This window comes from Anguilla anguilla, chromosome 7, assembly GCF_013347855.1.
Source record: "Anguilla anguilla isolate fAngAng1 chromosome 7, fAngAng1.pri, whole genome shotgun sequence".
Lineage (NCBI taxonomy): Eukaryota > Metazoa > Chordata > Actinopteri > Anguilliformes > Anguillidae > Anguilla > Anguilla anguilla.
Window position 1 is genome coordinate 39,454,764 of NC_049207.1, and position 72,089 is coordinate 39,526,852.

The 72,089-nt window shown below is 40.4% G+C and overlaps 3 protein-coding genes and 1 long non-coding RNA gene across 4 annotated transcripts in view; all 4 read left to right on the forward strand.

The window, feature by feature from the left end:
- Window positions 1–20,703: 20,703 nt before the first annotated feature.
- Window positions 20,704–34,993, forward strand: LOC118231001. Its single transcript, XR_004765985.1, has 2 exons — window positions 20,704–20,868; window positions 34,895–34,993. It is a non-coding gene; the product is annotated as an uncharacterized LOC118231001 (long non-coding RNA).
- A 4,728-nt stretch (window positions 34,994–39,721) lies between these two features.
- On the forward strand, window positions 39,722–43,855 carry LOC118232557 (interferon-induced very large GTPase 1-like). Its single transcript, XM_035427622.1, has 2 exons — window positions 39,722–43,284; window positions 43,788–43,855. The coding sequence occupies exons 1-2, from the start codon at window positions 39,825–39,827 to the stop codon at window positions 43,853–43,855; spliced, it is 3,528 nt and encodes a 1,175-aa protein (XP_035283513.1). The 5' UTR covers window positions 39,722–39,824.
- Window positions 43,856–66,389: 22,534 nt separating this feature from the next.
- Window positions 66,390–70,379, forward strand: LOC118232558 (interferon-induced very large GTPase 1-like). The gene is made up of 3 exons (XM_035427623.1): window positions 66,390–67,742; window positions 67,914–70,025; window positions 70,333–70,379. Exons 1-3 carry the CDS (start codon window positions 66,527–66,529, stop codon window positions 70,377–70,379), a joined length of 3,375 nt encoding a protein of 1,124 aa, XP_035283514.1. The 5' UTR covers window positions 66,390–66,526.
- The window catches only part of LOC118231197 (interferon-induced very large GTPase 1-like), a 25,603-nt gene continuing 23,666 nt past the window's right edge, over window positions 70,153–72,089 (forward strand). The window contains exon 1 of the mRNA XM_035424806.1: window positions 70,153–71,461. Coding sequence (XP_035280697.1) covers window positions 70,542–71,456 — 915 coding nt within the window. The 5' untranslated portion in view covers window positions 70,153–70,541 and the 3' untranslated portion in view covers window positions 71,457–71,461. The remainder of the gene's footprint in view (window positions 71,462–72,089) is intronic.

The window sequence follows — 72,089 nt, forward strand, 5'->3', positions numbered from 1 at the left end:
ATCATGGTGTTATTTTTTTTGCCTGTTATAAATATTAAATTTAATCAAATTTATGTGTATAGCGGTTTGTACAGAGACATGGTCACGAAGACACTTTGGGGAAAAACAGAAAAAGGAAACAAAAACTAGGCTTGGATGCCCCAAAATGAGGAAATGGCATTAAAAAAAAATAATAAAGAAATGTGTATGCCATATTTTGAAATGGAAGTGTTTTTAATGGGCTATTGTATGTCAGTGGAGTAATTATATGGCTAGCTTACATTCATTTAGAAATGTGGCAGTACAGGGTAGCTACAGTAGCTTAGTTTAAAAGTAGTTACCAGTACAGGCACAGCGATTAATGTGAGCCGTTTCAACTCAATAAAAAAATAAAAAAATAAAAAAAAAAAATAAAAAAAAATCAATATACCTGCCTTGATGTCATTAGCTTGTGCCAGTTTCTATACGACCGGTAATGTTTCCTAGTGACAAACTCTCTGTGCTGTATAGGTATTGGGCATGTCGCCCCACCAAGGCGTATCTTGGTGGGATGGCATACCTGCCATCCATCCCAATGTACTGTAGATACTCACTTTCACTGTATTTTATCTACAGATCTGTAAAACTAAGAAAAGGAGGAGGTTAGCTGATATCTTGATTTGTGGAATATACATGTGTTTATCACACTCTCCACCACCGGCTCTTCTTTTCTGCAGTCATCCTCCTCTTCTTCTTAGTATTTTAGGTGCTTCCTCTTCGACATTCATCATGCAAGGTCCTGTGCGTGCCTCATCACAATAATGCTTGACGGGACTGTGGCACCCAATGGGAAGTAATATATAGAGAAGCAATTACAGAAAGCAAATTTTGCTCCAAAAATGCCAGTGCGATAATGTATTTTTATTATGAACAAATTAAGGATTGGCACTTCAACATTTAAATAATTGCAACAGAAATGGAAATGATTTTTGTGTTGCATAACAGTGTAAATTGGGATGTCAAAAGACAAGCAATCTAATCCTAATCACAAAACCCTATCCCCAATCATAACTGTCACCCCAATACTATAGATGGTAAATGGACTGTATTTATATAGCGCTTTTTCCCTGAACTATAGAAACACAAAGTGCTTTACAATTAATGGCTCACATTCACCCATTCACACATACACTCACACACCAATGGTGAAAGGTAGCCATGTACGGTGCCAGACAGCTTGTCAGGAGCGATTAGGGGTTGTGTCTTTCTCAAGGACATTCCAACACTTTTCGCCCAAACTGTCTGATTGTCAAAAGCCACTCTACCTCCAGAGCTTCTGCCACCCCCTAACCCTATCCCACAATGCTAATCCTAGGCCTAAATCATGATCCTCACCATGAACTATAATCTCCTGGTCCTAAATTCTAATCCTAAATCTCAATTTTAACCATAGTCTCAATGCCCAGCCCGAAACAAATTGTCTCATAAAGGGTCCATATAGCATATCATCAAATCATACAAAAGCAAATGTCATGGTTCCTAAAGAGTGATATGAAAACTTCTTCATGCAACATATGCCAAATTTTCCATCACCAACAATGTCACCTGGCGAAAGGCCAAATGTTATAAAGGGTGATATAAAAACATGCTTATGGAGAATGCTAAGCTAATTGTGATGAAGCTCATGTGACTTGAAACATCATGTGACATGATGTCATGAAACAATTCAAATTAACCATATTAAAAGTGTGCTGCACAGCTGTGCACAATAGCTAATGGTACTTAGTGATAACCTTTAACACTAGAAAAGGCCAACGTTGATGGCATCAGATGTTTGGACTTTAAAATGCAAATTACTTCAACACCGCAAATGGAATACACTCCTCCTTCCATGACTTTTCCTAAATAGCCGGGCTTAAAATAACTGCATTGATAGAATTTTTTAAAATTGACTCATTAAATAAATACAGGCATTTCATGCCATTTTCTTTACAAAACCCTCTTGCCAGACATTAGGTAACATGCTGACGTGTGAATGGGTTGCTCTCTCCTCCGGCACGGTATTAGGCAACTGAATGACTGACGCTTTGATAGAAATTATTGGGTCAAGCGCTATTGAAACTAATTTAGCAAATATAATCACAAAATGAATTAACTGAAATTGTTTGATGAAGATGATTTATGTTGATTATTGACTTCAGCGTGGGGATAAATAATCACAGGCATTGTAGTCATAGAAGTGACGGGTTTAACTCCGTGGAGAATACGCCTCCAACATACTTTCAGTTTTTCACTGAAACGGTGACTTTGAATAGAATACTCTGAATAGACTACAGGATGACAAAAACGCAAGCAAACGGGACCAGAGGAAGCACTGAAATTACTGATGAATGACTTCATCATGGACCTGGCATGCAATCTGCATGAAAATTACATGAAGTCGAAGACAGATGCGGTAGCCACCAAAGCAGCCATGGTTGCAGCATCTGTCCACACACCTGTCACTCCTGGGGAAAAAAGCACTGCTAGGTCGGCAAATGCAGACAGAATAAGGCTAAAGTCAGCTGTGTGACATGCAATCGATTTGTGTGCTGTCCCTGCTCACACAAACAATGAAAGCTGTGTGTTCCATTTGGAACTGATGAGTAAGAGGAGAGCGAGAGTAGCCTAGATAGGTAAAAGCTCAAACGAGATAGCGGGAGCAAGGCAAGTGAGAAGCGAGCAGAATTTGTAATGACTGAAGAAATGACTATTCTTAAATATTGCACTTGAACTACTTTCTCCGTTTTGTGTTTTGCTTGTTTTGCACATTTTTGTTCTTTTCTCAATGTGCCTGTAGTATGCCTTGGCACATTTTCCCTTACCTATATAACAAAACAAATTAGCACGAAAAATGTTGAAATTGATGCAGCCATCGCCTTTATTTCAAGAAAATAATTTTTCAACATAATGTTTCATAATCTTTATGAAATTAGGTGCTGAAGTCGATAAACTTTGTAATGTCCCAGACTGCACTACTTATGCTTTCGTTTAAAATCTTATGACTTTCCACCCTAATACCAGTGATATAACATATGTTGAACTTTCCTTCATGAAACATTAGCTATTACTTTCCATAGTATATTACTGTACTGTGCAGTGTCATGCATCCTGTAAAGTGACAGCATTTTCAGTTTCATTGTCCTTAAGCTGAGATATTGCTTTATAAATCATCCATAGATGCGTTATGTAATATTCCAATGGTAAGGTAATGCTAAGGTAATGCCTTATGATACATAAATCGATGCTTAATGTAGTGCTCTACTGGTTCACCCTTTAGTGTGAAATAATTCAATAATTCAGACTTTTGTGGTATTGCTTTCAAAATCATTCATAGATGCTTTATTATTATACTGGTTAAAAACATTTAACATTCATAATTTTGAGGTATTTCTTTCAAAATCATTAATGGCACACATTTAATGCAAGAGATATTTAGTGCCATTGTAATCAGCCATTAGCCAGTTGACCTTGTTGGTTATGTCACTTTTGGCATAGCTTGTTGCTATGCGTGGAGTTTGCATGTTCTCCCCATGTTCGCGTGAGTTTACTCCGGGTACTCCGGTTTCCTCCGACACTCAAAGGCATGCATGTTAGGTGCGCTCCTGCAGTTTCCCTTGACCAAGGAACTGACCTCCGAACTGGAGTTAGTCCCCGGGCACTGCACTGTGGCTGCCCACTGCTCCTAAGTAACTAGGATGGGTCAAATGCAGAGGACAAATTACCCCACAGGGTTCAATAAAAAGTATAACTTACATCTTTATGAGATACATTTTGTTTAAAGAGTTGAGTGATGACTTGTCTGGCCCATATGCTCATTGTCCATATGTGCGTATTGGCAAGAGCACCAAACTTGTACAGTGTTTTGAAAGGTGGTCTGGGTTTGTTAAAATGCAAATGCTTTTCTGAATACCAAACTTGCACAGTTCTGAAATGGCAAAGACTGTGCTTTGCTGTGGTTATCTATTTGAAATGAAAGTACTTTCAAAGCGGCTTTACCGGAAAGCATGGCTTTTCCGAGAAATAAGTCTCCTAATGCAAGTAAGCATGACCATATTTGGTATGTATTTTCAAAATGAAACTTGAAAACTGAAAATGACAGTTAAGTGCTGAGTATTTAATCTCTAGACAGTCAGCATTACAGCCAGGTCTGCTGAGATATGGAAAACAGAACAGAGGAACCTTTGGCTCTGATTGTGGATTTCAGGCTCTGAGTTTCTGCAGGTTTGTGAAAATTAAACTTTTTTTCTAAGCGCTGTGACTAAACTTAAATGGCAAGCTCGCTTTATCTAGCTTTCTTGCACTATGTGATCATGATCTAAATTGCATGCTGACTTACAGTACCTACTTCTTGCTTATCGCTGATCTTACAATTGTGTACACAGACGAACATGCACGCATGCTCATTCAAACATACATTACAAACACTTGATGTATACACACACATGCTTACACATACATATGTATGGATTCCTATGGCCTTTTATATGAATATGAATTTTGCTCACTTTGTTTCAGAAACATAGCAACATACCACCCAGCTGCCTGAAGGTGGTTAATTCAAATCTGATGATACACTAAAGATATCAAATTTCCTGTCAGCAGCTTCCACGCCATTAAATATTGTTGCAAACTAAGTAACATAGCTTACATAATTTGGTGGTTGGCTATCATGGCCCTCATCATGGTGTTATTTTTTTTGCCTGTTATAAATATTAAATTTAATCAAATTTATGTGTATAGCGGTTTGTACAGAGACATGGTCACGAAGACACTTTGGGGAAAAACAGAAAAAGGAAACAAAAACTAGGCTTGGATGCCCCAAAATGAGGAAATGGCATTAAAAAAAAATAATAAAGAAATGTGTATGCCATATTTTGAAATGGAAGTGTTTTTAATGGGCTATTGTATGTCAGTGGAGTAATTATATGGCTAGCTTACATTCATTTAGAAATGTGGCAGTACAGGGTAGCTACAGTAGCTTAGTTTAAAAGTAGTTACCAGTACAGGCACAGCGATTAATGTGAGCCGTTTCAACTCAATAAAAAAATAAAAAAAAAAAAAATAAAAAATAAAAAAAAATCAATATACCTGCCTTGATGTCATTAGCTTGTGCCAGTTTCTATACGACCGGTAATGTTTCCTAGTGACAAACTCTCTGTGCTGTATAGGTATTGGGCATGTCGCCCCACCAAGGCGTATCTTGGTGGGATGGCATACCTGCCATCCATCCCAATGTACTGTAGATACTCACTTTCACTGTATTTTATCTACAGATCTGTAAAACTAAGAAAAGGAGGAGGTTAGCTGATATCTTGATTTGTGGAATATACATGTGTTTATCACACTCTCCACCACCGGCTCTTCTTTTCTGCAGTCATCCTCCTCTTCTTCTTAGTATTTTAGGTGCTTCCTCTTCGACATTCATCATGCAAGGTCCTGTGCGTGCCTCATCACAATAATGCTTGACGGGACTGTGGCACCCAATGGGAAGTAATATATAGAGAAGCAATTACAGAAAGCAAATTTTGCTCCAAAAATGCCAGTGCGATAATGTATTTTTATTATGAACAAATTAAGGATTGGCACTTCAACATTTAAATAATTGCAACAGAAATGGAAATGATTTTTGTGTTGCATAACAGTGTAAATTGGGATGTCAAAAGACAAGCAATCTAATCCTAATCACAAAACCCTATCCCCAATCATAACTGTCACCCCAATACTATAGATGGTAAATGGACTGTATTTATATAGCGCTTTTTCCCTGAACTATAGAAACACAAAGTGCTTTACAATTAATGGCTCACATTCACCCATTCACACATACACTCACACACCAATGGTGAAAGGTAGCCATGTACGGTGCCAGACAGCTTGTCAGGAGCGATTAGGGGTTGTGTCTTTCTCAAGGACATTCCAACACTTTTCGCCCAAACTGTCTGATTGTCAAAAGCCACTCTACCTCCAGAGCTTCTGCCACCCCCTAACCCTATCCCACAATGCTAATCCTAGGCCTAAATCATGATCCTCACCATGAACTATAATCTCCTGGTCCTAAATTCTAATCCTAAATCTCAATTTTAACCATAGTCTCAATGCCCAGCCCGAAACAAATTGTCTCATAAAGGGTCCATATAGCATATCATCAAATCATACAAAAGCAAATGTCATGGTTCCTAAAGAGTGATATGAAAACTTCTTCATGCAACATATGCCAAATTTTCCATCACCAACAATGTCACCTGGCGAAAGGCCAAATGTTATAAAGGGTGATATAAAAACATGCTTATGGAGAATGCTAAGCTAATTGTGATGAAGCTCATGTGACTTGAAACATCATGTGACATGATGTCATGAAACAATTCAAATTAACCATATTAAAAGTGTGCTGCACAGCTGTGCACAATAGCTAATGGTACTTAGTGATAACCTTTAACACTAGAAAAGGCCAACGTTGATGGCATCAGATGTTTGGACTTTAAAATGCAAATTACTTCAACACCGCAAATGGAATACACTCCTCCTTCCATGACTTTTCCTAAATAGCCGGGCTTAAAATAACTGCATTGATAGAATTTTTTAAAATTGACTCATTAAATAAATACAGGCATTTCATGCCATTTTCTTTACAAAACCCTCTTGCCAGACATTAGGTAACATGCTGACGTGTGAATGGGTTGCTCTCTCCTCCGGCACGGTATTAGGCAACTGAATGACTGACGCTTTGATAGAAATTATTGGGTCAAGCGCTATTGAAACTAATTTAGCAAATATAATCACAAAATGAATTAACTGAAATTGTTTGATGAAGATGATTTATGTTGATTATTGACTTCAGCGTGGGGATAAATAATCACAGGCATTGTAGTCATAGAAGTGACGGGTTTAACTCCGTGGAGAATACGCCTCCAACATACTTTCAGTTTTTCACTGAAACGGTGACTTTGAATAGAATACTCTGAATAGACTACAGGATGACAAAAACGCAAGCAAACGGGACCAGAGGAAGCACTGAAATTACTGATGAATGACTTCATCATGGACCTGGCATGCAATCTGCATGAAAATTACATGAAGTCGAAGACAGATGCGGTAGCCACCAAAGCAGCCATGGTTGCAGCATCTGTCCACACACCTGTCACTCCTGGGGAAAAAAGCACTGCTAGGTCGGCAAATGCAGACAGAATAAGGCTAAAGTCAGCTGTGTGACATGCAATCGATTTGTGTGCTGTCCCTGCTCACACAAACAATGAAAGCTGTGTGTTCCATTTGGAACTGATGAGTAAGAGGAGAGCGAGAGTAGCCTAGATAGGTAAAAGCTCAAACGAGATAGCGGGAGCAAGGCAAGTGAGAAGCGAGCAGAATTTGTAATGACTGAAGAAATGACTATTCTTAAATATTGCACTTGAACTACTTTCTCCGTTTTGTGTTTTGCTTGTTTTGCACATTTTTGTTCTTTTCTCAATGTGCCTGTAGTATGCCTTGGCACATTTTCCCTTACCTATATAACAAAACAAATTAGCACGAAAAATGTTGAAATTGATGCAGCCATCGCCTTTATTTCAAGAAAATAATTTTTCAACATAATGTTTCATAATCTTTATGAAATTAGGTGCTGAAGTCGATAAACTTTGTAATGTCCCAGACTGCACTACTTATGCTTTCGTTTAAAATCTTATGACTTTCCACCCTAATACCAGTGATATAACATATGTTGAACTTTCCTTCATGAAACATTAGCTATTACTTTCCATAGTATATTACTGTACTGTGCAGTGTCATGCATCCTGTAAAGTGACAGCATTTTCAGTTTCATTGTCCTTAAGCTGAGATATTGCTTTATAAATCATCCATAGATGCGTTATGTAATATTCCAATGGTAAGGTAATGCTAAGGTAATGCCTTATGATACATAAATCGATGCTTAATGTAGTGCTCTACTGGTTCACCCTTTAGTGTGAAATAATTCAATAATTCAGACTTTTGTGGTATTGCTTTCAAAATCATTCATAGATGCTTTATTATTATACTGGTTAAAAACATTTAACATTCATAATTTTGAGGTATTTCTTTCAAAATCATTAATGGCACACATTTAATGCAAGAGATATTTAGTGCCATTGTAATCAGCCATTAGCCAGTTGACCTTGTTGGTTATGTCACTTTTGGCATAGCTTGTTGCTATGCGTGGAGTTTGCATGTTCTCCCCATGTTCGCGTGAGTTTACTCCGGGTACTCCGGTTTCCTCCGACACTCAAAGACATGCATGTTAGGTGCGCTCCTGCAGTTTCCCTTGACCAAGGAACTGACCTCCGAACTGGAGTTAGTCCCCGGGCACTGCACTGTGGCTGCCCACTGCTCCTAAGTAACTAGGATGGGTCAAATGCAGAGGACAAATTACCCCACAGGGTTCAATAAAAAGTATAACTTACATCTTTATGAGATACATTTTGTTTAAAGAGTTGAGTGATGACTTGTCTGGCCCATATGCTCATTGTCCATATGTGCGTATTGGCAAGAGCACCAAACTTGTACAGTGTTTTGAAAGGTGGTCTGGGTTTGTTAAAATGCAAATGCTTTTCTGAATACCAAACTTGCACAGTTCTGAAATGGCAAAGACTGTGCTTTGCTGTGGTTATCTATTTGAAATGAAAGTACTTTCAAAGCGGCTTTACCGGAAAGCATGGCTTTTCCGAGAAATAAGTCTCCTAATGCAAGTAAGCATGACCATATTTGGTATGTATTTTCAAAATGAAACTTGAAAACTGAAAATGACAGTTAAGTGCTGAGTATTTAATCTCTAGACAGTCAGCATTACAGCCAGGTCTGCTGAGATATGGAAAACAGAACAGAGGAACCTTTGGCTCTGATTGTGGATTTCAGGCTCTGAGTTTCTGCAGGTTTGTGAAAATTAAACTTTTTTTCTAAGCGCTGTGACTAAACTTAAATGGCAAGCTCGCTTTATCTAGCTTTCTTGCACTATGTGATCATGATCTAAATTGCATGCTGACTTACAGTACCTACTTCTTGCTTATCGCTGATCTTACAATTGTGTACACAGACGAACATGCACGCATGCTCATTCAAACATACATTACAAACACTTGATGTATACACACACATGCTTACACATACATATGTATGGATTCCTATGGCCTTTTATATGAATATGAATTTTGCTCACTTTGTTTCAGAAACATAGCAACATACCACCCAGCTGCCTGAAGGTGGTTAATTCAAATCTGATGATACACTAAAGATATCAAATTTCCTGTCAGCAGCTTCCACGCCATTAAATATTGTTGCAAACTAAGTAACATAGCTTACATAATTTGGTGGTTGGCTATCATGGCCCTCATCATGGTGTTATTTTTTTTGCCTGTTATAAATATTAAATTTAATCAAATTTATGTGTATAGCGGTTTGTACAGAGACATGGTCACGAAGACACTTTGGGGAAAAACAGAAAAAGGAAACAAAAACTAGGCTTGGATGCCCCAAAATGAGGAAATGGCATTAAAAAAAAATAATAAAGAAATGTGTATGCCATATTTTGAAATGGAAGTGTTTTTAATGGGCTATTGTATGTCAGTGGAGTAATTATATGGCTAGCTTACATTCATTTAGAAATGTGGCAGTACAGGGTAGCTACAGTAGCTTAGTTTAAAAGTAGTTACCAGTACAGGCACAGCGATTAATGTGAGCCGTTTCAACTCAATAAAAAAATAAAAAAATAAAAAAAAAAAAATAAAAAAAAATCAATATACCTGCCTTGATGTCATTAGCTTGTGCCAGTTTCTATACGACCGGTAATGTTTCCTAGTGACAAACTCTCTGTGCTGTATAGGTATTGGGCATGTCGCCCCACCAAGGCGTATCTTGGTGGGATGGCATACCTGCCATCCATCCCAATGTACTGTAGATACTCACTTTCACTGTATTTTATCTAGCAGAATTTGTAATGACTGAAGAAATGACTATTCTTAAATATTGCACTTGAACTACTTTCTCCGTTTTGTGTTTTGCTTGTTTTGCACATTTTTGTTCTTTTCTCAATGTGCCTGTAGTATGCCTTGGCACATTTTCCCTTACCTATATAACAAAACAAATTAGCACGAAAAATGTTGAAATTGATGCAGCCATCGCCTTTATTTCAAGAAAATAATTTTTCAACATAATGTTTCATAATCTTTATGAAATTAGGTGCTGAAGTCGATAAACTTTGTAATGTCCCAGACTGCACTACTTATGCTTTCGTTTAAAATCTTATGACTTTCCACCCTAATACCAGTGATATAACATATGTTGAACTTTCCTTCATGAAACATTAGCTATTACTTTCCATAGTATATTACTGTACTGTGCAGTGTCATGCATCCTGTAAAGTGACAGCATTTTCAGTTTCATTGTCCTTAAGCTGAGATATTGCTTTATAAATCATCCATAGATGCGTTATGTAATATTCCAATGGTAAGGTAATGCTAAGGTAATGCCTTATGATACATAAATCGATGCTTAATGTAGTGCTCTACTGGTTCACCCTTTAGCGTGAAATAATTCAATAATTCAGACTTTTGTGGTATTGCTTTCAAAATCATTCATAGATGCTTTATTATTATACTGGTTAAAAACATTTAACATTCATAATTTTGAGGTATTTCTTTCAAAATCATTAATGGCACACATTTAATGCAAGAGATATTTAGTGCCATTGTAATCAGCCATTAGCCAGTTGACCTTGTTGGTTATGTCACTTTTGGCATAGCTTGTTGCTATGCGTGGAGTTTGCATGTTCTCCCCATGTTCGCGTGAGTTTACTCCGGGTACTCCGGTTTCCTCCGACACTCAAAGACATGCATGTTAGGTGCGCTCCTGCAGTTTCCCTTGACCAAGGAACTGACCTCCGAACTGGAGTTAGTCCCCGGGCACTGCACTGTGGCTGCCCACTGCTCCTAAGTAACTAGGATGGGTCAAATGCAGAGGACAAATTACCCCACAGGGTTCAATAAAAAGTATAACTTACATCTTTATGAGATACATTTTGTTTAAAGAGTTGAGTGATGACTTGTCTGGCCCATATGCTCATTGTCCATATGTGCGTATTGGCAAGAGCACCAAACTTGTACAGTGTTTTGAAAGGTGGTCTGGGTTTGTTAAAATGCAAATGCTTTTCTGAATACCAAACTTGCACAGTTCTGAAATGGCAAAGACTGTGCTTTGCTGTGGTTATCTATTTGAAATGAAAGTACTTTCAAAGCGGCTTTACCGGAAAGCATGGCTTTTCCGAGAAATAAGTCTCCTAATGCAAGTAAGCATGACCATATTTGGTATGTATTTTCAAAATGAAACTTGAAAACTGAAAATGACAGTTAAGTGCTGAGTATTTAATCTCTAGACAGCCAGCATTACAGCCAGGTCTGCTGAGATATGGAAAACAGAACAGAGGAACCTTTGGCTCTGATTGTGGATTTCAGGCTCTGAGTTTCTGCAGGTTTGTGAAAATTAAACTTTTTTTCTAAGCGCTGTGACTAAACTTAAATGGCAAGCTCGCTTTATCTAGCTTTCTTGCACTATGTGATCATGATCTAAATTGCATGCTGACTTACAGTACCTACTTCTTGCTTATCGCTGATCTTACAATTGTGTACACAGACGAACATGCACGCATGCTCATTCAAACATACATTACAAACACTTGATGTATACACACACATGCTTACACATACATATGTATGGATTCCTATGGCCTTTTATATGAATATGAATTTTGCTCACTTTGTTTCAGAAACATAGCAACATACCACCCAGCTGCCTGAAGGTGGTTAATTCAAATCTGATGATACACTAAAGATATCAAATTTCCTGTCAGCAGCTTCCACGCCATTAAATATAGTTGCAAACTAAGTAACATAGCTTACATAATTTGGTGGTTGGCTATCATGGCCCTCATCATGGTGTTATTTTTTTTGCCTGTTATAAATATTAAATTTAATCAAATTTATGTGTATAGCGGTTTGTACAGAGACATGGTCACGGAGACACTTTGGGGAAAAACAGAAAAAGGAAACAAAAACTAGGCTTGGATGCCCCAAAATGAGGAAATGGCATTACAAAAAAAAAAATAAAGAAATGTGTATGCCATATTTTGAAATGGAAGTGTTTTTAATGGGCTATTGTATGTCAGTGGAGTAATTATATGGCTAGCTTACATTCATTTAGAAATGTGGCAGTACAGGGTAGCTACAGTAGCTTAGTTTAAAAGTAGTTACCAGTACAGGCACAGCGATTAATGTGAGCCGTTTCAACTCAATAAAAAAATAAAAAAATAAAAAAAATAAAAAAAAATAAAATCAATATACCTGCCTTGATGTCATTAGCTTGTGCCAGTTTCTATACGACCGGTAATGTTTCCTAGTGACAAACTCTCTGTGCTGTATAGGTATTGGGCATGTCGCCCCACCAAGGCGTATCTTGGTGGGATGGCATACCTGCCATCCATCCCAATGTACTGTAGATACTCACTTTCACTGTATTTTATCTACAGATCTGTAAAACTAAGAAAAGGAGGAGGTTAGCTGATATCTTGATTTGTGGAATATACATGTGTTTATCACACTCTCCACCACCGGCTCTTCTTTTCTGCAGTCATCCTCCTCTTCTTCTTAGTATTTTAGGTGCTTCCTCTTCGACATTCATCATGCAAGGTCCTGTGCGTGCCTCATCACAATAATGCTTGACGGGACTGTGGCACCCAATGGGAAGTAATATATAGAGAAGCAATTACAGAAAGCAAATTTTGCTCCAAAAATGCCAGTGCGATAATGTATTTTTATTATGAACAAATTAAGGATTGGCACTTCAACATTTAAATAATTGCAACAGAAGTGGAAATGATTTTTGTGTTGCATAACAGTGTAAATTCGGATGTCAAAAGACAAGCAATCTAATCCTAATCACAAACCCTATCCCCAATCATAACTGTCACCCTAAAACTATAGATGGTAAATGGACTGTATTTATATAGCGCTTTTTCCCGGAACTATAGAAACACAAAGTGCTTTACAATTAATGGCTCACATTCACCCATTCACACATACACTCACACACCAATGGTGAAAGGTAGCCATGCAAGGTGCCAGACAGCTTGTCAGGAGCGATTAGGGGTTGTGTCTTTCTCAAGGACATTCCAACACTTTTCGCCCAAACTGTCTGATTGTCAAAAGCCACTCTACCTCCTGAGCTTCTGCCACCCCCTAACCCTATCCCACAATGCTAATCCTAGGCCTAAATCATGATCCTCACCATGAACTATAATCTCCTGGTCCTAAATTCTAATCCTAAATCTCAATTTTAACCATAGTCTCAATGCCCAGCCCGAAACAAATTGTCTCATAAAGGGTCCATATAGCATATCATCAAATCATACAAAAGCAAATGTCATGGTTCCTAAAGAGTGATATGAAAACTTCTTCATGCAACATATGCCAAATTTTCCATCACCAACAATGTCACCTGGCGAAAGGCCAAATGTTATAAAGGGTGATATAAAAACATGCTTATGGAGAATGCTAAGCTAATTGTGATGAAGCTCATGTGACTTGAAACATCATGTGACATGATGTCATGAAACAATTCAAATTAACCATATTAAAAGTGTGCTGCACAGCTGTGCACAATAGCTAATGGTACTTAGTGATAACCTTTAACACTAGAAAAGGCCAACGTTGATGGCATCAGATGTTTGGACTTTAAAATGCAAATTACTTCAACACCGCAAATGCAATGCACTCCTCCTTCCATGACTTTTCCTAAATAGCCGGGCTTAAAATAACTGCATTGATAGAATTTTTTTAAATTGACTCATTAAATAAATACAGGCATTTTGTGCCATTTTCTTTACAAAACCCTCTTGCCAGACATTAGGTAACATGCTGACGTGTGAATGGGTTGCTCTCTCCTCCGGCACGGTATTAGGCAACTGAATGACTGACGCTTTGATAGAAATTATTGGGTCAAGCGCTATTGAAACTAATTTAGCAAATATAATCACAAAATGAATTAACTGAAATTGTTTGATGAAGATGATTTATGTTGATTATTGACTTCAGCGTGGGGATAAATAATCACAGGCATTGTAGTCATAGAAGTGACGGGTTTAACTCCGTGGAGAATACGCCTCCAACATACTTTCATTTTTTCACTGAAACGGTGACTTTGAATAGACTACTCTGAATAGACTACAGGATGACAAAAACGCAAGCAAACGGGACCAGAGGAAGCACTGAAATTACTGATGAATGACTTCATCATGGACCTGGCATGCAATCTGCATGAAAATTACATGAAGTCGAAGACAGATGCGGTAGCCACCAAAGCAGCCATGGTTGCAGCATCTGTCCACACACCTGTCACTCCTGGGGAAAAAAAGCACTGCTAGGTCGGCAAATGCAGACAGAATAAGGCTAAAGTCAGCTGTGTGACATGCAATCGATTTGTGTGCTGTCCCTGCTCACACAAACAATGAAAGCTGTGTGTTCCATTTGGAACTGATGAGTAAGAGGAGAGCGAGAGTAGCCTAGATAGGTAAAAGCTCAAACGAGATAGCGGGAGCAAGGCAAGTGAGAAGCGAGCAGAATTTGTAATGACTGAAGAAATGACTATTCTTAAATATTGCACTTGAAGTACTTTCTCCGTTTTGTGTTTTGCTGGTTTAGCACATTTTTGTTCTTTTCTCAATGTGCCTGTAGTATGCCTTGGCACATTTTCCCTTACCTATATAACAAAACAAATTAGCACGAAAAATGTTGAAATTGATGCAGCCATCGCCTTTATTTCAAGAAAATAATTTTTCAACATAATGTTTCGTAATCTTTATGAAATTAGGTGCTGAAGTCAATAAACTTTGTAATGTCCCAGACTGCACTACTTATGCTTTCATTCAAAATCTTATGACTTTCCACCGTAATACCAGTGATATAACATATGTTGAACTTTCCTTCATGAAACATTAGCTATTACTTTCCATAGTATATTACTGTACTGTGCAGTGTCATGCATCCTGTAAAGTGACAGCATTTTCAGTTTCATTGTTCTTAAGCTGAGATATTGCTTTATAAATCATCCATAGATGCGTTATGTAATATTCCAATGGTAAGGTAATGCTAAGGTAATGCCTTATGATACATAAATCGATGCTTAATGTAGTGCTCTACTGGTTCACCCTTTAGCGTGAAATAATTCAATAATTCAGACTTTTGTGGTATTGCTTTCAAAATCATTCATAGATGCTTTATTATTATACTGGTTAAAAACATTTAACATTCATAATTTTGAGGTATTTCTTTCAAAATCATTAATGGCACACATTTAATGCAAGAGATATTTAGTGCCATTGTAATCAGCCATTAGCCAGTTGACCTTGTTGGTTATGTCACTTTTGGCATAGCTTGTTGCTATGCGTGGAGTTTGCATGTTCTCCCCATGTTCGCGTGAGTTTACTCCGGGTACTCCGGTTTCCTCCGACACTCAAAGACATGCATGTTAGGTGCGCTCCTGCAGTTTCCCTTGACCAAGGAACTGACCTCCGAACTGGAGTTAGTCCCCGGGCACTGCACTGTGGCTGCCCACTGCTCCTAAGTAACTAGGATGGGTCAAATGCAGAGGACAAATTACCCCACAGGGTTCAATAAAAAGTATAACTTACATCTTTATGAGATACATTTTGTTTAAAGAGTTGAGTGATGACTTGTCTGGCCCATATGCTCATTGTCCATATGTGCGTATTGGCAAGAGCACCAAACTTGTACAGTGTTTTGAAAGGTGGTCTGGGTTTGTTAAAATGCAAATGCTTTTCTGAATACCAAACTTGCACAGTTCTGAAATGGCAAAGACTGTGCTTTGCTGTGGTTATCTATTTGAAATGAAAGTACTTTCAAAGCGGCTTTACCGGAAAGCATGGCTTTTCCGAGAAATAAGTCTCCTAATGCAAGTAAGCATGACCATATTTGGTATGTATTTTCAAAATGAAACTTGAAAACTGAAAATGACAGTTAAGTGCTGAGTATTTAATCTCTAGACAGCCAGCATTACAGCCAGGTCTGCTGAGATATGGAAAACAGAACAGAGGAACCTTTGGCTCTGATTGTGGATTTCAGGCTCTGAGTTTCTGCAGGTTTGTGAAAATTAAACTTTTTTTCTAAGCGCTGTGACTAAACTTAAATGGCAAGCTCGCTTTATCTAGCTTTCTTGCACTATGTGATCATGATTTAAATTGCATGCTGACTTACAGTACCTACTTCTTGCTTATCGCTGATCTTACAATTGTGTACACAGACGAACATGCACGCATGCTCATTCAAACATACATTACAAACACTTGATGTATACACACACATGCTTACACATACATATGTATGGATTCCTATGGCCTTTTATATGAATATGAATTTTGCTCACTTTGTTTCAGAAACATAGCAACATACCACCCAGCTGCCTGAAGGTGGTTAATTCAAATCTGATGATACACTAAAGATATCAAATTTCCTGTCAGCAGCTTCCACGCCATTAAATATAGTTGCAAACTAAGTAACATAGCTTACATAATTTGGTGGTTGGCTATCATGGCCCTCATCATGGTGTTATTTTTTTTGCCTGTTATAAATATTAAATTTAATCAAATTTATGTGTATAGCGGTTTGTACAGAGACATGGTCACGGAGACACTTTGGGGAAAAACAGAAAAAGGAAACAAAAACTAGGCTTGGATGCCCCAAAATGAGGAAATGGCATTAAAAAAAAAAAATAAAGAAATGTGTATGCCATATTTTGAAATGGAAGTGTTTTTAATGGGCTATTGTATGTCAGTGGAGTAATTATATGGCTAGCTTACATTCATTTAGAAATGTGGCAGTACAGGGTAGCTACAGTAGCTTAGTTTAAAAGTAGTTACCAGTACAGGCACAGCGATTAATGTGAGCCGTTTCAACTCAATAAAAAAAATAAAAAATAAAAAAAATAAAAAAAAATAAAATCAATATACCTGCCTTGATGTCATTAGCTTGTGCCAGTTTCTATACGACCGGTAATGTTTCCTAGTGACAAACTCTCTGTGCTGTATAGGTATTGGGCATGTCGCCCCACCAAGGCGTATCTTGGTGGGATGGCATACCTGCCATCCATCCCAATGTACTGTAGATACTCACTTTCACTGTATTTTATCTACAGATCTGTAAAACTAAGAAAAGGAGGAGGTTAGCTGATATCTTGATTTGTGGAATATACATGTGTTTATCACACTCTCCACCACCGGCTCTTCTTTTCTGCAGTCATCCTCCTCTTCTTCTTAGTATTTTAGGTGCTTCCTCTTCGACATTCATCATGCAAGGTCCTGTGCGTGCCTCATCACAATAATGCTTGACGGGACTGTGGCACCCAATGGGAAGTAATATATAGAGAAGCAATTACAGAAAGCAAATTTTGCTCCAAAAATGCCAGTGCGATAATGTATTTTTATTATGAACAAATTAAGGATTGGCACTTCAACATTTAAATAATTGCAACAGAAGTGGAAATGATTTTTGTGTTGCATAACAGTGTAAATTGGGATGTCAAAAGACAAGCAATCTAATCCTAATCACAAACCCTATCCCCAATCATAACTGTCACCCCAAAACTATAGATGGTAAATGGACTGTATTTATATAGCGCTTTTTCCCGGAACTATAGAAACACAAAGTGCTTTACAATTAATGGCTCACATTCACCCATTCACACATACACTCACACACCAATGGTGAAAGGTAGCCATGCAAGGTGCCAGACAGCTTGTCAGGAGCGATTAGGGGTTGTGTCTTTCTCAAGGACATTCCAACACTTTTCGCCCAAACTGTCTGATTGTCAAAAGCCACTCTACCTCCTGAGCTTCTGCCACCCCCTAACCCTATCCCACAATGCTAATCCTAGGCCTAAATCATGATCCTCACCATGAACTATAATCTCCTGGTCCTAAATTCTAATCCTAAATCTCAATTTTAACCATAGTCTCAATGCCCAGCCCGAAACAAATTGTCTCATAAAGGGTCCATATAGCATATCATCAAATCATACAAAAGCAAATGTCATGGTTCCTAAAGAGTGATATGAAAACTTCTTCATGCAACATATGCCAAATTTTCCATCACCAACAATGTCACCTGGCGAAAGGCCAAATGTTATAAAGGGTGATATAAAAACATGCTTATGGAGAATGCTAAGCTAATTGTGATGAAGCTCATGTGACTTGAAACATCATGTGACATGATGTCATGAAACAATTCAAATTAACCATATTAAAAGTGTGCTGCACAGCTGTGCACAATAGCTAATGGTACTTAGTGATAACCTTTAACACTAGAAAAGGCCAACGTTGATGGCATCAGATGTTTGGACTTTAAAATGCAAATTACTTCAACACCGCAAATGCAATGCACTCCTCCTTCCATGACTTTTCCTAAATAGCCGGGCTTAAAATAACTGCATTGATAGAATTTTTTTAAATTGACTCATTAAATAAATACAGGCATTTTGTGCCATTTTCTTTACAAAACCCTCTTGCCAGACATTAGGTAACATGCTGACGTGTGAATGGGTTGCTCTCTCCTCCGGCACGGTATTAGGCAACTGAATGACTGACGCTTTGATAGAAATTATTGGGTCAAGCGCTATTGAAACTAATTTAGCAAATATAATCACAAAATGAATTAACTGAAATTGTTTGATGAAGATGATTTATGTTGATTATTGACTTCAGCGTGGGGATAAATAATCACAGGCATTGTAGTCATAGAAGTGACGGGTTTAACTCCGTGGAGAATACGCCTCCAACATACTTTCATTTTTTCACTGAAACGGTGACTTTGAATAGACTACTCTGAATAGACTACAGGATGACAAAAACGCAAGCAAACGGGACCAGAGGAAGCACTGAAATTACTGATGAATGACTTCATCATGGACCTGGCATGCAATCTTACATGAAGTCGAAGACAGATGCGGTAGCCACCAAAGCAGCCATGGTTGCAGCATCTGTCCACACACCTGTCACTCCTGGGGAAAAAAGCACTGCTAGGTCGGCAAATGCAGACAGAATAAGGCTAAAGTCAGCTGTGTGACATGCAATCGATTTGTGTGCTGTCCCTGCTCACACAAACAATGAAAGCTGTGTGTTCCATTTGGAACTGATGAGTAAGAGGAGAGAGAGAGTAGCCTAGATAGGTAAAAGCTCAAACGAGATAGCGCGAGCAAGGCAAGTGAGAAGCGAGCAGAATTTGTAATGACTGAAGAAATGACTATTCTTAAATATTGCACTTGAACTACTTTCTCCGTTTTGTGTTTTGCTTGTTTTGCACATTTTTGTTCTTTTCTCAATGTGCCTGTAGTATGCCTTGGCACATTTTCCCTTACCTATATAACAAAACAAATTAGCACGAAAAATGTTGAAATTGATGCAGCCATCTCCTTTATTTCAAGAAAATAATTTTTCAACATAATGTTTCATAATCTTTATGAAATTAGGTGCTGAAGTCGATAAACTTTGTAATGTCCCAGACTGCACTACTTATGCTTTCGTTCAAAATCTTATGACTTTCCACCCTAATACCAGTGATATAACATATGTTGAACTTTCCTTCATGAAACATTAGCTATTACTTTCCATAGTATATTACTGTACTGTGCAGTGTCATGCAACCTGTAAAGTGACAGCATTTTCAGTTTCATTGTCCTTAAGCTGAGATATTGCTTTATAAATCGTTCATAGATGCGTTATGTAATATTCCAATGTATTTCCTTTAAAGTGACACCAGCTTCAGTATTTCTAAAGCTAAGGTAATGCCTTATGTTACATAAATCGATGCTTAATGTAGTGCTCTACTGGTTCACCCTTTAGCGTGAAATAATTCAATAATTCAGACTTTTGTGGTATTGCTTTCAAAATCATTCATAGATGCTTTATTATTATACTGGTTAAAAACATTTAACATTCATAATTTTGAGGTATTTCTTTCAAAATCATTAATGGCACACATTTAATGCAAGAGATATTTAGTGCCATTGTAATCAGCCATTAGCCAGTTGACCTTGTTGGTTATGTCACTTTTGGCATAGCTTGTTGCTATGCGTGGAGTTTGCATGTTCTCCCCATGTTCGCGTGAGTTTACTCCGGGTACTCCGGTTTCCTCCGACACTCAAAGACATGCATGTTAGGTGCGCTCCTGCAGTTTCCCTTGACCAAGGAACTGACCTCCGAACTGGAGTTAGTCCCCGGGCACTGCACTGTGGCTGCCCACTGCTCCTAAGTAACTAGGATGGGTCAAATGCAGAGGACAAATTACCCCACAGGGTTCAATAAAAAGTATAACTTACATCTTTATGAGATACATTTTGTTTAAAGAGTTGAGTGATGACTTGTCTGGCCCATATGCTCATTGTCCATATGTGCGTATTGGCAAGAGCACCAAACTTGTACAGTGTTTTGAAAGGTGGTCTGGGTTTGTTAAAATGCAAATGCTTTTCTGAATACCAAACTTGCACAGTTCTGAAATGGCAAAGACTGTGCTTTGCTGTGGTTATCTATTTGAAATGAAAGTACTTTCAAAGCGGCTTTACCGGAAAGCATGGCTTTTCCGAGAAATAAGTCTCCTAATGCAAGTAAGCATGACCATATTTGGTATGTATTTTCAAAATGAAACTTGAAAACTGAAAATGACAGTTAAGTGCTGAGTATTTAATCTCTAGACAGCCAGCATTACAGCCAGGTCTGCTGAGATATGGAAAACAGAACAGAGGAACCTTTGGCTCTGATTGTGGATTTCAGGCTCTGAGTTTCTGCAGGTTTGTGAAAATTAAACTTTTTTTCTAAGCGCTGTGACTAAACTTAAATGGCAAGCTTGCACTATGTGATCATGATCTAAATTGCATGCTGACTTACAGTACCTACTTCTTGCTTATCGCTGATCTTACAATTGTGTACACAGACGAACACGCACGCATACTCATTCAAACATACATACCAAACACTTGCTGTGTACACACACATGCTTAAACATACATATGTAGGGATTACTACAGCCTTTTATATGAATATGAATTATGCTCACTGTCTCAAAAACATAGCAACATACCACCAAGCTGCCTGCAGGTGGCTAATTCAAATCCAATGATACACTGTACATCTCAAATTTCCTGTCAGCAGTTGCCCACTTCCATTTCATGAAACATTGCTGCAAACTATGTAACATATCTTACATAAATTGATGGTTGGCTATCATGTCTGTAATATTATTTTTTGCCTGTTATACATATTCAATTTAATATAATTTATATGTATAGTGGTTTGTAGAGACACTGTCACAAAGAAACCTAACAAAAAAAAAAACTAGGCCTGGACACCCCAGAATGAGGAAATGAGAGAAAAAAAAAAAACCCAGAGGGAAGTAAATCACTAAAATACTGGCAAGAAAAACTCCCCTATGGGAAAATTGTGAGCTACCTAGTTTTCATGAGGGAGCCTATCCTCCACTGGTGTAATGGGAAAGATAGGCACAAATATAATGGTAACAGAAATGTAATGTGTGATCCATAGGCACAAATAGCCAAATGTGATTATTACAGGTTACAGTCTGAGATATAAAACTAGCTGGTAAGCGCACCAGTTGTTGTTAAACCTGACCCCTGTGTATGCTGGTTTTCTTTATAATCACACTCCCAGACTTTTAACAAGCTTGTAATTTTTCTTAACCTTTCTCCAGTGTTCGTTGTCCGCCCCTCCTTATTTTAGTGTTCGCGGCCAAATTTGGTCGGTCTGTTTTAACTGCTCTTATATTAACACAAAAACCATAAATCATCACTAAATTTTGTTTAAAGTAATAATCTCGAAGATTTTCATTAGAATAAATGTCTGTTAAGTCACTATCTATCGCTTAATTAGGTAACACAATGGTGATTGAGCCTATTATTATATTAATTTATATTAACATTATTATAATAATTTATGATTAAAGACCTGGGTGTCTGTGGCGACATTCCCGGGAAAAAATCACAAGTGGCGCGTAGATAGTGTTACGTCCCTCCGCCTCAGGTGGAGGCGCTGGCCGTTTGGACACGTGTGTCTTGTTACAGTTAATTGAGAGCACCTGTTGCGGTGCCCTTTTAAGAAGCCTGGAGTTGGCTTCTCAGGAAGATGGGGGCTTTTTCTCCTCACCTCTCGACCACGGCCGGGTCTTGATTTTATCTTGTGTTTTGCAGCTATTTTAGTATCTCTTATGTGTAATTAAATAAAGTTATTGGTTGTTTTTAGGAAGCCTTGGTATTGGCTTCGTTATTGTTTGCGGGGGGCTTGAGAGCAACCGTAACAGATAGTGACGCGTTTTCCATCACCCATTAGTGGTTGGTCCGCCAGAGAGGGTAGGCGGAACTAACGCAACAGGCTTGCTCTTCAACTCACTTGTGTGTGAGCGGCGTACTGGTTTTTCCGGTGTCTGCTAGCGTTAAAGGTGGGGGGGTTATGGAACCCTAATTAGTTTTTGTGTAACATGAGAGGTCATATTATTTGTTGATGTAGATTTCGTATTACATTTGATGACAATGTAACGTTACTAAATTGCATAGCTATTTGCACAGCTAACGCTAGCTACCGGACCATGTCAATAAAGGCAACATTAGTTTAGACAAAGTTGCGTACAGTAGCCATCTCTCATATCAGGTAATGCTGCATTAGCTAGCTAGCTAGCTAATGTAATTGAATCTAATGTCAGCTAACAATTAGAAAAAACGCTAGCTAACGCTACCGACCGGTACCAACCTCGCAAGCAGTCTCTCGAATGTAATGCTACCTTGTTGCAGCGTTGCAATGTAGCTAACTAAAGGCCAGTTCAGATCAATGATCCGCAACGAGACTGGATGAAACTTGCAAAATTCCAAGACGTCTGATTATAAACGTTCTAAAACTGCACTTGGCGATTTGACAAGGTGGGTCTTTTGAGACCCTAGGCAACGGCTTCAGAGGCTCTGCAACTAACCAGTTCACACTGCTGCAATTTTCTCTGCAACGTTCTAAAACCGTTTCATCTCGTTGCAAATTATTGATCTTAACTGGCCTTAACGTTACCGTTATTTACATTTCCATCAAGTTCATCAATATATAAGCCGGAGTATAGGTGGAGCAGAGCTGGGTCTGATTTCTGTGTAAAGATGTCAAGCCGGAGAAAACTAAATAAAAGAATACGGCAGTATGGATTATTATTTTATTACGCTTTTCCATATGCTCCTTCAGCCTTGATGCCCTTTTTTGATGAAATCTCCTTTGTTTTTGTTTTATTCTTCTTATTCTGATTGCTAATTTAACACCCAGCTCAGCTTTATTCTCGAACAGTTTAGCTAGCAAAACCAGAAACAAGGCAGTTGTTTCAAAAATATCACACAACAATCATTCACGATGATGATGCACAAGATACATAATTGCACGAGCCACAGCGAATCCCGCGAATTCTTCTCTGTAGTGTAAAGATGTTCATACCGGGCAAAAGGTGGATAAAGAACGTTTGTGGAAATTGATCATCACTAATTCTACCCCAGGTCTGCTACAGCATTTTAACCTGGCTCGGCAGTGTAAAGACAGCTTAAGTTAGCCTAATGTTAGACAATGAATGAGTATGTACATAACGTTACTTGTATAACAACCATTTTTTATTCAGTAAATAATAAGTGTTATAGTTGGCGTGGCCCAGGTGCCGACTAACTGACGTCACACAGGCGACACTGGTTGGATCCGGTTGGATCTATGGGAAGTGAGGTCCAAAAACATACCTGCAATTACCGCTTCTCGCCATTGGTACTGCCAAAGTGAACGAAACGGAAATCAAAAAATTAAGCTTATAATGGTCTTAACAACAAATGGTCAGACAATTAGCAAGCATTAAACAAATGCACTCCTGAGACCTCCTGTGCCACCATTTGCATGTTTACTTTCGCTGCAGTGAACTGTTTGAGGAAAAGCTAGAAACGGAAATCCACTTATACAGTAGACAAATTAACATAATGTCAAATAGAATAGTCGTGTTTTGTATTTGGTTGCATATCATTTGCATGCCATGACTTCCTGATGTCTGTGACCTACCAACATCATCAGAGTCTGGATATCTTATTTTCAGGTTGTCCTACAAGCGATACAAAAACTCTTTCATTTGAATGGATCTCTAAATGGCTAAATGTCTTTAAAGTTACAATCTCAAAGATTTCTGTTTCGTTCTCTTTGGCGGTACTAATGGCGAAAAGCAATAATTGCAGGTGTGTTTTTGGACCTCACTTCCCAGAGATCCAACCGGATCCAACCAGTTTTGCCTGTGTTACGTCAGTCAGTTGGCACCTGGGCCACGCCAACTATTGGGATGGCAGGGATTTTGCGTTTTCTCCTTCTTCTTCTCCTCCTTCTTCTTCTTCTTCTCATTCTTATTTTTCCTGCCGCCTATCCCACTAACAACACGTCTCCCCATTGGACATTTTACCGACACCAGCCAAATCTTCACCTACACGACCCAATCAAAAACTCACATACACAAGAAAAATACCCATACCTTTTTACTCCTTTTTAATCTGCCTGTTGCCTCATGGGCAAGGTTACAGTCTTGGGAACATGGGGTCCTAGGTTCAAGTCCAGTTAGGAACACGTTTCTTTAAACTGCTTTTACCCTCACTAATAATTGTCTACTACTTCTCAATTATTGCTTTTGCACCATATATACCCGCCGTTCACCGAACGTATACACTGCATTATGACGTACCGTCTGCACGTTTCAGTTATTAACCGGCTACAATACTGCAAAGCCATATGGATTCAACGGGAGCTCTTCTGTGCTTACTGGCCTGTGTTCTTCTTTAAAAGCACGGACAGGTTTGCTAATGATATTTCACGCATTGCATAGCTATGTCATGGTGCTGCACTAACAAAGTCACACACTGGTAAACCTCCGGTTGAAGGCCTGAATCCCGCCTCACCCTCAGGTAGATAATTTCCTCTTTTACACTAACGTTTTCTTACGCTTATATTTGCTTTACCAAAACTCACTCACTCACCCATATGCAGTTCATGACGGCAAATGTATTCCTTTTATTAAAAAGTTACACCAGTTCACCACTATGCCATTTCTACAAACTATATTTCTTCACTTGGCTACCGTACACAACCTTCTTATCAGCAAACGCCACGTTTCTACATTCATGTTACCTCGCCCTGTTCTCTATCTAGCCACATACAAACAATTACTACGTATGTACATTCTGCAACTCCCCATTAAAACATTACATTTAAAATCATGACTCACTCATAATTATAACTACTACTACTGAACATGAAAAAACCACATCAGTGCAATAGATTTCACACATTACTTAACCCTCTACTTTAACAATTAATGTTTTATACAGACTGTTATATATACCGTTCGATAAGGAAACTAAGCTCGCTCATGGTCACTTTGTTTACTTCGCACTATAGTCTGTGATCATGTCAACCTTCACCTACATGCCCATTCTGCTAAAAACATATTGTTTCAACTACACAATTTCATCATTTCTCCTAATTTATCTCACACTGTTGTTACTTTCTCATATGCAAAGCCTGCTGGGACATATGCGTCTGCTCCTATTCTCCACTATCAAGTTTTCCGGTTCTAGTTTAGCAAAACAGCGAAGAGGATTCCTACCTGCAGATAAGCCTATCAAAATACCTTATAAACCTTACAAACACTAAAAGTGCATCTCCACAAAATAACAGACAACAGAGCAGAACAGAAGGGTACACAAGTTGCGACCTAGGGAGCTCTAATTCTACGGGCTTGCTGATTGTTTTGTCAATCAAGGCTTGTTGGATGGCTGTCAAATCTGTGAGTAAATACACTGGCCATATTTCACCTGCGTTTCTGATGCGTTTACACTTACGCCACCGCACCCTTTGTCAAAGCCACTGTTTTACATAGCAAACAGAAACTGCTAAACGGTACACGCTCATCAGACTGTACAAATTCGCACAAGGATAGCCATAATCCACAACCATTTCTTACAGGGTCATTTTGCATTCTCACTCTCATAATAAAACGCTTTGCAAAAAGAAATGATATCTCATAAAAAACACGTTTTCAACGTACAAAAATGCCAAGTTACTCACACATACAAGACATACACCGTCTATAACGCATTCATTCGGACTGCCAAAATCCAGGCCTGCCATTAAAAGTATTGATATCAAAGTGACGCCAAGTTACGGTACTACGAACAATATAGGCTACCTTGCCTCACCGAAATTAAATAAGATGTATTCCAACGCAATGCTAAGCAATATTTCCTCAATTCTTTCAAGTCACTTGGCCCTGTGTGTATAAGCATGCAGTACATGGACAGGCCAAACATATGTGTGGATGGCTTTCTCACAGTCAAGATTGATTGAAGAGGCGTCTATATCTAGTGTAAAGTTGTTCATACCGGGCAAAAGGTGGATAAAGAACGTTTGTGGAAATTGATTATCACTAATTCTACCCCAGGTCTGCTACAGCAATTTAACCTGGCTCAGCAGTGTAAAGACAGCTCAAGTTAGCCTAATGTCAGACAATGAATGAATATGCACATAACGTTACTTGTATAACAACCATTTTATTATTCAGTAAATAGTAAGTCTTATAGTTGGCATGGCCCAGGCGCCAACTGGCTGACGTCACACAGGCGACACTGGTTGGATCCGGTTGGATCTATGGGAAGTGAGGTCCAAAAACACACCTGCAATTACTGCTTCTCGCCATTGGTACCGCCAAAGAGAACGAAACGGAAATCTTCGAGATTGTAACTTTAAGTCATCAAGGGTCCAAGGTATCAAATGAGCCTCAAACCACCCGACTGCTGCCAGATATGCAGTAGATACTACAAGCATTGTTTCTCCTGATTAATTTTCCTGTTGAACTCAATGGAAATATAGGGAGAAACAATGCTATTTAAAGTCTCCAGCTAGTCCTATCTGCATGTTTTTGGACTGTGGGAAGAAACTGGAGTACCCAGAGGAAATGAGGAGAACATACAAACTCCACACAGAAAGGCCCAGGCTGAGATTTGAACCCACAGCACCACTGCACCACCTAGTGTGGGCACATGGTCATTAAAATTAATCAGTTGGTAGATAAAAAAGTAAAGCAAATGATAATGAAAAAATTGAAAAAGAAAACAAACAAGAATTGTTGGAATTAAAACCAGTATATGCAGGGGTCCCCCACGACTGAGGTTGAGAACAACTGAAATAAACAGTCCAAACAAAGGAATGCATATTTATATGCAGTTCAGAGGGGTGTGGTGATGCATCTAAACTTCCAGGTTTGTATGACAGGATGGGGCTAGAGTATAGATTGTAGAAAAAATATGGACCAAGTCACTCTCAACAATGATTTTCCACAGGCTTGGTGAAAAGTGTTTTGAAACTGCGGAAGTGCAGTATTTTGGTGCCACCATGCGGTACAAATTGGAGCCAGAGACTGGCCTTATATGGGGATGAAGTCTGAGCCCAGGTCATCCACTTCCACGCGCGTGAGATACAGTTACTCTGCAGTGATGCAAGATGTCCTCGTTTTGTGCACAAAATACTAAAGTATTGTCTGAACAACACAATAACTTAACAAATTGGTACATGGGGAGCCATAAGGTGAAGAAAAAACCTATTGCAATTACATAACTGACTTTGTATTTTGACTGGATTGTTACTATTGAGTGTTGCACTGGTGAAATAGTATTTTGCTCATGGATTTTGACACACCTGAGCCTTTTGATCATTTCATGACTGACCATGCACTGAAGTGGGAGGAGAGCCAAGGTTCAGAGTGTGTCAGTCAACTGCAATTTTAGGGCAACTATACACCATAAATCGCAGCCCAGTGTAGGGCGGATTGATAATTTTGGGGCTTCCCCCTGCAATGCGCACATGATCACAGCCTATTCAAAAGCCAATCAACAGTTTTCGTGGATCACATACCATCCAATTTGATTTTGATATAAATCCCAGAAGAAGGAAAAATGCATATTTTGCAGTTATCCATCATTGTATTTTTTCTTTTTATAATGTTAATTCCGGTATTTACTTACATTAATTGTTTATGACTGTTCTTATACTGCACTGTGGTCCCGGGATACTGTGAGAATGACAATAATTGTAACTCAACTTGAATAATCTTTCCATTTTAATTATCTGTAGTTAACATAATAGCTACATGCAAGTAACATGAATTAATTACATTAGTTATCTCCGCATACCGTTAGGTAGCCTAAAATAAGATTCATGTGTGGGTCATGCTATCCGCATAGCCTATAGGCTATATATTTCCATTTGGATAGATTATGGATTCTATATCATCAGAGACAAAATAATAACCAAGGAGAAAGTTTCATGCAATTTATGCAAGCTGCAACTAATCCTCAAAATGTTGAGATTTGCCTCCAAAGGGGATCAGTCAATTTGTTTTAGTTAAAGTGAGCCATGCCATTTTTGTGAATTAATTGTGTTTTGCACATTTTAGCACTTTTTCCTGTGTGTCATCAATATCATTAGATTTCTTTCATCCCGTTGTGGTAGCACTTTACCTACAGTTTCTGTGGTCTTTTGCTGTTGCTGTTTTTCAACATTAATACCATTTACCTCAAATATAGTGGTTTGTGTGAATTTACAGTCAATTTATAGCCTACAGTAGCCTACAATGTTAATATAGTTTATTCCGCTGATAATGTTTGATGCGCAGACCATAAGAATCAGAGAATAATATCCCTCCTCCCTCATTCAGTTGCTAAATAGAAGGCCAGAGGAGAGACAGACATGCTGGCACTATCAACACCTGACTATTGTCTGGCAGTGGGGGTGTGAAGAAAATGGCACAAAATGTATTTATTTATCGAGTCAAAATCAGGAAACTGTCCTAAATTTATGTCATTTTGTCAGACTTAGCCTATATTACTGCGTTTGTTTGAATAAAAATATGCATGAGTTCACCCAACTCCTTAAAAATGAAAACTTTTTTATTAGTTAGCTAGCTGGCAGGTATTAACTATCACAAACAAGTAGCTGCAATTTAGTTTATGGCCATCTTAGTTTCCTTCATATTTCTCAAACAACTACAGTAGTTCCTTATCAGTCTTGTAATGTGCCTGTGCTTGCGGTGGTGCTGCCACTGGGTGGCGGCAGAGGACATTCTCCTCGCTCTCACATTCCCTGCTAATTGCTGATTCGGTCCACCTGGAGTCTACCCTTTATAGGGACCTCTCTCACTCTGCTCTGTGCTCTTGCATTGCACAAGCAGCCGGTAACGCTCTGGGTATTTAGAGAGCTAGGTGTGACTTACTCGATGGCTGTCTGGTACGGGAGTTAAATACGTAGCAACCGGGGCACTTGAGAGTTGTCACGTTTCTTAGAAGGGTATTGTGTATAGCGTTATCTCCAGCTAGTCTCAGTCTTGAGCCGTGAGATCTTACCTATGTGTTTGTTGTTTTTGATTCTCAGTCAAGAGACTTTCGTCCTGTTTTTGAGGATTGCCTTTTGTTTGGCCATTTGCCAGGGTTTGTCTCCCTATTTCCTTTGTCCTACCTCGCTTAGTGATCGACTGCTGTTCGCAGTCAGCTTTTAGACTCCCGGTTGATTTATTGTCTGCATCTGACGTTGCTCGCCAGCCCCAACCTTACAAGTCTCTATAAATCTTGCAACTGACTTCTCTGTTGGAGTAATCTGGGTTTAACAATATATATATATATATATATATATATATATATATATATATATATATTTTACTTTTGAAGTCATAAAATATTATGCTAATTTGTTTTGGAGCATTTGTGCCTACACTTAATGCTGCATGGAAAACAATGGGCTCATACAAAAATGTAATCGCATTGAAGGCATTATTAAACACTTAATAAACTGACTGCGAAATGACTTGCATGCTAATCGGTTATTAGCTTATTTATTCATACTTTCGCGAAGGCTATTTTGAACAAAAATATTTTTACATGTGTGGTATAAAGTATTTTAGTTTTACAAAGGAGACATGCGTATCGCTCCAACAAGAGTAATTAGATGGAAGACAAAAGCGGCTAATTTAAAAAACCCTATTAAAGCAAACAGCCATAAGTCTTTGGCCAAGTTAACAATTTATATTAGATTAGATTAGATTCAACTTTATTGTCATTGCACATGTCACAAGTATAGAGCAACGAAATGCAATTATTAGATGAGAAATGAGAGAACAGGAGGAAGGAGGAGGGAAAAACCTCAGCACATAGCAACATCATAAAAACATTACAACAAAACTCGAAGACTTGCACATGTGGTAGGGGGAAGGGTGTCGGGGAGGGGAAGTGTCGCAGCACAGACACTGGGGGGAGCGCGCAGCCGCTCAGGCGCAGCGCATCAAACCCTCAGCAGACTGCACTGTAACGGGGGAGGGAGGGGGGGAGGGAGCCAAGAAGGCGTTGAGTAGGAGGTGGTGTGTGTGTTATGTATCTTCGTGTGCGTGTGTGTGTAAGTCCATGGACGTCATCTCCACCACAGTCTCAACATTGTCTCTGCCGTCTGATACTGATGACGAGGACACGGCCGTTGCCGTGGAGACGACCTCGAAGAGTCCTGATCCAGAGACAAAGTTCATAGGAGCAGGGAGGTGGGGGTAGGGCCGAGCATCTGTCTGTATAACAATCCAGGAGAGTGGAGAGATATCAGCCTTTTAAGGCCAATGTGGGGGAGCCAATGAAGATAAGGATTGTTTTGGGTTCAGGCAGACTTCTGCATTTTTCGTCTACCTTTAGTCCTGTGGTTCTCTCAGCGTTGTTCCAATCATCCGAATTTGATGGCCCATTTCAGTGAGCCGAACCGACAACTTCTCCAAGTTGGTATCCGTCATGCGAATTTGCGATCCAATCGCATCCAGTTTGCAATTGAGCTCGCAAATCGCTTGAGTCTGAGTGTTGACAGCCCTGCCCGTTCCCTCAATGGCGGGCAGCTTCCCAATTAGTGCTGCCAACGCCTTCTGAACTTTGCGATAAATCAGGATGCTGCCAGCTCCAAACAGCAGAAAGCCTGTTATCATAATTCCAATCAAGTAAACATCTTCAACATCCTCAACGGAAAGGATCGACAGGCACAGGACCCTCCACTCCTTCCAGGAGTCCATCGTGTATCCGGCTGCAAACGTTCCGTCAGGGCAAGAGGGCTCTCCCTGACCCGTTCTTCTCGTTGAGAAAATGCTATCAATTGCGTTGAGAGACCAGTTGATCAGATCCATGATTTTAGGTTTCGGAGAGAAATGCAGAGAGAGGCTCCGGATAGTTCAGACAGAGACAGCACAAGACAAGAGAGCAGCAAGCAGGGGCTGATAAGAGCAGGGAGGGAGCAGAGGAAAAAGCGTCCGCCTTCGTTGAGAGCAGGAAGAAGATATGTTGTTATATGTTATTTGATTATACTGCAGTATTTATGACATTAAAAATGAAAAAATATAGATGCAAGCAGTGATTACAGGGGCCAGCAGCAAGCACAACACACCATTGCAACAGTTGAGCTACCATGTGGTCACTCATAGTGACCTTGGAGTGACCTTCAATCATGCAAAGTTTTGTGACACCGGAACGTGCGGTTACGTAGTGTTATCAAATCGTACAGGATTAGTAGAATTTGAAGCATTTTTTAAAAAAGTCAAATTTGCGGAACATCTAATGGGCAGAGCTTATGGGTCCTTATGGGAAACGTGTTACACTTGACGAGTTGCACATATGTCCAAAATTTCATGATGATAGCTCAAATGGGGCAGGAGATATGCTTGTTCAAAATTGTCCAAAAACCACACCTATTAGCTCATGATAGCATCACCTTATGGCCAATCGGCTTCATATTTGCTCCCTGTCCATTTGGAGTGCCCCTATACCAATGTGCCAAGTTTAGAAAAAATCTGCATAGTGGTTATGCCTAAACTGGAAATGAGCTCTCTAGCGCCACCATTTTGTTTTATTGGGCCAACAATGGATGGTTAGCCTCCACTTATGTGTGCTAATATGCCTACAAAGTTTTGTGGTGTTAGGTCAAACCGTTCAGAAGTTATACACCTTTATGTGAAAAGCCACGCCCTCCGCAATATTCATTGGCTCATAGTGGCATTGTTTTTTAACTTTTCAAAAATCCGATAGTTAAATTAGTAGACATTGCTCCATAGATTACGAATACCAAGTTTTGTGCAGATTGGTGAAAAATCTAAGGAGGAGTTTGATTATTTATAGTTTTGCATAAAATTCAAAATGGTGGAAAATCTAAGTAACCGGAAGTGATGGGTCCTTGATGTAAATTTGGACCCATGGCATTTGTGTGCAAAATGACATGATTCTAGGTCAAACGGGGCATGAGATATTCCTGTTTATATTCAAAGTTTGCAATTTCAATCGCTTGCTATAGGCTAGCGCCCCCCTTTGGCCAAGCGATGTGAAATTTCATGGCCTGTTGGCATGATCCTCTACCATTATGCAAAGTTTCGTAAAAACCAACCAGTCGGTTATAGGGGCTGCCATAGACTTCCATGGGGAGAAAAATAAAACTAACTAACAATACGGTGCTTTGCAACTTCGGTGCTTGCCCCCCTAATAATAAAACTAACAATAACAATAGGGTGCCTTCGCACCTTCGGTCCCCTAATAAACTGTCAAACGCCGAAATGGGTTTGACCTCCCTGTTCAGAGAGTTACCGGATCCATAAAAATATTTGAATGGCTACATTGACAACTATCATAAAGGAGGCCTATGCCAGCTGATACCAGCGCAATGTTAGCTGGGTCTTAAATAAAGGTGTAAAAAAACTGCCCAGTATTGTTCATAACTCACCCGCCTGCCCCTATCAAATTTTTATCAAATATACAGTCACCCTACTTGTGCATTTCAATGTTTTCTGTCATTTGAGCAACAGTTCATCTAATGAGGCATTTTGTTGCTTTGAACGGCACCATTGGCATTGTTATGCTCTTCCCTGGTTTTATTCTCTTTAAAAAGACTGCTGTCATTATTTTTAAGTTATAGCATAGGCCTTATAGCTATTTAACTACATTTTTATTGGGAAATTAAAACTGGGCCATAATAATTAAACATTTAGGCAATGTTTCATAGAAAATTTGACAGTATACAATTCTCACAAATTTTCTTATTCATGAGATGTGTTTAAACTCAATTTTTGGAAAAAGTGCAGTTCTCTAGAGAGAAGTTTCTTCTGATGAGTATATCCTCATTTTCCATTACTGGTAGAGCATGCAAATAGGCAGTATGATGGGACACAAAGCACATGACTCTTAAAAAGAAAGAAAATAGGTCATTTGATTGGCTATGATTGAATCCAGTTGCAACACACCCGGAAATAATGTATTCAGACTAACCAGCCCATTTTCCAACTGTACCATATGCTTTGAGCTATGCCCTTCTCACCTCTGGTCATGAAAATGCCAATAATCAGTAACTACACCCAATGCACGCGTACACGACACCCTTGCCAGTGCTAATCCACTGTGACATTGATTCCGAAAATAGAGCCAAAAGTGTCAACAGATGTGATCAACAATTTAGGAAACACTGGGTAGCATTGCTTTGAAATATAGCTTGTTTAATTTGTAAGAAGTAAGATAGCCAGCACTGTTTCTTGTGCAGTAACTTGGCGTCATTTTCAATACATAATTCAATACAGGCCTAGATTTTGCCAGTTTGAATGAATGACTTATGGACAGTGCTTTGTATGTGTGAGTACTTTGGCATTGTTGTACAATAAAAATGTGTTTTTCATCAGGTATGCAAATTACAGCCTATTTAATGCTTACAAGCCTGCTTTACAGCAGCCTGGCAGCTGAGTGCAGGTCAGAGCACACAACAAAGTAAAAACCCAGTGGTTTGATTGTTTCTAAGTGAATGTAGTTTGTGTGATAAGTAACCATTTTGAACACATTTTGTGCATAGAAGCTCTTCGAAAGGACACCATTTGACTGATATACAGGGCTTAATCAAAACAAGAGAATGGGTATATAAAGAAGATTTGTTTTGTGGGATTCCAGAGGGTACCACCCTTTTGGAATTTGTTTCTGGAAGTGGATTATGGCTGGGAAAGAAGATATACTTAATATAAATATACAATGTTCATATTTGGAGAGGTTTGGTGACATTTGGAGAGGTTTTGGGGACACTTGGACCCACCTTTGGGAAAACGCATGTAAGATTTTACTGCTTTGTTCAATTTACTTCATACTTTTATCCTGGTGTTGTATACATCCTGGGGTATGACTGGAAAAGATAAATCTGGTTTCACCCAGTATCATAACTACATGTAATTACTAAAAGTAAAAGTAGAATACATATGCCCTATATGTTTATGGAGTGGGATTCTCATAGGTTCAGGGTATTTGGTCATTTTGGTAAACATGTGCTTTGTATTTCAAGCTTTTATGTCTGTACTGCATAATAATAATTATATATAATAATATAATAATAATTTCAGGGATAATGGGGTTTATTTAAGACAGGGGGATGTGAAAGACAGGGGGATATAAAAGTGTGATGTGATGTCTTGTTGTCTACATAACTTGAGTTTAATGCTAAAAATTAAAATATTACTCAAAATAGGAAAATAGGTTCTGGGTTGCGTTTTACATCTCCAATATTCAAATTATAACAATGTCAATGTGTTTTAGGCTGGAGTTTTTCTTCAAATAAACAAAGTCTGTTCAGGACTTCTAACTCATGAATTCTGGGAAGGGGCCTTTTAGAAAATAAATGTATGTTTTTGACTTGGGTATGACTGGATTTAATTTTAATCAATTTCTTTTATTCCTCTAGGCATACATGAAGCAGAGAAGATAATTACCGTGGAAGACAGTGTTAATGGATCCTACCATTAAAACCTAAACATTTTAATAAATTGAATATTTAACTTTTGAAGCTGCGGGCATGTTTTGGACATTCTTTACATAAACATGTAGAAGATATAGAGGGAATACTACCCCATCCAAAATGTTGCCCACAGTCAATATGTGAACTAACTGTTAGACAATCAAAGTTTCTTGGAAATTTGAAGGCATATGGAATTATACCTGAAAACTGCAAGCTAGAGAGAATGGAGTCATTAAAAGAAAATCTGTCTCAGGTAAAGGAGAGTCTAATGGAGCTTGAAAACTTGTATAAAGAAGGCAAAGATCAACATGATGCTACAGTGAAAGCCACAGAGGAAACAATACGTCTTGCTCTGAATATCCCAAGGGAAAACTGGATCAACACTGGTCAACCTCTGAAAGTTCTCGTAGAAAGCTTACAAAGACAGCTGGACATTTTACAGAGTCCATCATATTCCTGTGAAGTGATTTCAGACAAGGACGTTATGAAGAATGCATCTGGAGGACTGGCTTTAGAAGGGATTTTACAAAACCAGCAGCTCATTGCGATTCCAGAGTCCCTTTCACTTACCAGTCCAAAACAAGATTCCATGTATGAACAGAAAGAATTTTCATCTTACAAATCCCAGTCAGTACATGAGAAAGTCATTCAAAAACTAAGCTTCAGCTTGAGCACCTCATTGAAAATTGGATATGGGAGCTTTAGCCTTGGCTCTGTAGTAGATGGAAATAAATTGAGTGAGAAAGAGGACACACATACAAATTCACATGAAGAGTCATACATCTTACAAAAAAAGCACAACTACATCCCATTGGCTTGCTGCTTTATTGAGAAAGAGATGCTTTTGTTATCTGATGGAGCCATCAATGCCCTTAAAGAAATTGAAATGCTCATTTTACATTCTAACAAAAGCAAAACAATAATAAACAAAGTTAAGGATTTTTATGAGAGATTTGGCTCCCATGTGAACCAGGGCCCTATACACTTTGGAGGGATTTTCCGGTGGAGAGCTTGTGCTGCAGGCTTCAGTAGCAGTGATCTGTCAGAAATGAAGAAGTTGACATCTGATGCTCTGAATGCTTACATTGGTGCTGGATATAGTGGGCCTTTTCTAAATTTCTCAGGAACAGGAACAACTTCTGCTTCACAGCTTACGGGATCTTTTACCGGGAAACACAAAGAAACCCTGATCAGTCAGGTGCAGCTCTCAGTCAGTAAAACTGGTGGTCCTGCTGAGGTTGATAATCACTTACAGTGGAAATGCCATCTTGCCACTAATAATAAAACCTGGAGTGTTATTGATCGAGGAACAACACTGATTCCTGTATGGGAAATACTCACAGCTACTCATGAAGATGACTTCACAGATGCTTTCAATTTAAGCAGAATATTAATGGAAACATTCACAGATATCACTAAGCTAAATGTGGAACAAGTACTGGAAGAAGATCTTTGTGAGGTAAAAAAAGCAAAAATTCTTATTCAATCAGTAAAGAATTGGTCTGCCTCAGAATGCAAATCTCACTTGACAACATTACTAAAATTAAAAACCAGGCTTCTTCAGAAAACAGGATCCCACAACACCTGGATTCTAGTATGTCTCTCTGATCAGATTCTTCAGAACTATCTGTTGGAAGTGACTACAGTAAACAAAAGTTCAAAATTCCTTACTATTTTGATGCAAAATCTGCTGGAACCTGATCTTTGTAAGGTGGAAAACTTCCCAAACAGAAGTAAAATCATGAATTGGATCTACCAAAAGGAGGATGACAAAGACATTTCTGTTTCTGAGTTCTCAGAGTTGTACAAAAGATTGCAGCATGCCAAAAAAGAACTGGAAGACAGCAGATATGCATTAAGTTGTGTTGAAGAGGATTTCAGTGCCAAGAAAAATGCTACTATCACGGCAACCCTTTCACTGAATTCATGGTGCAAAACACTGAGAGAAAATGATCAGAAGGAAACAGAACTATTGATAGTATCCATAGCCACAGTCTTAGGATACAACACTGAAGTCAAAACATTTGAACATGTTCTGGATTTAAATGAAATCAATTTCTTGCTGACTGAACTGCAGGATGCATTTAGCAGGTACTCCAGTCTGAAAGAACAGTGTGCCAGCAGGGCTCAGGCCTACCTGTTCCTGACAGCTTTGACTCTGTCCAATGACGAGGACATACAGATGTCCAACAAAGAAAAAAGAAAAAGATTACAGCTCATACAGACACAACTACAAGACAACAATTCCTTTGCCATTAAATCAGCAATTGAAAACAGCCAAGATAACTGGCAGTTGCTTGAGAAAGCACTATACTCCATCGAAATGGGTACCCATAATAGTGATGAACATCCAATGTTAGAGGAGTCTGTTTTCCACCTGGAGAATGTGCTGCCAAAGCAACTACCATCTGTATCAGAGATTGAGCATGCAGATGAGCTGAACACATCTGGAAATAACACTGCAGGTGTAAAAATGGACAGCTTTATGCATTTGCTTGAAAAGTTGGGCCTAAGTGGTTCTTATCCAAAAAAGATGACGAAAAAGGATGTTCTTGTTATAAACAGTTTATCTCTGAGTATAAATGAGCCTACAACAGAGAGAGAATTGAGCAACCTTTATCTCTATAAGCTCATGACTTTAGACTACCAAGCCAGATATCTTTGTGTAAAACCTGAGGCAGGCAGCATGTCTTTAAATGATGGTGGAGTAATTGCTGAGGATGAGGATTTTTTTGATTGTGGTGATTCAACTGTCCAAAATGTGTGCAGCAAACTGGAACAAATTCATCCAATGGATATTCACATGGCCATATTCCACTGCTCGAGTGACTTTTTGCATGAGTATGTTTTTGCTAAACTCTCTGCTTGTCAGTTTAGCCTGCCCATCTTAGTTCCCAACCCCTCTACAGCAGAGCTGGAATTTCCTTCCTGGGCGTTGCAGAACATTCGGAAATCATGGCAAAGCAAAAATGGATCTGGAAAGTACAATAACATTAAAATGTTCGATATTCCAGTACCAATTGTTTCCTTCATTAGATTAGGATCATCAAATTCCAACTCCAAGTCCCAGATATTGAATGCTGTCATTTGTAATCAGAGGCACAATGTTTTTTTTCACCGTCACTGCTGGGACAGCACTTCAAACAGCTTGCTCATGAATGGAGTCGTGGAGATTGCATGGTATTGTCCTGGAGGGAAGAAAGATGACATATTTGATGACTGTGTGGCCTTTCTAAACCTCCATGGCGATGCAGCAGAGCATCCAAAACAACTAGAGTTTCTTCAGGCAGTAAGTACTGTCAATGTGCTTCTGCTTTCAGAGCATCCTATGAGTGAAGCTGCAAAAAAGATTTCCCGGGAACTTTCCCAGTCTCCTGTCCCCTTGATCTGTTTGTTCTCAGGGAAAGAATTCATTCAGCAGTCAAAAAATAGTACCAAAGTTAGGCTAGCTGCAAAGAAGTTGACATCTGATGCTCTGAATGCTTACATTGGTGCTGGATATAGTGGGCCTTTTCTAAATTTCTCAGGAACAGGAACAACTTCTGCTTCACAGCTTACGGGATGTTTTACCGGGAAACACAAAGAAACCCTGATCAGTCAAGTGCAGCTCTCAGTCAGTAAAACTGGTGGTCCTGCTGAGGTTGATAATCACTTACAGTGGAAATGCCATCTTGCCACTAATAATAAAACCTGGAGTGTTATTGATCGAGGAACAACACTGATTCCTGTATGGGAAATACTCACAGCTACTCATGAAGATGACTTCACAGATGCTTTCAATTTAAGCAGAATATTAATGGAAACATTCACAGATATCACTAAGCTAAATGTGGAACAAGTACTGGAAGAAGATCTTTGTGAGGTAAAAAAAGCAAAAATTCTTATTCAATCAGTAAAGAATTGGTCTGCCTCAGAATGCAAATCTCACTTGACAACATTACTAAAATTAAAAACCAGGCTTCTTCAGAAAACAGGATCCCACAACACCTGGATTCTAGTATGTCTCTCTGATCAGATTCTTCAGAACGATCTGTTGGAAGTGACTACAGTAAACAAAAGTTCAAAAATCCTGACTATTTTGATGCAAAATCTGCTGGAACCTGATCTTTATAAGGTGGAAAACTTCCCAAACAGAAGTAAAATCATGAATTGGATCTACCAAAAGGAGGATGACAAAGACATTTCTGTTTCTGAGTTCTCAGAGTTGTACAACAGATTGCAGCATGCCAAAAAAGAACTGGAAGACAGCAGATATGCATTAAGTTGTGTTGAAGAGGATTTCAGTGCCAAGAAAAATGCTACTATCACGGCAACCCTTTCACTGAATTCATGGTGCAAAACACTGAGAGAAAATGATCAGAAGGAAACAGAACTATTGATAGTATCCATAGCCACAGTCTTAGGATACAACACTGAAGTCAAAACATTTGAACATGTTCTGGATTTAAATGAAATCAATTTCTTGCTGACTGAACTGCAGGATGCATTTAGCAGGTACTCCAGTCTGAAAGAACAGTGTGCCAGCAGGGCTCAGGCCTACCTGTTCCTGACAGCTTTGACTCTGTCCAATGACGAGGACATACAGATGTCCAACAAAGAAAAAAGAAAAAGATTACAGCTCATACAGACACAACTACAAGACAACAATTCCTTTGCCATTAAATCAGCAATTGAAAACAGCCAAGATAACTGGCAGTTGCTTGAGAAAGCACTATACTCCATCGAAATGGGTACCCATAATAGTGATGAACATCCAATGTTAGAGCAGTCTGTTTTCCACCTGGAGAATGTGCTGCCAAAGCAACTACCATCTGTATCAGAGATTGAGCATGCAGATGAGCTGAACACATCTGGAAATAACACTGCAGGTGTAAAAATGGACAGCTTTATGCATTTGCTTGAAAAGTTGGGCCTAAGTGGTTCTTATCCAAAAAAGATGACGAAAAAGGATGTTCTTGTTATAAACAGTTTATCTCTGAGTATAATTGAGCCTACAACAGAGAGAGAATTGAGCAACCTTTATCTCTATAAGCTCATGACTTTAGACTACCAAGCCAGATATCTTTGTGTAAAACCTGAGGCAGGTAGCATGTCTTTAAATGATGGTGGAGTAATTGCTGAGGATGAGGATTTTTTTGATTGTGGTGATTCAACTGTCCAAAATGTGTGCAGCAAACTGGAACAAATTCATCCAATGGATATTCACATGGCCATATTCCACTGCTCGAGTGACTTTTTGCATGAGTATGTTTTTGCTAAACTCTCTGCTTGTCAGTTTAGCCTGCCCATCTTAGTTCCCAACCCCTCTACAGCAGAGCTGGAATTTCCTTCCTGGGCGTTGCAGAACATTCGGAAATCATGGCAAAGCAAAAATGGATCTGGAAAGTACAATAACATTAAAATGTTCGATATTCCAGTACCAATTGTTTCCTTCATTAGATTAGGATCATCAAATTCCAACTCCAAGTCCCAGATATTGAATGCTGTCATTTGTAATCAGAGGCACAATGTTTTTTTTCACCGTCACTGCTGGGACAGCACTTCAAACAGCTTGCTCATGAATGGAGTCGTGGAGATTGCATGGTATTGTCCTGGAGGGAAGAAAGATGACATATTTGATGACTGTGTGGCCTTTCTAAACCTCCATGGCGATGCAGCAGAGCATCCAAAACAACTAGAGTTTCTTCAGGCAGTAAGTACTGTCAATGTGCTTCTGCTTTCAGAGCATCCTATGAGTGAAGCTGCAAAAAAGATTTCCCGGGAACTTTCCCAGTCTCCTGTCCCCTTGATCTGTTTGTTCTCAGGGAAAGAATTCATTCAGCAGTCAAAAAATAGTACCAAAGTTAGGCTAGCTGCAAAGAACAGGAGTCATGCTGCACTTACAAATGAACTGATTTTAAATATCAAACACTGCATTAATGAAAATAAACAGAAAACAAGCATTGAGGTGTGCTATGAAGTTGCAATTCAGAAACAGTTCAAAATGAATGAAGACCAGAAAACACATCAAGAAGGGTATGCACAGGCTCTGACCTTAATTAGCCTTTTGAGGGATGAAATCTCATCCACCCGAAAGGAGAAACTTTTGCCTCTGCAAGGTGAATTGTGGCATGAATGGTGTAGGAAAAACAAAGAGCGGTATCGCTTGCGGTGCAAAGAAAAGGAAAGCATTGAACAGCAGCTGATCAAAATCTCAGCTGAGGAAGAAGCAATCAGAGAGAGACAGCTAAATGAGGCCACACATCTTAATGACTTTGTAAGATCATTCATAGACTGCTTAAATACACCTAGTAGTTCCCAAGACACAAAACTGTACATGTTGCAGTGGCTCGCAATCCTCCTGGATGATCTTACCACTGATGAACTTGCAGGACTTGAAGTGGAATATCACTCAACCTGGAGAAAAATGAGAGAAGTACCAAAGGACAAGGACAAAACACATGTCAATCAAATGAAATCAAAACTCAAGAGCATATCTGACAAAATGGCTGCTACAGTCATTGGCATTCATCATATTATGAGAGAGGTTGGTCAACTGTACGAGACCAGTCAAACAACACCAAAAGCATCTATACCAACCAAACAATTCTCCACTATTCTGCCTAAAATAGGGGCAGATATGCTGGTTTATGGGTGTCCACTTGAGCTAATGGATGGAGATGCTACCCATGTGCCTTTAACATGGATTGAAGCTGTTATGGTTGAACTTGTTAAAATTATTGGAGACAAAAAGTTATTTGTTCTGTCCATTCTAGGACTTCAGAGCTCTGGGAAATCCACTCTGCTGAACACCATGTTTGGTGTTCAGTTTTCTGTGAGCGCAGGAAGGTGCACCCGTGGAGCATTCATGCAGCTCATGCCGGTGGACTCCAGCATCAGAAATCAACTTGGATATGACTTTGTCCTCATTGTGGACACAGAGGGACTCCGATCACCAGAGCTCAGTACAAAGATATCAGTGAGCCATGACAATGAGCTTGCCACTTTCATCATTGGAATTGGTGACATAACTGTAATTAACATTATGGGGGAAAACCCATCCGAAATGCAGGACATTCTTCAGATTTGTGTGCAGGCTTTTCTGCGGATGAAACTGGTCAAAATTACACCAAGTTGCATTTTTGTACATCAGAATGTTGCCGATGCGTCAGCTGGAGAAAAGAACATGGAAGGGAGAAGACGTCTCCTGCAGAAACTTGATAATATGGCTACCATAGCAGCAAAGGAAGAGAACATTGACAGCATTAATGAATTCAGTGATGTAATACAGTTTGACATTGAATCCCAAGTGTTCTACTTCAAGAATCTTCTGGAGGGGGATCCTCCCATGGCCCCACCAAACCCTTCCTACAGTCAGAATGTGCAAGAGCTGAAGACCAAGCTGCTAACAATTGCAGAGTGGAAACCAGAGCATAAATTTTCCTCATTTTCAGAATTCAGATCACGGGTTGGTGACCTTTGGAAAGCACTTTTACAAGAGAACTTTGTTTTCAGTTTTAGAAACACAGTTGAAATTATGGTGTACACTTCTCTGGAAGAAAAGTATGCAGCGTGGACATGGGAGCTGAGAAAATATGCTCTGGAGATGCAGAGCAAACTGTGCAACCAAATTGGCAGCCATTTGATTCAGGATGTGAATGTACCAGACCTGATGGAAGATTTTAACAATAAAGTCTACAATAAACTGCAAGAGGAGATACAGAAGTATTTCACAGAAGACAAACATAGAGAAACTCTAATAACATGGAGGGCGAACATTGACAAACGTTTCAGCAACCTAAGAACTGAGCTCATTGATGGGACAGTAAAGAAATGCAAAGAACTGGTTATCTTCAAGAAAAACATATCAGCACTAGACCAGAAAAAAACTGAATATACAGCACAGTTAACCAAGCAGAGCAAAACCATAGCATCCAATCTAAAAACACAACGCCTTGATGACATGCAGGTGACAAAAGAATTTGACAAACTCTGGATGAACTGGACAGCTGATGTAAATAAAGCATACACCCCCAATGAGTGTGTGAATGTAAAAGCTGTAGTGGAGGTAATCCTCCAAAAATACTTTGAAAAACAGCCAGATGTCTTTCAGAAAATAAAAGGTGAAACAGGGATGTTTGAGTTTGACAAGAAAAAACATGTTTCTCAAACTTTAATTCAGAAGATAACACAATGGAGGCAGGATTTCTCTAATCAAGTTCAACAAGAAGTGACTCATGCTGTCACAAAATATGTTGATGAAAAAGAAAACAGCAAGGAAGACTTTAATGAAAGCTTCATCTATGAGATATTAAAAACTATTGAGATGACCATTGCTGAATATAAGCACTCCACAGGCAAGCTTAAGTTCACAAATGAATTCAAGGCAGACCTGTCCATTCATATTTGCCTGAAATATGTTTCAAGGTTTCAGAGGATGCAGAAAACCTTTGAGACTGCAAACCATCCACTGACATATCTGGAAAGCCAAAGAGACAACTATCTCCAAGCATTCAGAAACTATTGCAAAGGAGCAAATTCTGTAACAATATTTGTTGATTTTCTCTGTAAACACATCAAGCCAGGAGTTCTGGTTGCAGTGAATGATAAAACCAGTCAGCACATTGCAGGTAAAATGAAATCCAACAATCCAGCGTTCAACAGCAATAGGTCAAATCTTGAGAATCACATAATGAAACATCTGGCAATTAAGGAGGACTTCATCTCATTTGCTGAATACATTCACTTCCCAAAGATATATTTTGAAAGATTTATCCAAGAAGAGGTGGATAACTTTTGCAAAGATACTGGAAAACTGCGTATGATGCATGAGGAAAATCTTGGAACCCTCAAAAATCAGATTTCATCAGCAAGCACAGAAGCAACCAGAGAAGTGGAAGAGAAAGGAAATGCATCCATGTGGCTTGACTGCTTCTGTAAAACATTGGGGGAGCACATGGTAATAAAAAGAAATGAATTGCATACCATTGAAAATGAAAACATTGAAGACTGGAAGTTTTTCAAAGATGTGATGGCCCAGTCTCTTGATGAAATTCTGAAGGATGAAAAAGCAATTGACATGGGAACTTTGAGAAAGAAACCAACTGAACACCTCTTCAACCAGCTGCAGGGGTGCTGGGCACAGTGTCCTTTCTGCAAAGCCATCTGCACAAACACCATCCCCAACCATGAGGGAGAACACAGTGTAACGTTCCATCGTTGTGATGCACTTGCTGGCTGGCACTACAGGGGCACAGATAATTTTTCAATCAATTTCTGCACCACAGCAGTCAGCAGTGATCAACGATTCATTCCTCGTTGTAATGAGAATGAGAGTATCCCCTACAAGACATACAGAAATGGTGGAGACCCTTACAATAAATGGAACATTACTCCAGATGGCAGTGTGCAGCGGTACTGGAAATGGTTCATCTGTAAATTTCAGGAACAACTGGAGAATAAACATAAATTTAAATTTGTGGGTGCTGGTGCAATCCCAAATGAATGGAAAACATACACAAAAGAATCTGCTTTGGAAGAGTTAAAATAATTGAGGATGAGCACACATGCACCCAGCTTGCATAACGTCATTTAGTCTGCCATTGAAATTGAACTACATGTTATGCAGTGGAGTTACTTAAGTTAATGTTTTTATATACTGCAGGACAATCTGCTAATCTAACTGTTTTACTGGCGGTGAAAGGAGTATGAAAAGTCCTGCTAAAATGAGGTTCTGAACTTTTCGACTTTTTTTTTGTGCATACAATTAGATAAATCTGAGAGAAAAAAAAAAAAAAAAACTTTATTTTGGACATCATATAACACTTCTTTCTTCACATTTTAGTGTGAATTTTTACAAAATCACTAATACCACAGAAAGAACAGTAATCAAACAGCTAGCCTAGCATAGCAGCAGATACAAAAAACAAGGAAAGCGACAGTTTGCAGGACAAAAAAAGGTCAGCCAGGGAGAGACTTTCTGAAGGAGGGACTAAAAACAAAAATTGAGGACATTCATCAACAAAAAGAGAGCAGAGATTGAATAGGGTGGAGAAGCTTCTGTGGTTGGGACGAGTGCAAACCAATCACACGGATGGCAGAAAGTGCAAGTCGCCTGTTGTCCTGTTGGCTGCAGTGTAGGACTTTGAACCTGACCCTGGCAGAAACCACAGACAACCACAGAAAGCGGACAACAGAACCACAGAAAACAGACATTTGACTATTTTGATAAATCAGAATGACTCAGAAATGTTGCAAAAATAATGTGATCACATCAATAATCTTCAATGTTCATTGTGCATGTATATGTTCATTATTTTTTAAAATCTGTATTTGAGGAATATAAAACATTTTATAAAAATGTGGCAGCCCTACCATAGGTCATTCTATTTTTTTTTTTTTTTTTTTTTTACATTTAATTAACAAAGTGTAATTCTCTTTTCAATATATATCAAAGTGTGATTTTCTTAGATTTGTTGAGTTTTCTATATTAATGAATGCAATTGTATATTAATTAGAACCTGTTCTACATTATGACATAACCATATATAACCAGCAAACATGCAAAGGAACCTCCCTATCAAAGACATTAGGGATGAATAAATGCTTGCAAAGATGAACAAGATTCATAGATGATTGGGAGTAGAAATAACGAAAATGTCTTATGATTTACTTTTTATTATTTTTAAGTATTCAGTAGTTTGACTTGTATTATCCATAAGGGTTTTATGTAATTTTAGATACCTTTATTGAACTGTCAAAGTGTTCATAGAAAATGTATGTCTTATGAATTACAATTAAATTAAATGATATTCCAACTTCCTGTGTCTCATGCCATTATGAAATATGCAATACGCTATATGGGTAACAATAAAAAGGCAGGGCTTCCTCCTCCACAGTAAAAGCAGAATCATCAGTCTCAATATATACAGTACGTAGTTAATTCTAAGACTGTCAATATAGATTTAGTTTTAAGATCAAATAGTTAGTAGCCAATACACAAAACATGAGCACATGTGCTCATAATTGTTTCATCACATACGCACCTTCATTGTGATTAATATTATTGCTAATTTGGGAAGTTGTAGGGGGTATTTTTGAGATGATATTACAATGGATATTCAATTTTAGTATTGTATTTAACACTAGTTCCAATAATTGATTTCTTGTATGTTTGTAGGTTCTGCTACAAAGTGTTGCTCTTACCTCAGTCATGTATAAGTATTTGCTTTTTTTTCAGAAACAACACCAAAAACTTTAGATCAAAGCAAAATGAATTGACAGGGTAGTTGAAACGATAGTCTGCCTTCATCCCCATTACACTTATTGCATATATTAGTTGTACTCCATGCATGCATTGCTTCTCTTCAAGGTTCTATGTGTAGAACTTTGGTTTAAGGGTCTTGTAATCTCCAATTCCCAACTGGATTTGGGAAATAGGATAATTTCTAATCGATTGGCCAGACAGCTGTTCATCAAATGTGCTATTGGCCCGGGCCTTCTGCTATTCAGGGGAGAGCCCACTGAAGCCACACTTCTTGAGAGTAAAACTGTCAAAATAAAGGTTTGTACTCATGTCATTTAGAGCTATAAATGAGCACTGAAGGACTGATTCAAACTTTTCTAGAGAAGCAAAAGCCAAATTTAATTTCAATTTCAGTGTGATTTGCTTCAACCAAGGGCAGACATGGTTGGAAAATAATCTACTTGCCAAATTGACAATAGAAACTTGCAAAACAAATCTAATATTATCATAATAAAACATTCAGTAAAAACGATGGCTAAACCTTTAACGGTCACAGTGTCTGCACCGATGTGTTTGTGTGTGTGTGTGTGTGTGTGTGTGTTTGTGCTGGGGGGGGGGGGGGGGGGGTGTTTGGTTGATGGGGAGAGGGTGGCCTTTCAAATTTTCATGTGAACAATGTTGGACATCACCTGCATCAACCTTTTTTGGTCCAGTCTTCCCAAGGACGAGATGTCTCAAATGCCAGGCACTAATGAAATGGCAGATCATGTCATTAATTCTGTGTCTGCAAACTGAAATGACGAGTGCAAGGAGTTCAAAATGACATAAAAAGAAATCTGTAAATTTTTTCTTCTTCACAAAATACATTCTCTGGCCACTGGGAGTTTTGGTTATAATATTTTATATAAAATTGCAACAATCAAAATGGTGGATAAGTGTAGGCTGCCTGACGTGAAAAAAGAGGACCACTTCTTTTAGAAAATAATATTTTTTTATTATCGAATTAAATATTACGTAGCATGGATCAATGTATCTTGAAATGTCAGTTCACAGACCCAGCGGTGGTTGGTATGCTGAAAATTAGTGGGGCAGAAAACTGTCCTTTAAAGTGATAATTGGTCTAAACCTGTGTTCATTCATTTTCCTTGATTAACAAGCTTGTCAATGATTGGCTGATTTGATCCTATAGAAGCATCTATTCAACAAAACCTGCCTACACTATTTGCATAGTATTGCCCATTAAATGTTTGGGGGTCCAGCATATCATCATGTGTCCTCACCAGATTCAGTGAGAACACATTTCATGAAATATTGCTGCAAACTATATAACATAACTGACATAAATTGATGGTTGGCTATCATGTCTGTAATGTTATTTTTTGCCTGTTATAAATATTCAATTTAATTTAATTTATATGTATAGTGGTTTGTACAGACACTGTCACAAAGAAACCTAACAAAAAAAAAAAAAAAAACTAGGCCTGGACACCCCAGAATGAGGAAATGAGAGAAAAAAAAAACCCAGAGGGAAGTAAATCACTAAAATACTGGCAAAAAAAAAAACACCCCTATGGGAAAATTGTGAGGAACCTAGTTTTTATGAGGAAGCCTATCCTCCACTGGAGTAATGGGAAAGATAGACACAAATATAATGGTAACAGAAATGTAATGAGTTATCCATAGGCACAAATAGCCAAATGTGATTATTACAGGTTACAGTCTGAGATATAAAACTAACTGGTAAGCGCACCAATTGTTGTTGCCTATTCAATCAATCTTGACTCTCACAAACCCATCCACACATATGCTTGGCCTGTCCATGTACTGCATGCTTATACACACAGGGCCAAGCAGAGGCGTCACTAGGGGGTTGCGGACCGCACCAAGTGACACCACCAGAAGGGGGTGACACCGAAATGACTGGCAATAATTTTTTTGTGCAGTGTTTTGTGTAGCGACGAGTTTGAACAGCTAATTTCTCCGAAGAAGTTTACTGCCAGTTGATTTAATTAGCGGGCTAAGTGACTTCAAACAATTGAGGGAACATTGGGTAGCAATGCTGTGGAGTACAGTTTATTTCATATTGGTGAGGCAAGATAGCCTATACGGATTGTAGTACCACTTGGTGTTATTTTGATATCAATACTTCTAATGGCAGGCCTAGATTTTGCCAGTTTGAATGAATGAGTTATAGACAGTGTATGTCTTGTATGTGTGGGTAACATGGCATTTTTGTATGTTGAAAACATGTTTTTTTATGAGATCTCAAATACTTGTCAATGACAATTTGTTCCAGGAGTGGGCGTCATGAGGGATCTTCCTTTAGCCAAGCCTTTGTAATCACTCCTCATCCAATGCGGGTAAACATTACCATATTTGGTATGCATTTTTGAAATAAAACCTCAAAGTGAAAATGACAGTTAAGTGCTGAGTATTTAATCTCTAGACAGCCAGCATAACAGCCAGGTCTGCTGAGATATGGAAAACAGAACAGAGGAACCTTTGGCCCTGATTGTGGATTTCAGGCTCTGAGTTTCGACAGGTTAGTGAAAATGTAACTTTTTTTTCTAAGCACTGTGACTAAACTTAAGTGGCATGCTGGGTTTAAATCACTTTCTTGCACTATGTGCTCATAATCTAAATTGCATGCTGAATTACAGTACCTACTTCTTTATCACATTTTACAATTGTGTACACAGTTGAACACGCATGCATACTCATTCAAACCTACATACCAAACACTTGCTGTGTACACACACATGCTTAAACATACATATGTAGGGATTACTACAGCCTTTTATATGAATATGAATTATGCTCACTGTCTCAAAAACATAGCAACATACCACCAAGCTGCCTGCAGGTGGCTAATTCAAATCCGATGATACACTGTAGATCTCAAATTTGCTGTCAGCAGCTGCCCACTTCCATTTCATGAAATATTGCTGCAAACTATGTAACATAAATTACATAAATTGATGATTGGCTATCATGTCTGTAATGTTATTTTTTGCCTGTTATAAATATTCAATTTAATTTAATTTATATGTATAGTGGTTTGTAGAGACACTGTCACAAAGAAACCTAACAACAACAAAAAAAAAAAAAAACTAGGCCTGGACACCCCAGAATGAGGAAATGAGAGAAAAAAAAAAACCTAGAGGGAAGTAAATCACTAAAATACTGGCAAAAAAAACACCCCTATGGGAAAATTGTGAGGAACCTAGTTTTTATGAGGGAGCCTATCCTCCACTGGTGTAATGGGAACGATAATTGTAACAGAAATGTAATGAGTGATCCATAGGCACAAATAGCCAAATGTGATTATTACAGGTTACAGCCTGAGATACAAAACTAGCTGGTATGCGCACCAGTTGTTGTTAAACCTGACCCCTGTGTATGCTGGTTTTCTTTATAATCACACTCCCAGACTTTTAACAAGCTTGTAATTTTTCTTAACCTTTCTCCAGTGTTCGTTGCCCCCCCCCCTCCTTATTTTAGTGTTCGCGGCCAAATTTGGCCGGTTTGTTTTAACTGCTCTCATATTAATAGAAAAACCATAAATCATCACTAAATTTTGTTTAAAGTAATAATCTCGAAGATTTTCATTAAAATAAATGTCTGTTAAGTCACTATCTTTCGCTGAATTAGGTAACACAATGGTGATTGAGCCTATTATTATATTAATTTATATTAACATTATTTTAATAATTTATTATTAAAGAACTGGGTGTCTGTGGCGACATTCCCGGGAAAAAAACACAAGTGGCGCATAGATAGTGTTACGTCATCCGCCTCAGGTGGGGGCGCTGGCTGTTTGTACACATGCGTGTGTCTTGTTGCAGTTAATTGAGAGCACCTGTGGCGGTGCCCTTTTAAGAAGCCAGGAGTTGGCTGCTCAGGAAGATGGGGGCTTTTTCTCCTCACCTCTCGACCACGGCCGGGTCTTGATTTTATCTTTTAGCTTGTTTTGCAGCTGTTATTGGTTGTTTTTAAGCTTTGGTATTGGCTTTGTTATGTTTGCGGGGGGCTTGAGATCAACCGTAACAGATAGTGACGCATTTTCCATCACCCATTAGTGGTCGGTCCGCCAGAGAGGGTAGGCGGAGCTAACGCAACAAGCTTGCTCTTCAACTCGAGCCGGGCACCCACCGCACGCGTATCGACCGTGAGCGCACTACGCGCGTATCTGAAGCGTAGTTGAAGTACTGTTATTACCACGGCAGCGGGCGATGTCGTCTCCACCAGATGCGAACGCGTCGCGTACCGGCTGCGAAGCTCGCGCGACACAAGCAAACTGAAGCATAGTTTTTTGCTTCTTTTCTATTTTTTCGGCTTGTCGCGCGTCACGATGGCCTGTTTATACACAGAAATATGCTCTAAAATGCTAGGTATACATGCTCTGATTTATATTTCATCCTTAAGCCGGGCACCCACCGCACGCGTATCGACCGCGAGCGCACTACGCGCGTATTATGCGCGTAACTGAAGCGTAGTTGAAGTACTGTTATTACCACGGCAGCGGGCGATGTCGTCTCCACCAGATGCGAACGCGTCACATACCGGCTGCGAAGCTCGCGCGACACAAGCGAACTGAAGCGTAGTTTTTCGCTTCTGTTCTGTTTTTTCGGCTTGTCGCGCGTCACGATGGCCTGTTTATACACAGAAATATGCTCTAAAATGCTAGGTATACATGCTCTGATTTATATTTCATTCTTATATTACTGGGGGTGTGTCGCGACGCGTGCGGTGGGTGCCTGGCGTCACTTGTGTGTGAGCGGCGTACTGTTTTTTCCGGTGTCTGCTAGCGTTAAAGGTGGGGGGTGGGGGGGGGGGGGGGGGGGGGGTGGGGGTATGGATCCCTAATTAGTTTTTGTGTAACATGAGAGGTCATATTATTTGTTGATGTAGATTTCGTATTACATTTGATGACAATGTAACGTTACTAAATTACATAGCTATTTGCACAGCTAACGCTAGCTACCGGACCATGTCAATAAAGGCAACATTAGTTTAGACAAAGTTGCGTACAGTAGCCATCTCTCATATCAGGTAACGTTGCATTAGCTAGCTAGCAATTATAAAATTGTTAGTTGATTTTCTAACAATTAGAAAAAACGCTAGCTAACGCTACCGACCGGTACCAACCTCGCAAACAGTCTCTCGAATGTAATGCTACCTTGTTGCAGCGTTGCAATGTAGCTAACTAAAGGCCAGTTCAGATCAATGATCCGCAACGAGACTGGATGCAACTTGCAAAATTCCAAGACGTCTGATTGTAAACGTTTTAAAACTGCACTTGGCGATTTGACAAGTTGGGTCTTTTGAGACCCTAGGCAACGGCTTCAGAGGCTCTGCAACTAACCAGTTCACACCGCTGCAATTTTCTCTGCAACGTTCTAAAACCGTTTCGTCTCGTTGTGAATTATTGATCTTAACTGGCCTTAACGTTACCATTATTTACATTTCCATCAAGTTCATCAATATATAAGCCGGGGTATAGGTGGAGCAGAGCCGGGTCTGATTTCTGTGTAAAGATGTCAAGCCGGAGAAAACTAAATAAAACAATACGGCAGTATGGATTATTATTTTATTACGTTTCCTCATATGCTCCTTCAGCCTTGATGCCATTTTTTGATGAAATCTCCTTTGTTTTTGTTTTATTCTTCCTATTCTGATTGCTAATTTAACACCCAGCTCAGCTTTATTCTCGAACAGTTTAGCTAGCAAAACCAGAAACAAGGCAGTTGTTTCAAAAATATCACAACAATCATTCATGATGATGATGCACGAGATACATAATTGCACGAGCCACAGCGAATCCCGCGAATTCTTCTCTGCAGTGTAAAGATGTTCATACCGGGCAAAAGGTGGATAAAGAACGTTTGTGGAAATTGATTATCACTAATTCTACCCCAGGTCTGCTACAGCAATTTAACCCGGCTTGGCAGTGTAAAGACAGCTTAAGTTAGCCTAATGTCAGACAATGAATGAATATGTACATAACGTTACTTGTATAACAACCATTTTATTATTCAGTAAATAATAAGTGTTATAGTTGACAGAAGAAATGAGGAGAACATACAAACTCCACACAGAAAGGCCCAGGCTGAGATTTGAACCCACAGCACCACTGCACCACCTAGTGTGGGCACATGGCCATTAAAATTAATCAGTTGGTAGATAAAAAAAATTGAAGACAAAGCAAATGATAATGAGCCAAACCTGCATTTTATTGACAGGTTTCAGGAAAAAAAAAAAAAAAAATGAAAGAACTTAAACACGTCTTCAACAATCTTAATTGAAAATGAAAACAAAGAAAAAATTGAAAAAGAGAACAAACAAGAATTGTTGGAATTAAAACCAGTATATACAGGGGTCCCCCACGACTGAGGTTGAGAACAACTTAAATAAACAGTCCAAACAAAGGAATGCATATTTATATGCAGTTCAGAGGGGTGTGGTGATGCATCTAAACTTCCAGGTTTGTATGACAGGATGGGGCTAGAGTATAGATTGTAGAAAAAATATGGACCAAGTCACTCTCAACAATGATTTTCCACAGGCTTGGTGAAAAGTGTTTTGAAACTGCGGAAGTGCAGTATTTTGGTGCCACCATGCGGTACAAATTGGAGCCAGAGACTGGCCTTATATGGGGATGAAGTCTGAGCCCAGGTCATCCACTTCCACGCGCGTGAGATACAGTTACTCTGCAGTGATGCAAGATGTCCTCGTTTTGTGCACAAAATACTAAAGTATTGTCTGAACAACACAATAACTTAACAAATTGGTACATGGGGAGCCATAAGGTGAAGAAAAAACCTATTGCAATTACATAACTGACTTTGTATTTTGACTGGATTGTTACTATTGAGTGTTGCACTGGTGAAATAGTATTTTGCTCATGGATTTTGACACACCTGAGCCTTTTGATCATTTCATGACTGACCATGCACTGAAGTGGGAGGAGAGCCAAGGTTCAGAGTGTGTCAGTCAACTGCAATTTTAGGGCAACTATACGCCATAAATCGCAGCCCAGTGTAGGGCGAATTGATAATTTTGGGGCTTCCCCCTGCAATGCGCACATGATCACAGCCTATTCAAAAGCCAATCAACAGTTTTCGTGGATCACATACCATCCAATTTGATTTTGATATAAATCCCAGAAGAAGGAAAAATGCATATTTTGCAGTTATCCATCATTGTATTTTTTCTTTTTATAATGTTAATTCCGGTATTTACTTACATTAATTGTTTATGACTGTTCTTATACTGCACTGTGGTCCCGGGATACTGTGAGAATGACAATAATTGTAACTCAACTTGAATAATCTTTCCATTTTAATTATCTGTAGTTAACATAATAGCTACATGCAAGTAACATGAATTAATTACATTAGTTATCTCCGCATACCGTTAGGTAGCCTAAAATAAGATTCATGTGTGGGTCATGCTATCCGCATAGCCTATAGGCTATATATTTCCATTTGGATAGATTATGGATTCTATATCATCAGAGACAAAATAATAACCAAGGAGAAAGTTTCATGCAATTTATGCAAGCTGCAACTAATCCTCAAAATGTTGAGATTTGCCTCCAAAGGGGATCAGTCAATTTGTTTTAGTTAAAGTGAGCCATGCCATTTTTGTGAATTAATTGTGTTTTGCACATTTTAGCACTTTTTCCTGTGTGTCATCAATATCATTAGATTTCTTTCATCCCGTTGTGGTAGCACTTTACCTACAGTTTCTGTGGTCTTTTGCTGTTGCTGTTTTTCAACATTAATACCATTTACCTCAAATACAGTGGTTTGTGTGAATTTACAGTCAATTTATAGCCTACAGTAGCCTACAATGTTAATATAGTTTATTCCGCTGATAATGTTTGATGCGCAGACCATAAGAATCAGAGAATAATATCCCTCCTCCCTCATTCAGTTGCTAAATAGAAGGCCAGAGGAGAGACAGACATGCTGGCACTATCAACACCTGACTATTGTCTGGCAGTGGGGGTGTGAAGAAAATGGCACAAAATGTATTTATTTATCGAGTCAAAATCAGGAAACTGTCCTAAATTTATGTCATTTTGTCAGACTTAGCCTATATTACTGCGTTTGTTTGAATAAAAATATGCATGAGTTCACCCAACTCCTTAAAAATGAAAACTTTTTTATTAGTTAGCTAGCTGGCAGGTATTAACTATCACAAACAAGTAGCTGCAATTTAGTTTATGGCCATCTTAGTTTCCTTCATATTTCTCAAACAACTACAGTAGTTCCTTATCAGTCTTGTAATGTGCCTGTGCTTGCGGTGGTGCTGCCACTGGGTGGCGGCAGAGGACATTCTCCTCGCTCTCACATTCCCTGCTAATTGCTGATTCGGTCCACCTGGAGTCTACCCTTTATAGGGACCTCTCTCACTCTGCTCTGTGCTCTTGCATTGCACAAGCAGCCGGTAACGCTCTGGGTATTTAGAGAGCTAGGTGTGACTTACTCGATGGCTGTCTGGTACGGGAGTTAAATACGTAGCAACCGGGGCACTTGAGAGTTGTCACGTTTCTTAGAAGGGTATTGTGTATAGCGTTATCTCCAGCTAGTCTCAGTCTTGAGCCGTGAGATCTTACCTATGTGTTTGTTGTTTTTGATTCTCAGTCAAGAGACTTTCGTCCTGTTTTTGAGGATTGCCTTTTGTTTGGCCATTTGCCAGGGTTTGTCTCCCTATTTCCTTTGTCCTACCTCGCTTAGTGATCGACTGCTGTTCGCAGTCAGCTTTTAGACTCCCGGTTGATTTATTGTCTGCATCTGACGTTGCTCGCCAGCCCCAACCTTACAAGTCTCTATAAATCTTGCAACTGACTTCTCTGTTGGAGTAATCTGGGTTTAACAATATATATATATATATATATATATATATATATATTTTTTTTTTTACTTTTGAAGTCATAAAATATTATGCTAATTTGTTTTGGAGCATTTGTGCCTACACTTAATGCTGCATGGAAAACAATGGGCTCATACAAAAATGTAATCGCATTGAAGGCATTATTAAACACTTAATAAACTGACTGCGAAATGACTTGCATGCTAATCGGTTATTAGCTTATTTATTCATACTTTCGCGAAGGCTATTTTGAACAAAAATATTTTTACATGTGTGGTATAAAGTATTTTAGTTTTACAAAGGAGACATGCGTATCGCTCCAACAAGAGTAATTAGATGGAAGACAAAAGCGGCTAATTTAAAAAACCGTATTAAAGCAAACAGCCATAAGTCTTTGGCCAAGTTAACAATTTATATTAGATTAGATTAGATTCAACTTTATTGTCATTGCACATGTCACAAGTATAGAGCAACGAAATGCAATTATTAGATGAGAAATGAGAGAACAGGAGGAAGGAGGAGGGAAAAAACCTCAGCACATAGCAACATCATAAAAACATTACAACAAAACTCGAAGACTTGCACATGTGGTAGGGGGAAGGGTGTCGGGGAGGGGAAGTGTCGCAGCACAGACACTGGGGGGAGCGCGCAGCCGCTCAGGCGCAGCGCATCAAACCCTCAGCAGACTGCACTGTAACGGGGGAGGGAGGGGGGGAGGGAGCCAAGAAGGCGTTGAGTAGGAGGTGGTGTGTGTGTTATGTATCTTCGTGTGCGTGTGTGTGTAAGTCCATGGACGTCATCTCCACCACAGTCTCAACATTGTCTCTGCCGTCTGATACTGATGACGAGGACACGGCCGTTGCCGTGGAGACGACCTCGAAGAGTCCTGATCCAGAGACAAAGTTCATAGGAGCAGGGAGGTGGGGGTAGGGCCGAGCATCTGTCTGTATAACAATCCAGGAGAGTGGAGAGATATCAGCCTTTTAAGGCCAATGTGGGGGAGCCAATGAAGATAAGGATTGTTTTGGGTTCAGGCAGACTTCTGCATTTTTCGTCTACCTTTAGTCCTGTGGTTCTCTCAGCGTTGTTCCAATCATCCGAATTTGATGGCCCATTTCAGTGAGCCGAACCGACAACTTCTCCAAGTTGGTATCCGTCATGCGAATTTGCGATCCAATCGCATCCAGTTTGCAATTGAGCTCGCAAATCGCTTGAGTCTGAGTGTTGACAGCCCTGCCCGTTCCCTCAATGGCGGGCAGCTTCCCAATTAGTGCTGCCAACGCCTTCTGAACTTTGCGATAAATCAGGATGCTGCCAGCTCCAAACAGCAGAAAGCCTGTTATCATAATTCCAATCAAGTAAACATCTTCAACATCCTCAACGGAAAGGATCGACAGGCACAGGACCCTCCACTCCTTCCAGGAGTCCATCGTGTATCCGGCTGCAAACGTTCCGTCAGGGCAAGAGGGCTCTCCCTGACCCGTTCTTCTCGTTGAGAAAATGCTATCAATTGCGTTGAGAGACCAGTTGATCAGATCCATGATTTTAGGTTTCGGAGAGAAATGCAGAGAGAGGCTCCGGATAGTTCAGACAGAGACAGCACAAGACAAGAGAGCAGCAAGCAGGGGCTGATAAGAGCAGGGAGGGAGCAGAGGAAAAAGCGTCCGCCTTCGTTGAGAGCAGGAAGAAGATATGTTGTTATATGTTATTTGATTATACTGCAGTATTTATGACATTAAAAATGAAAAAATATAGATGCAAGCAGTGATTACAGGGGCCAGCAGCAAGCACAACACACCATTGCAACAGTTGAGCTACCATGTGGTCACTCATAGTGACCTTGGAGTGACCTTCAATCATGCAAAGTTTTGTGACACCGGAACGTGCGGTTACGTAGTGTTATCAAATCGTACAGGATTAGTAGAATTTGAAGAATTTTTTTGAAAAAGTCAAATTTGCGGAACATCTAATGGGCAGAGCTTATGGGTCCTTATGGGAAACGTGTTACACTTGACGAGTTGCACATATGTCCAAAATTTCATGATGATAGCTCAAATGGGGCAGGAGATATGCTTGTTCAAAATTGTCCAAAAACCACACCTATTAGCTCATGATAGCATCACCTTATGGCCAATCGGCTTCATATTTTCTCCCTGTCCATTTGGAGTTTAGAAAAAATCTGCATAGTGGTTATGCCTAAACTGGAAATGAGCTCTCTAGCGCCACCATTTTGTTTTATTGGGCCAACAATGGAGGGTTAGCCTCCACTTATGTGTGCTAATATGCCTACAAAGTTTTGTGGTGTTAGGTCAAACCGTTCAGAAGTTATACACCTTTATGTGAAAAGCCACGCCCTCCGCAATATTCATTGGCTCATAGTGGCATTGTTTTTTAACTTTTCAAAAATCCGATAGTTAAATTAGTAGACATTGCTCCATAGATTACGAATACCAAGTTTTGTGCAGATTGGTGAAAAATCTAAGGAGGAGTTTGATCATTTATAGTTTTGCATAAAATTCAAAATGGTGGAAAATCTAAGTAACCGGAAGTGATGGGTCCTTGATGTAAATTTGGACCCATGGCATATGTGTGCAAAATGACATGATTCTAGGTCAAACGGGGCATGAGATATTCCTGTTTATATTCAAAGTTTGCAATTTCAATCGCTTGCTATAGGCTAGCGCCCCCCTTTGGCCAAGCGATGTGAAATTTCATGGCCTGTTGGCATGATCCTCTACCATTATGCAAAGTTTCGTAAAAACCAACCAGTCGGTTATAGGGGCTGCCATAGACTTCCATGGGGAGAAAAATAAAACTAACTAACAATACGGTGCTTTGCAACTTCGGTGCTTGCCCCCCTAATAATAAAACTAACAATAACAATAGGGTGCCTTCGCACCTTCGGTCCCCTAATAAACTGTCAAACGCCGAAATGGGTTTGACCTCCCTGTTCAGAGAGTTACCGGATCCATAAAAATATTTGACTGGCGACATTGACAACTATCATAAAGGAGGCCTATGCCAGCTGATACCAGCGCAATGTTAGCTGGGTCTTAAATAAAGGTGTAAACAAACTAACCAGTATTGTTCATAACTCACCCGCCTGCCCCTATCCTCTTCTTTTAAATCAAATATACAGTCACCCTACCCGTGCTTGTTTTCTGTCATTTGAGCAACAGTTCATCTAATGAGGCATTTTGTTGCTTTGAACGGCACCATTGGCATTGTTATGCTCTTCCCTGGTTTTATTCTCTTTAAAAAGACTGCTGTCATTATTTTTAAGTTATAGCATAGGCCTTATAGCTATTTAACTACATTTTTATTGGGAAATTAAAACTGGACCATAATAATTAAACATTTAGGCAATGTTTCATAGAAAATTTGACAGTATACAATTCTCACAAATTTTCTTATTCATGAGATGGTAAATGGTAAATCGACTGCATTTATATAGCGCTTTTATCCAAAGCGCTTTACAATTGATGCCTCTCATTCGCCAGAGCAGTTAGGGGTTAGGTGTCTTGCTCAAGGACACTTCGACACGCCCAGGGCGGGCTTTGAACCGGCAACCCTCCGACTGCCAGATAATCGGTCTTACCTCCTGAGCTATGTCGCCCCTGATCGAGATGTGTTTAAACTCAATTTTTGGAAAAAGTGATAGCCCTACTCTACACCTCCTGCACTAGCACTCCCATGCAGTTCTCTAGAGAGAAGTTTCTTCTGATGAGTATATCCTCATTTTCCATTAGTGGCAGAGCATGCAAATAGGCAGTATGATGGGACACAAAACACACGACTCTTAAAAGGAAAGAAAATAGGTCATTTGATTGGCTATGATTGAATCCAGTTGCAACACACCCGGAAATAATGTATTCAGCCTAACCAGCCCATTTTCCAACTGTACCATATGCTTTGAGCTATGCCCTTCTCACCTCTGGTCATGAAAATGCCAACAATCAGTAACTACACCCAATGCACGCGTACACGACACCCTTGCCAGTGCCAATGCACTGTGACATTGATTCCGAAAATAGAGCCAAAAGTGTCAACAGATGTGATCAACAATTTAGGAAACACTAGGTAGCATTGCTTTGAAATACAGCTTGTTTAATTTGTTAGAAGTAAGATAGCCAGTATTGTTTCTTGTGTAGTAACTTGGCGTACTTTTCAATACGTTTAACGGCCGGCCTAGATTTTGCCAGTTTGAATGGCTTATAGACAGTGCTTTGTATGAGTACTTTGGCATTGTTGTACGCTAAAAATGTGTTTTTCATCAGATATGCAAATTACAGCCTATTTAATGCTTACAAGCCTGCTTTTCAGCAGCCTGGCCACTGAGTGCAGGTCAGAGCACACAACAAAGTAAAAACCCAGTGGTTTGATTGTTTCTAAGTGAATGTAGTTTGTGTGATAAGTAACCATTTTGAACACATTTTGTGCATAGAAGCTCTTTGAAAGGACACCATTTGACTGAAATACAGTGCTAATCAAAACAAGAGAATGGGTATATAAAGAAGATTTGTTTTGTGGGATTCCAGAGGGTACCACCCTTTTGGAATTCGTTTCTGGAAGTGGATTATGGCTGGGAAAGAAGATATACTTAATATAGATATACAATGTTCATATTTGGAGAGGTTTTGGGGACACCTGCGCCCACCTTTGGGAAAACGCATGTAAGATTTTACTGCTTTGTTCAATTTACTTCATACTTACAGAATAAAGAAAATAGGTTCTCGGTTGCGTTTTACACCTCCAATGTTCAAATTATAACGACGTCAATCTGTTTTAGGCTGGAGTGTCATGGTTCTGTGTTCCTGTCTGTGTTTTCCTTGTTGGGCCGCCAGATGGCGGTACTTATGTTTTGGGTCCTGCTCCCCCTGTTTAATTGTATTATTGGTTTCAGTTGTTCTATTATTGGTTTTTGGTTGTCTCGTTTTCCCTTCCCTCTCTGTGGCCTGATTGTTCATGGTGCCCTCCTGTGTCTCGTCAGTGTCTGTTCTATTTAAGTTCCTTCTTCCTTGACTTAGGTGCTGGATCCTTGGTTGTGTTGGTCGCTCATGTTCCTGCCCTGTGTGTTCCTGCCATGTTCTGTTTTCCACGCGCTTTATGGATTTTTTTGGATTTTCTTTGTTTCCGGTGTCTTTAAAGTTTTTTCCTTGTGTTCTTGAGAGTTGCCCTGCAAGGCTTTTTGTTCCCTTTTGTCCTGTTTAAAGTAAAGTCTTTGTTTCAGTTACCGTTTGGAGTTTTGTGTTTTCCCTCACTCTACGTTTGGGTCCGAACCCCCCACGCACCCTGACATGGAGTTTTCCTTTAAATAAACAAAGTCTGTTCAGTTCTTCTAACTCATGAATTTTGGGAAGGGGCCTTTTAGAAAATAAATGTATGTTTTTGTATGACTTGGTTATAACTGGATTTAATTTTAAACAATTTCTTTTATTCCTCTAGGCATACGTGAAGCAGACTTTCAGGAGTGGGTACGGGATGGACCCAAACGCAGAGTAAAAACAGAGGGTCCAAAAACGGGGAAAACAAGACTAATAAACTAACAGGGAACAAAGGGACTTGCAGGGCGAAACTTACAAACAAACATCTTCAAAAAATTTACAAAAAACAAAAAAACAAAAACCCAAAAACGAAGGAAAACAGGGCAGGCAGGGCACAGGCAGGCAAACAACAGGTAACCGAGAAAAACAGGCAGAAACAGGAACAAACATGCAGGTAGCAAACCAGGTACAAACCAGACAAAGCAAACAAAGCAAACCAAACCAAAGGTTCCAGCGCCTGAGTCTGGGGAGAGGGCGATTTAAATAGAGAGACGCAGACGAGACACAGGAGGGCACGATGAACAATCAAGCCACAGAGAGGGAGGGAAACACGAGACAAAACACAACTAATAAATGCATAATGAGAACCAATAAAACAATTAACAGAACACACAACCGAGGTGCCGCCATCTGGCGGCCCAACAGAGAAACAACACAGGGGGAAGACACAGAACCCTGACAGTACCCCCCCCAAGGGACGGCTCCTGACGTCCCAGGAGGCCGACCTTGGGAGGGAGTGAACTGGAGGGCGGGGACAGGGAAACAGAACACAGGAAACTCGGGACAAAACTCAGGAACAGGAGACACAGGGCTGGGCAGGACCCGGGCGACACGGGGAGACACAGGGCTGGGCAGGACCCGGGCGACACGGGGAGACTCAGGGCTGGGCCCGCACTCGGGCGACACGGGGGAAACTCAGGGCCCGCACATCGGGCGACACGGGGGAAACTCAGGGCCCGCACATCGGGCGACACGGGGGAAACTCAGGGCTGGGCCCGCACTCGGGCGACACGGGGAAATTCAGGGCTGGGCCCGCACTCGGGCGACACGGGGAAATTCAGGGCCCGCACTCGGGCGACAGGGGGACTCAGGAAACCAGGGGGAATCAGACAGGGGCAAGGCAGACATACAGGACTGGACTGGGGCGAGGTAGACACAGGACAGCAACGAGACCGGGGCACGACAACACTGGACTGGGTTGGACAAGACTGAGGGGGAAACAACAGACTGCCAAATACAGGAATAGGGAGACTTACAAAGACAGACACAGGGACAAGCAGGCGGGGAGGCACACGGCGACACCGACGGACACACAAAGAAACAGGCAGACAGGGAAGGCGAGGGGGGAGCCCAAAAACTGACACAGGGTTTGACACAAGGGCAAACAAGACAAAAAAACACGCGGAACGGCACACAGACAGGCAGACAGGCGGGCAAACACGTTGGCCGATGGGCTGACGGCCTGGGGGGCAGACAAACAGGCCAACAAACTGGCTGACACACATACGGGTAGACCAACAGACAAACAGGCGGGCAGACAATTAGACAGGGGGGCCGGGGAACACACGGACACACGGTTGGGAGGACGAATACCAAAGGGAGAATGGACACCAGGGGGAGCGACGAGACCGGGGGAGGGACGACCACTGGGGGGAGCGACGAGACCGGGGGAGGGACGACCACTGGGGGGAGCGACGAGACCGGGGGAGGGACGACCACTGGGGGGAGCGACGAGACCGGGGGAGGGACGACCACTGGGGGGAGGACGGACTCCGGGGGAGAGACGACCACTGGGGGGAGCGACGAGACCGGGGGAGGGGCGACCACTGGGGGGAGGACCGACCACTGGGGGGAGCGAAGACACCAGGGGAAGGACGAACACTGGAGCACGAGGGCGCCGAAGCTACAGGGGGCGCCGAAGCTACAGGGGGCGCCAGAGCTACAGGGGGCGCCAGAGCTACAGGGGGCGCCAGAGCACTGGGCAGGGCAGGAGCACTGGGCAGGGCAGGAGCACTGGGCAGGGCAGGAGACAGGGACACAGACCCCAGCTGCAGGGAACCCGGCTGGGTCGGAAACAGGGACACAGACCCCAGCCGTAGGGAACCCAGCTGGGCAGGAGAAATCTCCTGGGCGCGGGACGAAGTGTGAGGATTCTCCTGGGCGCGGGACGAATCGTGAGGCTTCTCCCGGGCGCGGGGCGAAGCAGGAAACTGCTCCCGGGGAGCGGCGGACCGAACAGGCGGCAATGGCCCCTGCGGAACAGGCAGAGCAGGCGGCGAAGGCCCCTGCGGAACAGGCAGAGCAGGCGGCGAAGGCCCCTGCGGAACAGGCAGAGCAGGCGGCGAAGGCCCCTGCGGAACAGGCAGAGCAGGCGGCGAAGGCCCCTGCGGAACAGGCAGAGCAGGCGGCGAAGGCCCCTGCGGAACAGGCAGAGCAGGCGGCGAAGGCCCCTGCGGAACAGGCAGAGCAGGCGGCGAAGGCCCCTGCGGAACAGGCAGAGCAGGCGGCGAAGGCCCCTGCGGAACAGGCAGAGCAGGCGGCGAAGGCCCCTGCGGAACAGGCGGCAAAGGCCCCTGCGGAACAGGCAGAGCAGGCGGCGAAGGCCCCTGCGGAACAGGCAGAGCAGGCGGAGAAGGCCCCTGCGAGACGACAGGCAGAGCAGGGGGCTTCTCTGGGACGCGGGGCCGAGCAGGCAGCTCCTGCAGAGGGACGGCGGGCCGAGCGGGCAGCTCCTGCAGAGGGACGGCGGGCCGAGCGGGCAGCTCCTGCAGAGGGACGGCGGGCCGAGCGGGCAGCTCCTGCAGAGGGACGGCGGGCCGAGCGGGCAGCTCCTGCAGAGGGACGGCGGGCCGAGCAGGGCTGGGCTGTCTGGGCTGGGCAGGAGACAGGGACACAGACCCCAGCTGCAGGGGACCCGGCTGGGCAGGAGACAGGAACATGGACCCCAGCCGTAGGGAACCTGGCTGGGCAGGAGACAGGGACACAGACCCCAGCTGTAGGGAACCCGGCTGGGCAGCTGGACGGGACCGGCGGGACCCCCGCGGGCCGGGCCCTCGAAAAATGGCTAGTCGAGTCCCCTCGAAAGCAGGGCCGGGAACCACTGGCTGGGTAGCTGGAGGTCTGGCCGATCGGGAGGCAGCCTGACCACGGCGCCTCCGTGACCGCCCGCCCCGGGCGCTGGGAAGCTCCAAGGCGAAGGCCTCCCAGTCGCTGGGTGGTGAGTCTTCAGAGTCACTCCACCACCCCGGCGGCATGATCAGCAAAAAAAACCCCGAGGAGAGAAAAGAATGGGGGAAGAAAAAAAAAAAAAAAAAAAAAAAAAAAAAAACTCTGCTGGGTCCAGTTCTGGCTGGAACCTTCTGTCAGGAGTGGGTACGGGATGGACCCAAACGCAGAGTAAAAACAGAGGGTCCAAAAACGGGGAAAACAAGACTAATAAACTAACAGGGAACAAAGGAACTTGCAGGGCGAAACTTACAAACAAACAAACATCTTCAAAAAATTTACAAAAAACAAAAAAACAAAAACCCAAAAACGAAGGAAAACAGGGCAGGCAGGGCACAGGCAGGCAAACAACAGGTAACCGAGAAAAACGGGCAGAAACAGGAACAAACATGCAGGTAGCAAACCAGGTACAAACCAGATAAGGCAAAGCAAAGCAAACCAAAGGTTCCAGCGCCTGAGTCTGGGGAGAGGGCGATTTAAATAGAGAGACGCAGACGAGACACAGGAGGGCACGATGAACAATCAAGCCACAGAGAGGGAGGGGAACACGAGACAAAACACAACTAATAATTGCATAATGAGAACCAATAAAACAATTAACAGAACACACAACCGAGGTGCCGCCATCTGGCGGCCCAACAGAGAAACAACACAGGGGGAAGACACAGAACCCTGACACAGACAAGATAATTATTGTGGAAGACCGTGTTAATGGATCCTACCATTGAAATCCAGACATTTTAATCAATTGAATATTTAACTTTTGAAGCTGCGGGCATGTTTTGGACATTCTTTACATAAACATATAGAAGATATAGAGGGAGTACTACCCCATCCATAATGTTGACCGCAGTCAATATGTGAACTAACTGTTAGACAATCAAAGTTTCTTGGAAATTTGAAGGCATATGGAATTATACCTGAAAACTGCAAGCTAGAGAGAATGGAGTCATTAAAAGAAAATCTGTCTCAGGTAAAGAAGAGTCTAATGGAGCTTGAAAACTTGTATAAAGATGGCAAAGATCGACATGATGCTACAGTGAAAGCCACAGAGGAAACAATACGTCTTGCTCTGAATATCCCTAGGGAAAACTGGAGCAACACTGGTCAACCTCTGAAAGTTCTCATAGAAAGCTTACAAAGACAGCTGGACATTTTACAGAGTCCATCATATTCCTGTGAAATGATTTCAGACAAGGACGTTATGAAGAATGCATCTGGAGGACTGGCTTTAGAAGGGGTTTACAAAACCAGCAATCTGGAGGACTTGCTGAAGAAACGAGAGCAGCTCATTACGATTCCAGAGTCCCTTTCACTTACCAATCCAAAACAAGATTCCATGTATGGACAGGAAGAGTTTTCATCTTACAAATCCCAGTCAGTATATGAGAAAGTCATTCAAAAACTAGGCTTCAGCTTTAGCACCTCATTGAAAATTGGATATGGGAGCTTTAGTCTTGGCTCTGCAGTAGATGGAAATGAATTGAGTGAGACAGAGGACACACATACAAATTCACATGAAGAGTCATACATCTTACAAACAAAGTACAACTACATCCCATTGGCTTGCTGCTTTATTGAGAAAGAGATGCTTTTGTTATCTGATGGAGCCATCAATGCCCTTAAAGAAATTGAAATTTTACATTCTAACAAAAGCAAAACAATAAGAAACAAAGTTAAGGATTTTTATGAGAGATTTGGCTCCCATGTGAACCAGGGCCCTATACACTTTGGAGGGATTTTCCGGTGGAGAGCTTGTGCTGCAGGCTTCAGTAGCAGTGATCTGTCAGAAATGAAGAAGTTGACATCTGATGCTCTGAATGCTTGCATTGGTGCTGGATATAGTGGGCCTTTTCTAAATTTCTCAGGAACAGGAACAACTTCTGCTTCACAGCTTACGGGATCTTTTACCGGGAAACACAAAGAAACCCTGATCAGTCAAGTGCAGCTCTCAGTCAGTAAAACTGGTGGTCCTGCTGAGGTTGATAATCACTTACAGTGGAAATACCATCTTGCCACTAGTAATAAAACCTGGAGTGTTATTGATCGAGGAACGACACTGATTCCTATATGGGAAATACTCACAGCTACTCACAAAGATGACTTCACAGATGCTTTCAATTTAAGCAGAATATTAATGGAAACATACACAGATATCACTAAGCTAAATGTGGAACAAGTATTGGAAGAAGATCTTTGTGAGGTAAAAAAAGCAAAAATTCTTATTCAATCAGAAAAAGGTATTGGTCTGCCTCAGAATGCGAATCTCACTTGACAACATAACTAGAATTAAAAACCAGGCTTCAGAAAACAGGATCCCACAACACCTGGATTCTAGTATGTCTCTCTGATCAGATTCTTCAGAACTATCTGTTGGAAGTGACTACAGTAAACAAAAGTTCAAAAATCCTGACTATTTTGATGCAAAATCTGCTGGAACCTGATCTTTGTAAGGTGGAAAACTTCCCAAACAGAAGTAAAATCATGAATTGGATCTACCAAAAGGAGGATGACAAAGACATTTCTGTTTCTGAGTTCTCAGAGTTGTACAAAAGATTGCAGCATGCCAAAAAAGAACTGGAAGACAGCAGATATGCATCAAGTTGTGTTGAAGAGGATTTCAGTGCCAAGAAAAATGCTACTATCACGGCAAGCCTTTCACTGAATTCATGGTGCAAAACACTGAGAGAAAATGATCAGAAGGAAACAGAACTATTGATAGTATCCATAGCCACAGTCTTAGGATACAACACTGAAGTCAAGACATTTGATCATTTTCTGGATTTAAATGAAATCAACTTCTTGCTGACTAAACTGCAGGATGCATTTAGCAGGTACTCCAGTCTGAAAGAACAGTGTGCCAGCAGGGCTCAGGCCTACCTGTTCCTGACAACTTTGACTCTGTCCAATGACGAGGACATACAGATGTCCAACAAAGAAAAAAAGAAAAGATTACAGCTCATAGAGACACAACTAAAAGACAACATTTCCTTTGCCATTAAATCAGCAATTGAAAACAGCCAAGATAACTGGCAGTTGCTTGAGAAAGCACTAAACTCCATCGAAATGGGTACTCATAATATTGATGAACATCCAATGTTAGAGGAGTCTGTTTTCCACCCGGAGAACGTGTTGCCAAAGCAACTACCATCTGTATCAGAGATTGAGCCTACAGATGAGCTGAACACATCTGGAAATAACACTGCAGGTGTAAAAATGGACAGCTTTATGCATTTTCTTGAAAAGTTGGACCTAAGTGGCTCTTATCCCAAAAAGATGACAAAAAAGGATGTTCTTGTTATAAACAGTTTATCTCTGAGTATAAATGAGCCTACAACAGAGAAAGAATTGAGCAACCTTTATCTCTATAAGCTCATGACTTTAGACTACCAAGCCAGATATCTTTGTGTAAAACCTGAGGCAGGTAGCATGTCATTAAATGATAGTGGAGTGACTGTGAAGGATGATGAAGATTTTTTTGATATTGGTGACAAATCCATCCAGAGTGTGAGCAGCAAAAAGGAACAAATTCATCCAATGGATATTCATATGGCCATTTTCCACTGCTCAAATGACTTTTTGCGACAGTATATTTTAACTAAACTCTCTGCTTGTCAGTTTAGCCTGCCCATTTTAGTACCCAGTCCCTGTGCAGAAGAGGTTGAATTTCCCCTCTGGGCATTGCGGCACATCAGTAGATCATGGCAAAGTAAAAATGGATCGACATCTGGAAAGTATAATAACAGGCAAATGTTCAATACTCTAGTGCCAATTGTTTCCTTCATCAGATTAGGGTCATCAAATTACAACTCTAAATCCCAGATATTGAATGGTGTCATTAGCAAACAGAGGCACAGTGTTTTTTTCCATCGTCATTGTAGGGGCAGCACTTCAAACAGCTTGCTCATGAATGGAGTTGTGGAGATTGCATGGTACTGTCCTGGAGGGAAGGGAGATGACATATTCAATGACTGTGTGGCCTTTCTGAACCTTCATGGTGATGCAGCAGAGCATCCAAAACAACTAGAGTTTATTCAGGCAGTGAGTACTGTCAATGTGCTTCTACTTTCAGAGCATCCTATGAGTGAAGCTGCAAGAAAGATTTCCCAGGAACTTTCCAAGTCTCCTGTCCCCTTGATCTGTCTGTTCTCAGGGAAGGAACACATTTAGCAGTCAAAAAATCCCAGAAAGTTGAGAATAGCTGCAAAGAAAAGGAATCAAGCTGAGTTTACAGATGAACTGACTTCACAAATCAAACAGTGCATCTGTTTAAATGAACAGACTACAAGCCTTGAAGGCTGCTATAAAGCAGCAAGAATGCTACAGTTCAAAGTCGATGAAGATAATAAATCATGTCAGGATGCTTATTCACAAGCTAAGAAGTTAACCTGCCTTTTGAAGAAGGGAAATGTACCTACTCTCAAGGAGAGGTTTTTGCCTTTGCAAGGTAAACTGTGGCATGATTGGTGCATAAAAGACAAAGAGCAGTATCGCCTGCGAGTCAAAGGAAGGGAAAGCCTTGAACAGCAGTCGAGTAGAATATCAGCTGAGATGAAACATATCCCTTTGAGACAACTGAAAACTCCTCTCAATGAATTCATGAGATTGTTCTTGGAATGCTTCACATCAGCAGTTGATCCTGACGACACAATTTTGTACAGGTTGCAGTGCCTCAGAATCCTCCTGGATGGCATTAGCACTGAAGCACTTGCAGAACTTGAAGAGGGATATCTCTCAACCTGGAGAAAAATGAGAGAAGTACAAAAGGATAAGGAAAAAGCAACACATGTACATCAAATGCAATCAAAACTCAACAGCATATGTGACAAAATGGTCACTACAACAGTTGGCCTTCAGCATTTAATGAGAGAGGTTGGCCAACTCTATGAGGCCAATCAAATGACAGCAGACAGAAAAGAAAACTCTAAACAATATTCCAGCTCTCTTCCCAATATAGGAGTTAAAATGCTTCTTTCTGGATATCCACTTGAACTAATGGATGGAGACACTGCCCACGTGCCTGTTAAGTGGATTGAGGCTGTTCTGGAGAAACTCGCTGAAACATGTGATGACAAAAAGTTATTTGTTCTGTCCATTCTAGGGCTTCAGAGTTCTGGGAAATCCACACTGCTGAACACCATGTTTGGTGTTCAGTTTTCTGTGAGCGCAGGAAGGTGTACCCATGGAGCCTTCATGCAGCTCATACCGGTGGACTCCAGCATCAGAAATCAACTTGGATATGACTTTGTCCTCATTGTGGACACAGAGGGACTCCGATCACCAGAGCTCAGTACAAAGATGTCAGTGAGCCACGACAATGAGCTTGCCACTTTCGTCATTGGAATTGGTGACATGACAGTAATCAACATCATGGGGGAGAACTCCTCTGAGATGCATGATATTCTTCAGATTTGTGTGCAGGCTTTCTTACGAATGAAAATGGTTAAAATCTCACCAGGTTGCATTTTTGTACACCAAAATTGTGCTGAAGCATCAGCTCGCGACAAAAACATGGAGGGAAGACGACGTCTTCTGGAGAAACTGGATGATATTGCGCAAATGGGAGCAAAGGAAGAGAACATTGAAGGCATCAGTGGTTTCAATGATGTCATCAATTTTGACATTGAGACACAAGTGTTCTATTTCAAGAATATTCTTGAGGGAGACCCTCCCATGGCCCCACCAAACCCTTCCTACAGCCAAAATGTTCAGGAGCTGAAGACAAAGCTTCTAACACTTTCTCAGTGGCAGGCAAATCGTAACTTTCCTTCATTGTCAAAGTTCAAATTGCGGGTTCATGACGTTTGGGAAGCACTATTGAAGGAGAACTTTGTGTTCAGTTTCAGAAACACAGTTGAAATGATGGTGTACAGTGCTCTAGAAGAAAAGTATGCAGCATGGTCATGGACACTGATCAGATATGCCCTGGATCTTCAGAGTGAACTGCTAAACAAAATTGGCAGCAACTTGATTCAGGACGTAAATGCAGCTGATCTGAATTTTAACGAAGTCTACAACTCACTGCAAACTGACATAGAAGCGTATTTCGAGGAAGACAAGAACAAAGAGACCCTCATAAAGTGGAAGGAGAACATTATCAAACGCTTTGAAAGTCTGAAGTGTGAGCTCATTGATGGCACTTTAAAGAAATGCCAAAAATTATTAATCTCCAAGAGAAACAGATCAGAACTGGACCACAGGAGAATCAAATACACAGAGGAGCTGACCAAAGCTTTGGCATCCAAACTAAAAGTGCAGCATCTGGAGGAGGAGCAAGTGAAGGCGGAATTTGACGAACTCTGGGTTTCCTGGACAGCTGAAGTTTTGAAAGCTCAGCCACCTGAGGATCCCACTAATGTAAAAGCTGCAGTGGAAAAAGTTCTCCTGTTTCAAACACATTCAAACATCATTCAGGAAATACAAGGTGAGAAGACAAGGTTTGAGTTTGAAACAAACAGTCACATTCAACAAAATTGGTATAAAAGGTGGGTTAAAAGAGAGTTAATATTATCTGAAGTAAAACATCTGAAAAAGAAAATTATTTATAACACACAGGCATACATCACTGCCAAAGAAGACGAGAAGAATGATTTTGATGAAAATTTCATCTATGAAATATTATCAGGCATTGAAGAGGAAATCACTGCATTTGAGAAAGAGGAACACCTGTCATTCACCAATGCATTCAAAGTGGGCTTGTCAGTACATCTTTGCTTGAAATATGTTTCAAGGTTTCAGAGAATGCATGATGATTTCAAAACTGCGAACCAGCCACTGACATATCTGCGAAGCCAAAGAGATAAATATTTCCAATCTTTCAAAAACTATTGCAAAGGAGCCAACTCTGTTACAATATTTGCAGATATTTTTTTGTAAGCACATCAAGCCAGAGGTTTTGAAGGCAGCAAATGATGAAGTCAGTCTACAAATTGCAGATGAAATGAAAACCAATAATCAAGCTCTCAATGGCAACCGATCAAATCTAGAGAAGCATGTACTGAAACATCTGGCAGAAAAGGAGTGCTTCGAGTCCTATGAGGAGTATCTTGATTATCCAGAGAGATACTTAGAAAAATTTATCCAGGAAAATGTAGAAAGGTTTTGTGCAGATATCAAGCCACATAAAATGTACCAGGATCATTTGGAAACCCTGAAAAGACAGATCATAACAGCAAGTACAGAAGTTACTACAAAAGTGGCTGAAAAAAAAGGGAGTGCATCCATGTGGCTTACCGACATGTGTGAAAATGTGGGGAAGCTCATAGTAATAGACAGGGATGAATTACATAGCATCAAAGAGGAACACATTGAAGACTGGCAGTTTCTCAAACACATGATGGCTACGTCTCTGGAAGAGATGATAAAGGATGAAAAGGAGATTGATGTGAATTCTTTAAGAAAAACGTGCACAAGTATTCTGTTTCAGCAACTCCAGGGGTGCTGGGCGCAGTGTCCTTTCTGCAAAGCCATCTGCACAAACACCATCCCCAACCATGATGGAGAACACAGTGTAACGTTCCATCGTTGTGTTGCACTTGCTGGCTGGCACTCCAGGGGCACAGATCATTTTTCAATCAATTTCTGCACCACAGCTGTCAGCAGTGATCACCAATTCATTCCTCGTTGGAATGAAAATGAGAGTATCCCCTACAAGACCTACAGAAAAGCTGGAGACCCTTACAATAAATGGAACATTACTCCAGATGGCAGTGTGCAGCGCTACTGGAAATGGTTCATCTGTCAATTTCAGGAACAATTGGAGAATAAACATGAATTTAAATTTGTGGGTGATGGTGCAATCCCAAATGAATGGAAAACATACACAAAAGAATCTGCTTTGGCAGAGTTAGAATAATTGAGGATGAGCACACATGCACCCAGCTTGCATAACGTCATTTAGTCTGCCATTGAAATTGAACTACATGTTATGCAGTGGAGTTACTTAAGTTAATGTTTTTATATACTGCAGAACAATCCGCTAATCTAACTGTTTTACTGGAGGTGAAAGGAGTATGAAAAGTCCTGCTAAAATGAGGTCCTGAACATTTTGACTGTTTTTTTGTGCATACAATTAGATAAATCTGAGAGGAAAAAAAAACAAAAACTTTATTTTGGACATAATATAACACTTCTTTCTTCACATTTTAGTGTGAATTTTTACACAATCACTAATACCACAGAAATAACAGTAATCAAACAGCTAGCCTAGCATAGCAGCAGATACAAAAAACAAGGAAAGCGACAGTTTGCAGGACAAAAAAGGTCAGCCAGGGAGAGACTTTCTGAAGGAGGGACTAAAAACAAAAATTGAGGACATTCATCAACAAAAAAGAGCAGAGATTGAATAGGGTGGAGAAGCTTCTGTGGTTGGGACGAGTGCAAACCAATCACACGGATGGCAGGAAGTGCAAGTCGCCTGTTGTCCTGTTGGCTGCAGTGTAGGACTTTGAACCTGACCCTGGCAGAAACCACAGACAACCACAGAAAG

Bases quoted from the DNA above. Each gene is read 5' to 3' on its own strand.
- LOC118232557 (XM_035427622.1), top strand. From the start codon at position 39,825: ATGGACAGCTTTATGCATTTGCTTGAAAAGTTGGGCCTAAGTGGTTCT. The intron at 43,285-43,787 runs GCAAGCTTAAGT...CTCAAAAATCAG, and splicing joins TGAATATAAGCACTCCACAG to ATTTCATCAGCAAGCACAGA.
- LOC118232558 (XM_035427623.1), top strand. From the start codon at position 66,527: ATGTCCAACAAAGAAAAAAAGAAAAGATTACAGCTCATAGAGACACAA. The intron at 67,743-67,913 runs GTCTGTTCTCAG...GCTATAAAGCAG, and splicing joins GTCTCCTGTCCCCTTGATCT to CAAGAATGCTACAGTTCAAA. The intron at 70,026-70,332 runs GTGAGAAGACAA...ATATGTTTCAAG, and splicing joins CATCATTCAGGAAATACAAG to GTTTCAGAGAATGCATGATG.